Raw genomic sequence first — 72089 nt, 5'->3', positions numbered from 1 at the left:
AAAAATAAAAAATGGTCACACATCAGATGCTCCGTCGCCAGTTCCGTTGTTTTGACTGTAAGAACATCACGGCAATAGAACCCGACAGACCCCACTGTGTCAATGCTATGGATCGTACATCATGTCATCCATAGCATTGCGGCTCGGCGCAGATGTAAAAATTTTATTTTTTTTTACTTTTTTGTTTTGTTTTTTTTCCCCCTGAGCAGTGAATAGCTTGGTTAAAATTGCTGGGGACACTGGGCGTTGATCTAAATCTGTCAGTAACAGTAAGTCATTTTTGTTTCAGGAGAGTTTCCGTATGCCAAGTGTTTTATATGTGGAGAGATGGGGCACTTGTCAAGGTCATGTCCAGACAATCCCAAAGGTCTTTATGCACAAGGTAGGTTTTGTGACGTTTTTAGAATACCATAAAAAAACCATGGTGTGTAATGATATGGTGCACTTAAAATATTCTTTGAAACCAGGACCCTGTGCAATAACAACCATGCCTGTTGGGCTTAAGGGTCAGTTCACACAGAGGCTTTTGGTGCTGATTTTGACGCGGTTTCTGCATTGGAATCTATGCCAAATCACCCAGGGCTTTTGGGGGTAAAAAAAGTGGCATGTTCTTTTCTTCCAGAGGTTTCCTCTCTGACCTGCCATTAAAATCAATGGAAGGCAGAATAAAACCTGCGCAGCCGTTTTGAGCGTTTTGTGTGTCGGCCTTTGCTTTCGGTTTTTACATTAGATAAAATGGCTGTGAAAAAAGCGTCAAAACAACGATGGCAGTTTAAAATCTGCCTCAAAATTCCTCCAGGATTTGAGGAAGTTTCTTGTTTGTTTTTTTCTGCCTGCAAAAACTCTGAACAATATCTTAACCCCTTTTGGACTAAACCATTTTTGATTATTTTTTTTATTTTTTTCACGATCTGCCTTCCAAGTAGGGTTGTCATGACATCGGAATTTGGACTTCGATACCGATACTTCGTATAGTATTGCGATACTCTATACCAAAACCTCATTTTGCCAACAACAATAATAATAATAAAAAAATCCTTCCGTTTTCTGAAGTGCGGCACGTTGTGTGATACATTTTGAATCTCCATGTGCCTCACATTAATAGTATTTAACCCCATCATGGTCATCAGTCATAATGGACTACATTGGGTTAATGAGTGAGGTACATGATGGGGTTAATTACTATGTATGACAAGTGGTTTGATTCTTTTTTTTTTTTTTTTACTGTACACTTTTATGTTATTTAGAGTTTTTTTTAAAGTAAACTTTAATTCTCCTTAATTTTTTATGTCTCACTAGGGGACTTCACAATGCAATGTTTTGATCGCTGATATAATGCTTTGGTATACTCTGCATACCAAAGCATTACACCCTGTCTGTGTAAAACTGATAGGCACTCTATCAGGACTTGCCTATGGCACGGCCTAATAGGCATACAGACACAGCAGGCTAGTCCCTGGCTGCCATGGCGATCACGTTCGCTGGCAGCCCATGGGTGGTGAGGGCCCTCTGTCTAACCACTTGACTGCTGCGGTCGTTATTGACCATGGCATTTAACAGGTTAAACGGCTGGGATCCAAGATTTTGTGAGCCCGGGCTTGGCAGTGGGAGCCTGTTTTAAAAAGGGGTCTTCTGGAATTTAACATGGTAACCTAGGATAGCCCATCAATGTGTGAACTGTGGGGGTCCATCCCCTGTAACTCCCACCAATCACTGCGGCAGCTGATGGCTCTGCTTATCCATGTGGTTGGGGCTGAGCTGCAACACAAACTTGTGTTCTCATCACTTGGGGCACTGGGGTTTGGTCTCCGGAAACCTCTAAAATCAATACTCTTTTATATAAAGCAATCTGTGGCTGTTGTGTAATTTATACATCTTGCAATAGAAAAAATGACAACTGTGACATGACATTACTTGTGTCTTGGTTTTAGGTGGAGGCTGTAGGGTTTGTGGTTCTGTTGAGCATTTTCAGAGAGACTGTCCAGAACATAAAACATCAGGTAAGACCAGATGACTGTGGGTTACATCAAATAAGTAAAAAAATAAAAATAAATTATATATATATATATATAATATATATAAAATTTCCATCGAATATTTTTATATGTAGGGCCTTATTGAAAGATACAAGCATTACATCACTTTGTGCAACCCCCTGATCTATTTTGTTCCTAATCGGGACATATATAACGTAGAAGGTGCCAGTATTGTACTACAAAGGGCAACAAAATAAGGAATGCTTGGTGTTGGCCAAATCTGTTTTGTGCTGTCCAACTACTGCCTGTTTTGTTTTCAGATAAAGTATGTAGCTGGCAGGACTTGTAAGGGCCTGTTCACGTCAGCGTTTAGTTTCCCTTCATAAACTCGGTTCAACCACTCTGTCAGAGGAATCGATGATCGGAAACTATAGCTTCGATTTGCATTATTATTGACTTTCATGGTAATGCTTCCATTGCAGTTGGTTTCCGTTCCGTAGAGTTTACTTTTTTTTTCACAAACAATAGCATAGTCTACTATGCTATTGTTTCCGTGAAAAAACAGAAACTTTATGGAACTGAAACAAATGGTAACCAACTGCAACGGAAGCATTACCATTTAAATCCATTCAATGCAAACCGAAGCTATAGTTTCCTCCATTCTTCGGTTCATCTGACCGAAAGGTTGAACGGAAACCAAACGCTGATGTGAACAGGCGCTGAAATGACAAGTGCAGAATATTGGCGTACATGTATAGCAAGATGCAGCAAATATATAATGCCATGTATTGCGTTTTCATGAATTTTGCACACTTTGTCACTTTTTCAACTCAAATTCATGCGCTCCACGCAAATCACCACTTTTGTCTCTAAAATTACTTGAGGCTTTTTTTTTTACACAAAGCTACAGTGGCTCCCTAGTGTCTGTGATGTTTACAGAAAAGTTATGTAAAAGGTCACATCTCTATCATATTAGATACTTTATGACAAATCCGTAACTAAAATTTGTGTTACTTGTCACTTAATTTTTATTTATTTTTTCTTTCTTCTCAGCCCAAATGACAGTCAGCAGATGGTCAAGTGGTATGAGTGCGGATCATGAAGATGTTCCAATAAAGACAAAAGTTAAAAAAGTGCCAACTAAAGTACCCAAAATTGTCACATTCTGAGAAATCCGTATTACAACAGAACTGGAGATTGAAACTTTAAGGCTGTATTAACATCAGTCTGTGTTCAGTTGAGGGGTTCTGTCAGAGGTTTCCCTCAGGTTAACCCCTCAGTGGAAAGCAAACAAACCTGCGCTTCAGTTTCCCTCACTATTGAACTCAATGGTGACGGAGACCTAGCTAATGGTTTCTGTCTGTCACTGTTGTTACTGGGTTCTGTTGTTTTGACTGAATCAATAACGCAGTCGACTGCGCTATTGGTTCCGTCAAAGACAGAACCCTCTCAACGGTGACTGACGGAAACCATTATGGTGAGGCAAACGGAAGCTGAAGTTTGTTTACTTTCCGCTGAGGGGTTAACCCGACAGAACCCCTCAACGTAAGGGCAATGGTGATGTGAACAGGCCCTAAGAAACATGTTTTTAAGATTGTAAACTGAGGATACAAAATGTATTTCTATGTGTGGATGTATAAAAATGATTAGTACGGCGCTTCAGGTTAGCACTGTTGTCCCTAGGCGTGTGATGAAAATCAGTGTGTGTGAGAGCTTAAGTTAGGGAAATCTGCTTGTGCTCCCCAGTGTGGACAAGGCAGGGACTAATGTGAGCTTTAACAATCGGTGAACACTGTTGCAAAATGAATAAACACGTTCTTACAATAGACTAATGAAGCTTTTTATTTATTTTTTTAAATTGTTCTTAAAAAAAATGTAAAATAAAAACTAATTTATCCCCCATTGCCGTTTTGTGGCATCTAACGTGACTGCTTTATCCTTGACTCTGTGCATGCAGCAAAGATTACATACAAGTATTTTGAATCTAGATTTTAGGGATTTCTGTTTCACACATTTTTCCAATTGTTCCTGTGGCTGATCACACTGCTTGGCAAAAAGCACAGAATATCCTGAACACTCCCAATTAAAACTATAATGAATAACGTGTCAGTGCTTCTACATGTTACCGATGTTCTGTATAACTGGCAGTCATGACCATTCCCTAGTAGTACTGCATATGGAATTGTTAGTGATTTACCTCAGGGGCACATTGTGGTTAAAGGCTATGTGCACCTTCTGACGACTTTTATTTAAAAAAAAATAAAGTAATTGTTAATCAGTTTGACTAAAAAAAAAAAAAATTACTTTCAGATCCAGCTGCTTTATAATTTGTATTCTGTATACAGAGCATCTATAGCTTGCACTGAATCCTGTATTCGTCATGTCCGCGTTCATAACTTAGATGCGATCGATTACAGGTGGATCCTGCATGACAGACACGCAGGATCCGCTTTCATTGAACCAGTCAGTCCTGTGGACCGGACTGATTCAGGTCTTGGTGGACGATACAGTTGCTCTGTATACAGAATACAAAGCAACTGTATCTCAAAGTAAAGAATTTTTAATAAAATGTATTTAGTAAGTTTCTTCAATCACACTGCACAACTTTATAGAAGAAATAAAAACAAACTATGTCAAAGTTGTATATAGCCTTTAACAGAAAATGGTTATTAATTTCTTGTCTTGCAATATAATATACCTATTTCCAGTACATCCTTCATGGCAGCACCACAGGAGGTTGCCCTATTGACCTCTATAGGGACAGGAAGAAAGAGGTTAAAAGGCCCCTGCCACCTCCCACTTGCCAGTGTTCTTCCTGACCCTACAGGGTCAGGAGCAGAGAGATGTCGCTCCTGGAGAAAACTGGCAGGGGGCAAGATTGGGGAGTCCGTGCACTCCCCTTTCTTTTCCTCCTAGGAGGAATAGAAGGGGGGAGTGCACAGACTACCCAATCTTGGCTAATACCCCTCTTGGATATTGCATTGTCTATTACTTGTTGCGGTGATAGAACTTCCTTGTTCTGACGGAATTCCGGATCCGTTCCAGGCTCATGTGAGTCTCACCCTTTGGGTAAGGGTTATGACTCCGTATGTAAGTACACTATACTTTACCTGCCTTCTGTTTTCTTTAGGATAAAGATTCCTCTTGGACAAACTGATAAGGTTAAAAAAAATGTACGACTTGTGCGAAAAAATTGCCAGTCACATAGGAAACAATTGTCAGGATTGTACTGCAAAATTACTAAGAGGAATAACCGACATTTATGTCTGAATTTAGGGCTCTGATTCGTGAAGAAGTGAGTCAGTCAATAGCCTCCCTTGCCCCTCAAGGAACTACCGAGCAAAAAGGCCATGGACTGAAGTGGAGCAAAAATGTTGCCCACCATCTCAGGGGTCTGACTCGGAGCAGAAGTGTTATTACTTATTGGAGGGTGAGTTAGAAGATGGAGAGGAACTCTGGCCTTCAACTTTTTCTACTCAAGAGAAAAAAAAATGTCTTCTCTTCTGAGATGTCTGATACCTTAATTCAGGCAATACGGGAGACCATGGATATTCCCGAAGAAGACCAACCCCATACAATCCAGGATGAGATGTTTGGGGGCCTAACGGAGAAGAAAGCAAAGATTTTTCCTGTAAATGAGAATCTCAAGAGAATGGTAACGACTGAATGTGAGGATTTGGGAAAAAACTCATCTCAAGAGAATTTAAAAACAGACTTCTCTTTGATCCAGAAGATACTAAAGCTTGGGATGAGATCCCAAAAGTAGATGTCCCAGTAGCCAGGGTTGCTAAACAAGAAAACCCGCAATCCCCTTCGAAGATTCCTCTCAGTTGAAGGAGCCCATGGACCGGAAGGCAGATGAGCTTCTGCAAAGAGCTTGGGAATCTTCATCCACTTTGATCTCAACGAATTTCGCGGTCACATCTGTAGCAAGAGCAATGTTTATATGGTTAAACCAGCTGGAGACCCATTTGATGATGAAAACATCACGACAAGATCTATTAGAATCTCTGCCCTTACTAAAGATGGCAACTGGATTCTTGGTAGACGCATGAGCGGAATCCATTAGATTTGTTACCAGGAATGGAGATCTCAAATGCTGCTAGAAGAGCATTATGGCTCAAAATGTGGTCAGGAGATACGAAGTCCAAAAAAAAGTTATGTTCTATCCCATTTACAGGTTCTCTGATGTTTGGTCCTCTCCTGGATAACATGCTGGAGAGCGTAGCGGATAGAAAGAAGGGGTTTCCAGAAGAGAAACCTAAACTCCCCCACCGTTTTGGAGGTTTTGCCAACAGAGGGATCCAACCTTACAGAACTACAGAGGGAAAGGGAAGTCCGGTCGCTGGAGTTACCCCAAGGGAGGAAGGGGTCGAGGATATTGCCTTAAAGGAACAGTGTCACTAATTTTTTTTACATCAGTTTGGTTTTAGTGTTTTATTAAAAACTTTTATATTTATTTGTGTGTTTTATTTTTTTTTTATTTTTACTTTTTCTTCCCTATGGGGGCTGCCATTTTTTTTTCCATTTCTGTATGTGTCGATTAGCGACACATACAGACATGGAATACGGCAGCTACAGTCCCATAGTGAATGCGAACGGGGCCCGTTCCATTCACTATGCTGTACGCCGTCTGGGAACGGCGCATGCACCGCTCCCACACAGTCAAAGTTGAACTGCGCGCCGTCCGGCGCCATTTTCCTGTAGACCGGAAGTCGCGGCCGGACAGTAAGATTACTACTTCCGGTCGCGGCTTCCGGACTTGTGCACTTGGAGTGGCGGTAGCAGACGGAGCGGACGGACCGGAGGGAGTGGCGGCGACTGGAGCAGGTAAGTTTTTTTCTGTGTATGTAAGTATTTTACTGTGTGTTTACTAGTGTATGTAAACCTACTACACTGTGTGTTAGCTCAAAAAATGGGCGACACACAGTGTAGGAGGTTTGACCGTTCAATCCCCTCGTTTCTCCCGGCACTAGCCAGGATAAAGGAGGGGGGGATTCTGAGAGCTCACTAGAGCGAGTGAGTTTTCCCAAATTTTGCAGCATAAAGCAATGTGGTTGCTTTACCACATGCAATGCTGCAATTTTGGGAATTGCTCCATCTAGTGACCAGCACTGGGAAATATTATAAATTAGAATCTAATTTATAATATTTCCTGACTAGTGAAAAAAAGTAAAAAATTAGAACACTGTTTAATCATTATTACACTAACTGTTCAATTAAAAAAAAAAAAAACTCGCAACACATTCCCTTTAACCCCTTAGGGTATGTGCACACGTAGTGACCAAAAAAGTCTGAAAATCCAGAGCTGTTTTCAAGGGAAAACAGACCATGCTTTTCAGATGTTTTTTGACCAACTCACATTTTTCGCGGCGTTTTTCGCGCCGTTTTCGCGGCGTTTTTTACGTCCGTTTTTGGAGCTGTTTTCATTGGAGTCTATGAGAAAACAGCTCCAAAAACGTCCAAAGAAGTGTCCTGCACTTCTTTTGACGAGGCTGTATTTTTACGCGTCGTCGTTTGACAGGTCGTCTGCACAGTACGTCGGCAAACACATTCAAATGAATGGGCAGATGTTTGCCGACGTATTGTAGCCCTATTTTCAGACGTAAAACGAGGCATAATACGCCTCGTTTACGTCTGAAAATAGGTCGTGTGAACCCAGCCTTAAGGACGCAGCCTAGTTTTGGCCTTAAGGCTCAGAGCCCATTTTTCAAATCTGACATATTTCACTTTATGTGGTAATAACGTCGGAATGCTTAAACCTACCCAAGCGATTCTGAGATTGTTTTCTCGTGACGCATTGGGCTTCATGTTCGTGGTAAAATTTGGTCGATATATTCAGTGTTTATTGGTGAAAAATTGCAAAATGTAGAGAAAATTTTGAAAAAATTGCATTTTTCAGAATTTAAATGCATCTGCTTGTAAAACAGACGGTTATACCACCCAAAATAGTTACTAGTTCACATTTCCCATATGTCTACTTTAGATTGGCATCGTTTTTTGAACATTCTTTTATTTTTCTTGGACGTTACAAGGCTTAGAACATAAACAGCAATTTCTCATATTTTTAAGAAAATTTCAAAAGCCTTTTTTTTAAGGTACCTCTTGAGTTCTGAAGTGGCTTTGTGGGGCCTATGTATCAGAAACCCTGATAAAACACCCCATTTTAAAAACTAGACCCCTCAAAGTATTCAAAACAGCATTTAGAAAGTTTTTTAACCCTTCAGGTATTTCACAGGAATTAAAGCAAAGTGGAGGTGAAATTTGCAAATTTCATTTTTCTTGCTGAATTTCAATTTTATTCATTTTTTTTTCTGTAACACAGAAGGTTTTACCAGAGAAATACTACGAAATATGTATTGTCCAGATTCTGCAGTTTTTAGAAATGTCCCACATGTGGCCCTACTGCGCTCGTGGACTAAAACACAAGCCCTAGAAGCAAAGAAGCACCTAGTGCATTTTGAGTCCTCTTTTTTATTAGAATATATTTTAGGCAGCATGCCAGGTTTGAAGAGGTGTTGAGGTGTCAAAACAGTAGGAATCCCCCAATAGTGACCCCATTTTGGAAACTACACCCCTCAAGGAATTCATTTAGGGTTGTTGTTACCATTTTGACCGCACAGTTTTTTCACAGCACGTATTTGAATTGGGCTCTGAAATGAAAAAAATGTCATTTTTTCCAATAAAATGTCATTTGTGATCAAAATTTCTTATTTTCACAGGGAACAAAATACCCCATTTTGTTGCCCAATTTGTCCTTAGTGTGGCAATACCCCATTTGTGGTGATAAACTGCCGTTTGGGCCCATGGGAGGGCTCAGAAGGAAAGGAGCGCTATATGTTTGTTGGAGTCAAGATTTTGTTGTATTGGTTTTCGGGTGCCATGTCGCATTTGCAGAGCCTCAGAGGTATCAAAGCAATGGAAACCCACCAAAAGTGACCCCATTTTGGAAACTACACCTATCATGGAATTCATTTATGGTTGTTGTTAGCATTTTGACCACACAGTTTTTTCACAGCACCTATTTCAATTGGGCTGTGACATTAAAAAAATGACATTTTTTCCAATAAGATGTCATTTTTTACCAAAATTTCTTATTTTCACAGGGAACAAAATACTCAATTTTGTTGCCCAATTTCTCCTGAGTGCATCAATACCCCATTTGTGGCAATAAACTGCCGTTTGGGCCCATGGGAGGCCTCAGAAGGGAAGGAGCGCTGTGAGTTCTTTGGAGTACAGATTTTGCTGGTTTGGTTTTCGGGTGCCATGTCGCATTTGCAGAGCCCCAGAGGTATCAAAGCAATGGAAACCCACCAGAAGTGACCCCATTTTGGAAACTACACCCCTCAAGGAATTCATTTATGGGTAATGTGACCATTTAGACTCCATAGTTTCTTCACAGAACTTATTTGAATTTGGCTGGGAATTAAAAAAAAATATATTTTTTCCAATAATATGTAATTTTAGCTCAAAAATTCTTATTTTCACAAGAAATAAAATACTCCATTTTGTTGCCCAATTTGTCCTGAGTGCGGCAATACCCCATTTGTGGTGATAAACTGCCGTTTGGGCCCATGGGAGGGCTCAGAAGGAAAGGAGCGCTGTGTGTTCTTTGGAGTACAGATTTTGCTGGTTTGGTTTTCGGGTGCCATGTCGCATTTGCAGAGCCCCAGAGGTATCAAAGCAATAGAAACCCACCACAAATTACCCCATTTTGGAAACTACACCCCTCAAGGAATTCATTTATGGGTGTTGTGACCATTTTGACCCCATAGTTTTTTCACAGAACTTATTTGAATTGGGCTGGGAATGAAAACAAAATTATTTTTTTCAAATAATATGTAGTTTTGGCTGAAAATTTCTTATTTTCACAAGAAACAAAATACCCCATTCTGTTGCGCAATTTGTTCTGAGTGCCGCAATACCCCATTTGTTGTGATAAACTGCCGTTTGGGCCCATGGGAGGGCTCAGAAGGAAAGGACCACCATTTGGCCTACTGGGGATTTTCTAGTGCGAAGTCATGTATGCAGAAGCCCCTGAGGTACCAGTACAGTTGAAACCCGCAAGAAGTGACCCCGTTTTAAAAACGACACCCTTAAGGCATTCATCTAGAGGTGTAGTGAGCATTTTGACCGGAGACCTACACCCCATAAACTGTAATGTGGGTTCTCCCGGGTATGGCAATACCCTACATATGGCTGTTATCAGCTGCCTGGACACACAGCAGGGCCCAGAGGGGAAAGACGAGGGGGGATAAGCTGTGTGGAGTGCATCAGGGTAAGTAAAATTGGGGTAAATTATAAACCAAGGGATGTATGATAAATTTTAAAACACTTTCATACAGAGCTCTGGTTATTCGGGACACGTGTCACATTGATATATTGTGTCATCCCTTATCGCCCTCTTATAGCAGACTTTGCACCTCTTTTGACTTTTTCCCTTCTTGCCAGTTTGGGGAACTTCTCCTGGAAAGTGTTGCCCTGGTGCGATGCGTGTGGGCTCGCTTCCAGAAGTACTGGGTGCCCCCCCTTCTTGGTCCCTAAAGATTAGGTTCTTGATAATCACCTCTTGAAATTCCAGGAAAGTTCCCGTCTGGCCTGCACATCGACATAGCATGTACGCATTGTACAATTCCATCTGTATGATGTGCCCGGCCAGCTTCTTATACCACACCGCATGGCGCTGTAGGGCTTCAGGGCTTGATCTTACAAGTCCATCCCTCCCATGTACCTATTGTAGTCCAGGATGCAGTCTGGTTTGGAGGTGGCCTTTCCTTCATATATCCTAAACCTGTAGGTATACCCTGATGCACTCTCACAGCTTATACATCTTCACGCCATACCTTGCCCTCTTACCCGGCAGGTACTCGCGGAATTGAACCCTCCCTTTAAAATGTACCAGGGACTCATCAATAGAAATACACTTCTCGGGGGTGTATGCTTGGGAAATCCGGGCACTGGAACGGTCTAATAGGGGTCTCCGTTTATACAAACGGTCAAAACTGGGGTCATCTCGGGGTGGGCACGGCTCATTATCAGTATAATGTAAGAAGCGAAGTATTGCCTAATTTATTTATTTTTTTAGGTTCCAGTTCAGTTCTGAAGTTGCTTTGAGGGGCCCATATATTAGAAACCCCTATCAAATACCCCATTTTAGAAACTAGACCCCTCAAAGTATTCACAACAGCATTTAGAAAGTTTATGAACCCTTTAGGTGTTTCACAAAAATTTAGAGCAAAGTAGAGGTGAAATTGAAATTTTTTTTTTGTCAGAAAATCCTCTTTCTACAATTTTTTTTATAACACAAAAGGATTTATCAGAGAAACGCAACTCAATACTTATTGCCCAGATTCTGCAGTTTAGAGAAATATCCCACATGTGGCCCTAGTGCAGTAATGGACTGAAGCACCGGCCTCCGAAGCAAAGGAGCACTTAGTGGATTTTGAGCCCTCCTTTTTATTAGGCACCATGTCCGGTTTGAAGAGGTCTTGTGGTGCCAAAACATTGGGAACCCCCCAAAAGTGACCCCAATTTGGAAACTAGACCCCTTGAGGAATCCATTGTAGTTTTCTTGGGGTGCATGCGGCTTTTTGATCAGTTTTTATTCTATTTTTCGGTGGCGTGGTGACTAAAAAACAGCAATTGTACGAGTTTTTTTTTTCGTTTTTTTTTACAGCGTTCACCGTGCGCTATAAATGACATATTCACTTTATTCTGCGGGGCGATACGATTACGGCGATACCAGATGTTTATCGTTTTTTTTTTATGTCTTATGGCGTTTGCACAATAAAATACGTTTTGTAAACAATCATTCACTTTTTGTGTTACCTTATTCTAAGAGCCATAACGTTTTTATTTTTCAATCAATAAAGCCGTGCGAGGACTTATTTTTTGCATAACGAACTGTAGTTTCGATCAGTACCATTTTTAGGTACATGCGACTTTTTGATCTCTTTTTATTCCATTTTTTGGGAGGTGAAGTGACCAAAGAATTGTGATTGTGGTTCGGTTTATTATTATTTTATTTTACGGCGTTCACCGTGCGGGATAAATAATGAGATAATTTTGTAGTTCAGGCCGTTACGGACGCGGCGATACCAATTATGTATAGTTTATTTGTTTGTTTATATATTTTTATTAATAATAAAGGACTGATGAGGGAAAAAGGGGGATTTTTACTTTTAATACTTTTAAATCTTTTATTTTCTTATTTTTACACATCTTTTTTAAACTTTTTTTTTACTTTATTACTTTGTCCCACTAGGGGACTTGAGGGCAGGAGGCCCTGATCGCTATTCTAATACACTGCACTACATGCGTAGTGCAGTGTATTAGAACTGTCAGCTACTCACTGACAGCAAGCATAGTGGGTCCTGACGTTGTCAGGACCCACTAGGCTTCCGTCTATGGCATAGCCGGACGCCATTGTTTGGTGTCCGGTTGCCATAGTCACCATCGCCGGCCGCTATCGCGTAGCAGGCCGGCGATGGCAGCTTAACCCCTAAAAAGCCGCGATCTCTATAGAACGCGGCTTTTAAGGGGTTAATCAGCGGGGACACAGCGATCGGTCCCCGCTGTAGGAGCTGTGACAGCTGCTGAACAAGACAGCAGCGTCACAGCTCCTGTATGTGTCGGGAGGACGGCCGAAACGGCCGTTACTCCCGAGACGTACTATTACGGCATGGAGCGCGAACGATACAGCTGCCATGACGTAATAGTACGTCAAGGAGCGGGAAGGGGTTAAAGAGGCTCTGTCACCAGATTATAAGTGCCCTATCTCCTACATAATCTGATTGGCGCTGTAATGTAGATGACAGCAGTGGTTTTTATTTTGAAAAACGATAATTTTTGAGCAAGTTATGAGCTAGTTTAGATTTATGCTAATTAGTTTCTCAATGGACAACTGGGCGTGTTTTTACTTTTTACCAACTGGGTGTTGTACAGAGGAGTGTATGAGGCTGACTAATCAGTGACATACACTTCTCATTGTTCCAGCCCAGCATGATCCACAGCACAGTTTGTGCAGTGAAAGAAGCTGGGCTGGAACAATGAGAAGTGCAGGACGCTGATTGATCACTGATTGGTCAGCCTCATACACTCTGTACAACACCCAGTTGGTAAAAAGTAAAAACACGCCCAGTTGTCCTTTGAGAAACTCATTAGCATAAATTTAAACTAGCTCATAACTTGCTCAAAAATGATCGTTTTCAAAATAAAAAACACTGCTGTTATCTACATTACAGCGCCAATCACATTATGTAGGAGATAGGGCACTTATAATCTGGTGACAGAGCCTCTTTAAGTAATTTTTTCAATACTCCTTTGGCTGAACATCGGTGGATCAGAAGATTCACTCAAGCAGTTTCTAAATTGAAACCTTCCCTAAAGAAATCAGTAGTGCTAGCGGCTCTTTGCCATCCCCCCTTTGAGCCGCTCGACACGATTAGTATGCATTTTTTAACTCTAAAAGCGGCATTCTTAGTTGCTATTACGTCAGCAAGAAAGATTGGAGAAATTCAATCTCTGTCGGTCATAGAACCCTTAGGCTGGGTTCACACAACCTATTTTCAGGCGTAAACGAGGCGTATTATGCCTCGTTTTACGCCTGAAAATAGGGCAACAATACGTCGGTAAACATCTGCCCATTCATTTGAATGGGTTTGCCGACGACCTGTAATTTACGCGTCGTCGTTTGACAGCTGTCAAACGACGACGCGTAAATTGACTGCCTCGGCAAAGAAGTGCAGGACACTTCTTTGCAACGTAATTTGAGCCGTTCTTCATTGAACTCAATGAAGAGCAGCTCAAGATTTACGAGAGTCACAGACGCCTCGTATATTACGAGGAGGAGCATTTACGTGTGAAACGAGGCAGCTGTTTTCTCTTGAAAACAGTCTGTCTTTTCACACGTAAATGCCTGCTATCGTGTGCACATACCCTTATATGTAACAAAAAAGAAAAAAATTTCAGAAACACAACAAGGCACTCTTGGGTTATTAGAAAATTAAGAAAAATACTTTATTGAACTCCAAATAATTTTTGGAATATTAATATATGAAAAGGGAAAAATGGACACAAATATTAAAAAAATCTCCTGGCCAGGAATCAACCATAGGTTAAATGAGAGCTACCTCCTATACACTGGTTCAATCACTTGCAAGATAGATAACATTTATATATATATATATATATATATATATAATGTATATGTATACCCCTAACAATAAGGTCAGTTGCATAAACAAGAGAAACCGCTGGGTTGTGTTCACACTTGCGGTTTCCACATATATATATGTATGTGTATATGTATATATATATATATATATATATATATATATATATATATATATATATATATATATTCTTATCCTCAAGCAGGCAAAAGTTCCTATTCAAAGGGGTTGATAATAAAATTGTGTGAGAGATTTTCCTTTACATAATAGTTCTTGTCGTAAGAACATAGCCATAGTCTATAGAAAAAATAAATAAGAACATAGTCTATAGAAAAAATAAATTTGCGGCGTGTTTATTTTGCTCTTCCCTTTCAGATATTGGATCCTGTTTCTATAGGGATCAGGGGTAGATGATAGTCTTTCATAGACCAATAAGGTCAATATAAGTCCCTCCCGATCCCTAACGTTAATTCAAGAGGCCGTTTCCCAGTTGTTTTTATACGGCAATTCCAACTTCTATTGCATATATAGATTTTTTTTTTACCTCATGTCATCTGGAGAACACCGGGAGGCCACGTGGAGGAACAGCAGGTTCAGCAAGAGGCTCAGAGGATTCTAACAAGGTAAGTTCCGGCTCATATGGCAATATATTCTTTTATGCCTTTAGGTTTGCTATCATTTCAAGTAACTCTTACTTCTCAGATGCACAAAGTCGCTCCACGGCACACACAAATTCAATATGTTCCTCTGATTTCCTATTGGGAGGGAGCACATGGATTTCCACAGGGATGGCCGTTTACCAGCGTCTCAAGTGGTCTCCATCTGCCCACTCCTACCCAATTAAACAATTCAAATTGGATTATATGATTCAAATTGCCCTACCTTACCCATCTCATTTAATCCCCTATACTTTACCTCTAGCTTAGAAAATATGGATTCTATCTGAATATACCATTTCCTAATTAAAAATAAGATGAAAAATAATAAAATTAAATTGACTTTGCCCCTGAATTACGAATATGTAATCCGTTATGGATACAGGTGGTTTTATGTCCTCTCATGTCTTGTTATTGAAAGTCTTTTTTCAGGGGGAATTTATTTACATGACGCTTCCCATGGCTGGTGGGGACCCGGCCCCACTGCCTTTTCAGGCGTAGCACCAACTCCCTGCCTCCCCTGGAACGCCTCATGAATTCCCCGCATATACATTTTGTCTTAAAAATTCAAATTATACAATAAATTAATTCATAAATATTAACGAAAGGAATTATTTTAATTTCTCTGGTTTGAATTATTTTTTGTCTTATGGAGACACACCACTGATTACCTATTTATACAGGGATTAAATATAATACTAGTATTAGTAATACTGTTTTTATGTCTATAATCTACTATTTAGACATTTGATTATTTTCTGGTCACTGCCATGCACATCAGAGCTAATGAACACAATTGTCGCAGGACACCCTAGATCTACTCTGTTAAACAAACCCACACCGTTCTTCCTTTTTTAGATCCCCTTGAATTTTACATATGTAATTTTGTGTTGTATGTCCTAATAAAATTTGTATTTTCTCATTACACTTGTGGCTTTTTGGCTTCTTGGTCTTTAAAAGTTTTTTCAGTATATATGAAGTTTGCCTTTAATATATAGTGGAGGTGCTCAGACACTTGACAGTGGCACCTAACCCGTTACTTAACCTGCTGAGTCTTTGTATTTAAATATGTATTGTCCAGATTCTGTAGTTTTTAGAAATGTCCCACATGTGGCTCTACTGCGCTCGTGGAATAAAACACAAGCCCTAGAAGCAAGGAAGCATCTAGTGCATTTTGAGGCCTCTTTTTTATTAGAATATATTTTAGGCAGCATGCCAGGTTTGTTGAGGTGCCAAAACAGTAGGAATCCCCCAATAGTGACCCCATTTTGGAAACTACACTCCTCAAGGAATTCATTTATGGTTGTTGTTGTTACCATTTTGACCGCACAGTTTTTTCACAGCACCTATTTGAATTGGGCTGTGAAATTAAAAAATGTAATTTTTTCCAATAAGATGTTATTTGTGATCTAAATTCCTTATTTTCACAGGGAACAAAATACCCCATTTTGTTGCCCAATTTGTCCTTAGTGTGGCAATACCCCATTTGTGGCGATAAACTGCTATTTGGGCCCATGGGAGGGCTCAGAAGGAAAGGAGCGCTATTTGTTCTTTGGATTCCAGATTTTGCTGGATTGGTTTTCGGGTGCCATGTCGCATTTGCAGAGTCCCAGAGGTATCAAAGCAATGGAAACCAACCAGAAATTACCCCATTTTGGAAACTACACCCTTCAAGGAATTCATTTATGGGTGTTGTGACCATTTTGACCCCATAGTTTTTTCACACAACTTATTTGAATTGGGCTGGGAATTAAAACAAAATAAATTTTTTCCAATAATATGTAGTTTTGGCTGAAAATGTCTTATTTTCACAAGAAACAAAATACCCCATTCTGTTGCGCAATTTGTTCTGAGTGCCGCAATACCCCATTTGTGGTGATAATCTGCGGTTTGGGCCCATGGGAGGGCTGAGAAGGAAAGGACCACCATTTGGCCTACTGGGGATTTTCTGGTGCGAAGTCATGTATGCAGAAGCCCCTGAGGTACCAGTACAGTTGAAACCCGCAAGAAGTGACCCCGTTTTAAAAACTACACCCTTAAGGCATTCATCTAGAGGTGTAGTGAGCATTTTGACCGGAGACATACACCCCATAAACTGTAATGTGGGTTCTCCTGGGTACGGCAATACCCTACATGAGGCTGTTGTCAGCTGCCTGGGCACACAGCAGGGCCCAGAGGGGAAAGACGAGGGGGGATAAGCTGTGCGGAGTACATCAGGGTAAATAAAATTGGGGTAAATTATAAACCAACGGATGTATGATAAATTTTAAAACACTCTTTCATACAGAGCTCTGGTTTTTCGGGACACGTGTCACATTGATATATTGTGTCCTCCCTTATCCCCCTCTTATAGCAGACTTTGCACCTCTTTTGACTTTTTCCCCTCTTGCCAGTTTGGGGAACTTCTCCTGGAAAGTGTTGCCCTGGTACGATGCGTGTGGCCCCGCTTCCAGAAGTACTGGGTGCCCCCCCCTTCTTGGTCCCTAAAGATTAGGTTCTTGATAATCACCTCTTGAAATTCCAGGAAAGTTCCCCTCTGGCCTGTACATCGATGTAGCACATACGCATTGTACAATGCCATCTGTATAATGTGCACGGCCAGCTTCTTATACCACACCGCATGGGCATGGCGCTGTAGGGCTTCAGGACTTGATCTGACAAGTCCACCCCTCCCATGTACCTATTGTAGTCCAGGATGCAGTCTGGTTTGGGGGTCTCTGTATGGTACCTCGTACAGGTACATGGGTACTGGTGTGGCATCTCTCTTGTCTTGTACTTGACACAATATGTTGCTGCTAGATTGTGCCTTGCTCTCACCCCTTCTTGTTTGCCCAAGCAGAGTCTTAGGGAGGCCTCTCAGATTTTTTCTAGCAGTGCCCCATGCCGCAGGACTTCTGGAAGCGAGGCACTTGCAGAGTGGGACGCTGGTATAAAAATTATCCAGGTAGAGGTGGTAACTCTGGTCCAGCAGTAGGTGCACCAAATCCCACACAATTTTTGCATTAACTCCCAGTAAGGGGGGGGCATTCTGGGGGCTAAATACGGCTGTCCTTCCCTTCATATATCCTAAACCTGTAGGTATAGCCTGATGCACTCTCGCACAGCTTATACATCTTCACGCCATACCTTGCCCTCTTACCCGGCAGGTACTCGCGGAATTGAACCCTCCCTTTAAAATGTACCAAGGACTCATCAATAGAAATACACTTCTATGTATGCTTGGGAAAACCGGGCACTGAAACGGTCTAATAGGGTTCTCCGTTTATACAAACGGTCAAAACTGGGGTCATCTCGGGGTGGGCACGGCTCATTATCAGTATAATATAAGAAGCGAAGTATTGCCTAATTTATTTATTTTTTTAGGTTACAGTTCAGTTCTGAAGTTGCTTTGAGGGGCCCATATATTAGAAACCCCTATGAAACACCCCATTTTAGAAACTAGACCCCTCAAAGTATTCACAATAGCATTTAGAAAGTTTATGAACTCTTTAGGTGTTTCACAGGAATTTAGAGCAAAGTAGAGGTGACATTTACATATTTATTTTTGTCAGAAAATCCTTTTTATACCATTTTTTTTTCTATAACACAAAAGGTTTTACCAGAGAAATGCAACTCAATATTTATTGCCCATATTCTGCAGTTTTGAGAAATATCCCAAATGTGGCCCTAGTGCGCTAATGGACTGAAGCACCGGCCTCCGAAGCAAAGGAGCACCTAGTGGATTTTGAGGCCTTTTTTTTTATTAGGCACCATGTCCGGTTTGAAGAGGTCTTGTGGTGCCAAAACAGTGGAGACCCCATTTTGGAAACTAGACCCCTTGAGGAATTCATTGTAATTTTCTTGGGGTGCATGCAGCTTTTTGATCAGTTTTTATTCTATTTTTAGGTGGCGTGGTGACTAAAAAACAGCAATTCTACTATTGGTTTTTTATTCTATTTTTTTTACATCGTTCACCGTGCGCTATAAATGACATATTCAAAACCGATAAAAACAAGGGGACATATACAAAAACACCGAAAAAGGCCATACTTACAAATGGACACAGCCAGGTCAGAAACGCTGATGAAGGAGTGTGAGCAGGTGCTTTAAATAATAATAGCCACTCCCACTAGTCTTGAGGGTAGTGGTGTGTGTGGTCCATGGGATGTGTAGTAAGAAATAATAAATGAATAGTGTGTGTGCAAGTGTAATACTATAAGTGAAATATAGGGGGCAGTAATGAGTGAAGTGCCTCAATAGAAATAAATGAATAATGGGGTGCAAGTGTGTGAAACATGGAGGGATAGTGTGTACGTCATAAGGCACAACGTGTATAGCCAGTTAGAAGCCTATTTGTGACGCCTTGATAGTTCATAGAGCGGGCTACCCTGCTTGCTATGCCAAACAACAACACACCATGCTCTCCCAGCATCAAAGACCCGGCGGTGTCCAAGAGAAGCGAATATACGTAATAATGAAAAATACCTGGGGTATTAGTGATCATTTTGGCCAAAAGGACGCAAGCTCGCAATCCACGACAAGGATCCCCAGACTTGCGAGTCCCTAACTCCTTAACTGGAACAGAATGTTCCTGATGCACAGACAAAACCGATAAAAACAAGGGGACATATACAAAAACACAGAAAAAGGCCATACTTACAAATGGACACAGCCAGGTCAGAAACGCTGATGGAGTGTGAGCAGGTGCTTTAAATAATTATAGCCATTGGAATGAATACCCAGCAAAGGCTTGGAACACAAAAGGAGGGGTATTAGGCATACAATTGGATGTAAGCAACATAGTATAAGATACAAATAATATTAAATACTATAAATTATCCCCTTATATTTATGCAATGTCGCTTATCATGTGATTTTTACATTAATTGCAAGTTTGTGTCTCTAATCATGTATTCCATATTAACTTTTTAGTTTCCATTATTCTAGTATCTAATTTATAGTATTTAATATTATTTGTATCTTATACTGTGTTGTTTACATCCAATTGTATGCCTAATACCCCTCCTTTTGTGTTCCAAGCCTTTGCTGGGTATTCATTCCAATCTTGATTTTTTGCATTCAAATGGATGCTATATGTCATCCTGTCAAATGGATGTTACAGATATTATTTTCCTTTTCCTTTTTTTTTATATGACCATTTAAACGGATGGTTACTACTATTATAGACATTAGAATGGATGCTTTTTGTCCCCTAGCTGAGCGTCTTTTTTCGGATATTTGGCAGCTTAGCATCTGATTGGATGTTATATTTATTATTTGCATTTCCCCCTCTTGTGTTTACCATCCAAATGGATGTTTAGTACTGTAAACATCGTAATGGTTGTAAACATCGTAATGGTTGTTTAGGAATATGCTTGCATATCCAAATGGATGTTCGGGTTATACTCATGTTTTACCTGTCGGTCAGCATACAATTGAATGCTTTAAATGTTACGATTGGATATTTTATTTATTATTATTTCTTCTCTTACTTCCCTTCTTCCTTTTTCAAGGAATGTTGCTAGTTACTGTGTACATATGTGTGTTTCTGTGTATTCTCATGTATAATTTCCTGCAGTGATTACGTCATTGGTGTAACTTTGACCTTGATCACATTGGCGGTTTTTTCTCCGCGTGGTCCATTTAAAGCACTGCTGTTTAGACTGCAATTTATATGGCCTGAGGAAGATACCGGTGCGGCATTGAAACGCGTAGCCTTGATTAATAAAACTTCATCATTTACAGCAATTGTACCATTATTGAGTAGCAGCGCCGTACTTATTCCCGTTTTTCTACGAATTGCATATTACCTTATTACGGTGGCCAACAGGCCTTACCGGCTGGGATTTCGGCAGCAGCACTCACCTCTATCTACCTGTTCAACGCGATTGATCTACCTTCCTGTGGTAAGCATTCACTAGTCATACACTGACTGCTACTTCTGGGCCTACTCACACTATGTGGCGCCGTGTTTTTTCCTTGTATTTCTTTACCTAGATCAGGTTGCACCAGCTCCTTTGGGAGCTAGCTACCCGAATTTGGAGGCTTCCGATCCACTAACCGTATCTAACTGGATCCCAGCTCTACTGTTTTTTTTGGAATAAGATCCTCCTGCACTGGCTGCCGCAATCTTTTGTCCTACTTCCCTATCATTTTAAAGTCTGTTTTCTTGCTGATTATATTTTCATGATGTTGGACTTTGCTGATAACAGAGAACACTTGCGTGAACATCTCATTTTACAATCCATTGGGGCAGAGTTCCCCCCGGGGACACCTTCAACAGTGAGTACCAATTTTACTCCGGAACAAACCAAGTCTATGACTGATCTCTTTCTGCTTTTGGAGGATACTTTGAAAAAGGAGGCTCTGCAAAGCATTGATTGCCGTTTTTTGAAAATTTATATTGATGAGAATATCTCCCCCAGGGGTTTAAGAATTTTGTTTAATAATCCCTATCCTACTGATACTGTGTTCAATATCGATTGGTATCACTATATTGGACAGTGTAACAAAGGTTTTTTAGAGAAACTTAGAACTAAGAGATGGTCAATTGGTGAGTCACTCATTTTAGAGATCAATTCCCTGAAAGAGAAACTCCTGTTTTTTTCTGAACATCAGGATTTCTACAAGTTAGAGATCTCTACCAACAACAGACTAGTCCTGTATGAGAATGAACTTGTATTGAAAAAGGCTAATAAACTAAAAAGAGATCGTAGTGACTTCTTCTAATCAACTTGGTGATTGGAGAGTGGGGTTTGATCAACACACTCCTCCACCGAGTACTGCATTAAAACACCCAAAAACTAACAAAACATTTCCAAAAAAAGCTACATTCTCTACGGATATTCACCAATATTCGTCTCCTACCTTTGTGAGATCTTTCAGAAATAATCCCAAATATAAAGGCAAAGAAACCTTGTATACAAGGGATAAAAATCCTTCATGCAATCCAGATGTGATTGTTCCTGTTATTAGTCTCAGTAGTAATAACAATAATACCACTAATAAAATAATTTTTCCCTCTGCTTGTTCACTTTTGACTAGTTCCGATGTAGTAACGACTTCTTTTAGTCATCAACTTTCCAGTATACCTATCAACGCCTTTAAATCTACGGATCTTGATATGAAATTATTATGTTTGAATTTACAGTCAGGTGATTCGTTACCTGAGTGTCCATTATCTCCCCAGTTTAATGACTCTATCGATTCCCAAAAGCAAGGCAGCATATCATCATTAATGCAACTATCTATACACAGCACTCCTAATTCTAATGAACAGCTTGGTTTCTCAGTGCACGATGTAGAGTCATCAATGAATTTTGATGATTCCATTTGTGTTAATCAACAGAATACACGAATTCCAACACTAACAGAACCTCCCTCTGATCAGCCTTCTATATCTATGGATAACACCATTTCTACAATTTCGTTTTTAAGCCTTCCGTCCAAATTAACCATGCCCCCGTTAACTCCAACACTAAAAAGCAAAGACTGTTTGATACCATACATTACGAGTCCCAAAATCCAAACGATAACCAGTTTTTTTCCAACAATTCAAAAAATTTAGACAAAAAGAAAATTAGAAACCGACAGAGATATAGAGGAAAGAGAGGTGGTAGGAACCGTAAACATGTCACTATTCCACTTGCAGTCGAAAAAACAAAGGAATATACAGTAAAACTTTTTAATTTGTCCTCTTATAAATTAAATGGTTGTGAAATGAGTTTATTGGGTAAGGGGCTCTCTTTTTGTCCAGTGGCCCCTCCCGATACATTTGAACTATTTATGGACCTAAATAGGTTTATTAGAAAATTAACCTTATCTAGAAATTTTTCCATGTCCGATTGCTCCTCAGCATCCCTTGTAAAAAACGATTCTCTTGTGAGTGAGTCTACTCAAATGGCTGTAAGTGTGGAAGTACACCCCAAATCCAATTTCTATCCTTTACATCACCAAGGTTCCTTTTTGGAAACCTTCTCCACATTGGTTGGAAATGAATTCCGGGCATTGGACAAACCCTATTTTATGCCTGATAATTTGTCTATTAATGAGAGAAAAGCAATTAAATCTTTACGTAACAATGAGGAGATTGTTATCCGCTCTGCGGACAAATGAGGGGGTATTGTTATACAGAATAAATGTGATTATTTAAATGAAACCTCCAAGATTTTATCAGATGGTTCATTCTATTTAAAATTATTGGAAAACCCGCTTCCCACCTTTACATGTGAGTATAGAAACCTTATTGATATGGCTTTCTCTGATGGGTTATTGACCAAAAAAGAAAGACATTTCCTTAATATACCATGCCCCAGTTTGCCCTTTATATATCATCTACCTAAGATACATAAATGTGTGACTAATCCACCTGGCCGTCCCATCATCTCGGGCATTGGGTCCCTCACTAGTAATCTGTCCCATTATATTGATTTACATCTCCAACCATTTGTGCTCCAATTACCATCCTATTTGAGGGACTCCACCCAGCTCATTAAAAATTTGCAAGATTTAGTGGTCGCCCCCCTCTTGCCTACAGTGTGTTTTTTGACAGCAGATGTTACAGCACTATACAGTAACATTCCTCACGACAGAGGTCTTGAGATGGTAGAATCTGTTTTAGCCTCGAATTCCAACAGCACAAATCCAATTTTTAACTAACTGTGTGGAATACATCCTCAAGCATAATGTGTTCAGCTTTGGGAAAAAAATTTACAACCAGATAAAGGGCTGTGCGATGGGCTCTAGGTTTGCCCCGGCATATGCCAATTTATATATGTGAGAATTTGAGGATAAACATATTCTCAATGATCATAATTTTAAAGATAAAATTTTGTTATATAGACGCTTTATTGAAGACTTATTTATAGTATGGAATGGAAATGAAGAAGAAGCGGCTAATTTTATGGAAGCGCTTAATAGAAATGATTTTGGAATAACTTTTACTTATACTTTTTCCACTGCTATGATGAAGCCACCAATAAATTTAACACTAGTACACATTTTAAAACCGTTGATGTCAATAGTTATATTGATTTTAGAAGTGCCCATTACCCTCCGTGGATCAGAAATGTCCCCTTTGGGCAGTTCAGGAGAGTGAGGAAGAATTGCTCCTCGGATCAGAATTTCCTAAAGGAATGTAACATTCTTGAAGATAGGTTCAAAGAGAAGAATTTTCCAATGCAATTGATTAAGGGGGCACGCTCCAGAGCGCCTGAACTAACCCAAAAGTCGTGTGTCAGTTTAGTAAAAACGGTGGAGATTAATACTAATTGCACAAATAAAAATGGAAAAATAAATATAAATAAAAACAAACACACAAACAATTTCATCACATCATACAATAGTGGACATAAATTTGTGAGATCTATTCTTTCCAAACACTGGCATATTTTGAAAAATGATCCATTCCTTAAAGATTCTTTGCCAGATAAACCAGGTATTACCTTCAGACGGTCAGCAAATTTGAAAAATATACTCGCCCCTAGCCGCAGAAAAATATACTCGCCCCTAGCCGCATTCATAATTCTAAGTCTTTTATTCCAAAAATTCTCCCAGTTCTAAATGGTTCCTTCAAATGCGGCCAAGGGCGCTGCTTATGTTGCAACAATATTTCACATAAAAAACATGCTTTTTGTTCTAATACAACCAATGAAACATTCCCAATTAGGGCTTTCCTCAATTGTGGTAGCATGTTTGTCATTTACCTTCTGGAGTGCTCGTGTCGGCTGCAGTATATCGGGAGGACTATCCAATGTCTGCGGAGCAGAATTAATAAACACAGGCACAACGTTCTCAAAGGGATTTTAAAGCATAGTGTTTCGAGACACTGCGCTTCTTCTCATAATTGCCAATTTAATAAAATTATTATTACCCCCATTGAACAAATATCCTGTGACATCCCTAACCGGTTTAAAAAACTCAAACAAAGAGAAAACTTTTGGATTTTTAAACTAATGATGTTGCATCCAAACGGCTTAAATGACATCTTCGAAACATCTCTTGACTAATGCTTTATATCTAGATCTTACATATACATATATATATATTTTTTAGATGGATTCAGGATATATATACAACTGTGATCATTCTTATTATCTTTATGTTTTAAAGAGGCTCTGTCACCAGATTTTGCAACCCCTATCTGCTATTGCAGCAGATAGGCGCTGCAATGTAGATTACAGTAACGTTTTTATTTTTTAAAAACGAGCATTTTTGGCCAAGTTATGACCATTTTCGTATTTATGCAAATGAGGCTTGCAAAAGTACAACTGGGCGTGTTGAAAAGTAAAAGTACAACTGGGCGTGTATTATGTGCGTACATCGGGGCGTGTTTACTACTTTTACTAGCTGGGCGTTGTGTATAGAAGTGTCATCCACTTCTCTTCACAACGCCCAGCTTCTGGCAGTGCAGCACTGTGACGTCACTCACAGGTCCTGCATCGTGTCGGCACCAGAGGCTACAGATGATTCTGCAGCAGCATCGGCGTTTGCAGGTAAGTCGATGTAGCTACTTACCTGCAAATGCTGATGCTGCTGCAGAATCAAGTGTAGCCTCTGGTGCCGACACGATGCAGGACCTGTGAGTGACGTCACAGTGCTGCACTGCCAGAAGCTGGGCGTTGTGAAGAGAAGTGGATGACACTTCTATACACAACGCCCAGCTAGTAAAAGAAGTAAACACGCCCCGATGTACGCACATAATACACGCCCAGTTGTACTTTTACTTTTCAACACGCCCAGTTGTACTTTTGCAAGCCTCATTTGCATAAATACGAAAATGGTCATAACTTGGCCAAAAATGCTCGTTTTTTAAAAATAAAAACGTTACTATAATCTACATTGTAGCGCCTATCTGCTGCAATAGCAGATAGGGGCTGCAAAATCTGGTGACAGAGCCTCTTTAATATACCCCAAAAAAAATGTATATACAATATCTTTTAAAATGCGCTAAATTATTATCGTGTGTTTTATATACATATTTGTTTTATATAAACACTTATTTTGGCTTGATTGCTCTTTTTTCTCTTTTTGCTCTCTGAGTTTCCCCCGTGGTGTCCAGGTCCTCTGTGGCTGCTATGGTTCCGGGAGTCCTTTGCTGGCTTCTGCGGTTCCTTTTGTATTCTGTATTATTAATACGAATGTTAGTTTTACATTTCATATTTTTTTACATTTCATATTTTATATTTCATATTTTATTTTCCCCTTATATTTATGCAATGTCGCTTATCATGTGACTTTTTACATTAATTGCAAGTTTGTGTCTCTAATCATGTATTCCATATTAACTTTTTAGTTTCCATTATTCTAGTATCTAATTTATAGTATTTAATATTATTTGTATCTTATACTGTGTTGTTTACATCCAATTGTATGCCTAATACCCCTCCTTTTGTGTTCCAAGCCTTTGCTGGGTATTCATTCCAATCTTGATTTTTTGCATTCAAATGGATGCTATATGTCATCCTGTCAAATGGATGTTACAGATATTATTTTCCTTTTCCTTTTTTTTTATATGACCATTTAAACGGATGGTTACTACTATTATAGACATTAGAATGGATGCTTTTTGTCCCCTAGCTGAGCGTCTTTTTTCGGATATTTGGCAGCTTAGCATCTGATTGGATGTTATATTTATTATTTGCATTTCCACCTCTTGTGTTTACCATCCAAATGGATGTTTAGTACTGTAAACATCGTAATGGTTGTAAACATCGTAATGGTTGTTTAGGAATATGCTTGCACATCCAAATGGATGTTCGGGTTATACTCATGTTTTACCTGTCGGTCAGCATACAATTGAATGCTTTAAATGTTACGATTGGATATTTTATTTATTATTATTTCTTCTCTTACTTCCCTTCTTCCTTTTTCAAGGAATGTTGCTAGTTACTGTGTACATATGTGTGTTTCTGTGTATTCTCATGTATAATTTCCTCCAGTAATTAAGTCATTTGTGCACTTTGACCTTGATCACATTGGCGGTTTTTTCTCCGCGTGGTCCATTTAAAGCACTGCTGTTTAGACTGCAATTTATATGGCCTGAGGAAGATGCCGGTGCGGCATTGAAACGCGTAGCCTTGATTAATAAAACTTCATCATTTACAGCAATTGTACCATTATTGAGTAGCAGCGCCGTACTTATTCCCGTTTTTCTACGAATTGCATATCACAGTCAGACTGGCTGCCGCGTGCAGTGTGCACTGGGAGTGACTGTGAGACTCACCAGTCACAGCTCTGCTTGTAGCTTTCCCATGCTAATTAAGCACAGGAAAGCTACAAAGCAAGGGGGGGGGGCGTTTTACTGACAGCAGAGGGCTCTATAGGGGGGAATTATCCCCCCACCATAGAGCCCTGACTAGTTACTTTACTGAAAGTTTAGGGGGGTTTGAGCATCTGACTGACTGCTCTAAAGGGGGAGGGCAGAATCCCCCCCTATAGAGCTCTATGCAGTAAGTCAGACGCTCAGACCCTCCCTCACCCACACTAATCCTTCCATTATAGTGATGTGAGGGCTCTATGGGGTGGATTATTCCAGCCCCATAGAGCCCTCTGCTGTCGGTAAAATGCCCAGACCCCCCCTTGCAGTATACTCACGTCACGGGTCCCGGTCCCAGCAAGGCAGGAACTTACCTCATGCTTCTCGTCGCTCGTCCCTCCTGCAGACTTGCTCCTCTCTGGCAGCATGTGCTGTGTACAGCGTCAGAGAGGAGGAGGAGGAGTGTTACAGACGTTCGGCATGTCTGCTATGTGCGTCTGCATGGCCCCTCCCCCCGGTCCAGTCCGTCCCGGGCTGAAAATGCCGCCCCCCCCCCGTTTGGGTAGGTGGTGCCGCCTGAGGCTGTCGGCTCACCTGGCCTCATGGCAGGTGCGGCACTGCTCTGGGGACACAGACGCACAATATGGCCGCAATACAAACAAAGTCCAGAAGTGCGTCTGCGTTGTTTCTCCTGGGTAGACAATCTGACATAATTACTCTGCATCGGATCCTCTGGTGGGATGACTGAGGGGGATTGCAGGAAAGCAGATTCCAGCCTAGGAAGTTCTCTCTCCCGGAGAACCTCTTGGGAACGTTCCCGGATCCTCATGTCAACCCGGGAGGTGAGTAGGATAAGATCGTCCAGGGTAAATGGCAGATCGCGAGCAGCCAGCTCATGCTTGATCCCTGAAGACAGTCCCTGCCAGAATGTAGCCACCAAAGCCTCGTTGTTCCAGGTCAATTCAGCAGCCAGGATACGGAACTGGATGGCATACTCGCCCACAGAGAGGTCTCCCTGGTGTAGGGTTAGCAAGGATGCAGCAGCCGAAGAAACTCTCCCAGGTTCCTCAAAGATCGAGCGGAAGGTCTGTAAGAAGCACTGCAAGTCCCAGGTCTCTGGTCCCTGATGTTCCCACAGAGGATTAGCCCATGTCAGGGCTTTGCCAGAAAGGAGAGAGATGTTGAAGGCGATCCTGACGTCATCCGAACAGAAGGACCTGGCCTGTAGTCTGAAAGGGATCAGGCACTGATTAAAAAATCCACTGCAGGACCTCGGATCTCCGTCATAGCGTGGAGGTAGCGGCAAGAAACACAGGGGATTTTTACCGGTACAGACAGGAAGTGTAGCAGGAGGAACCGCAGGAACGGGTGCGGTGACGACTGTGGTTGGAGCAAGCAACCGATGGGCTATGGTGTTCACCGACAGGAGGAGCTGGTCTTGTCGTGACTGGAGATCCTCCATCTCGGCCAGCATGGCTTGTGTCGTCAAAGTCTCAGGTTGAGACGGGGTCCATGGCCTGAGCGTACTGTCACGATGCGGGTTAGTGAACCCACTAGGCCGTACCGCCGTAGTGGGGAGGCAGCTTTCCAAACAACAGGACACCCCAGAAATACAATGTCCCGCACAAGGGTACCTGGATAGTCCAGACGGTGGCCGCAGCTCTGGCACAGATGGAGATGGGTGCAGCAGATAGCGCCAAACTGCAGCCGCCAACACTCCATATTCCCATAATAGAGTCTTGACACATTGCACTATGCTGATCTCTGTCAGCAACGGACCTGAACATTTAAATTTCTATGTAGTCTGTCTTTTGTTATAAATACCTAATAAAAATGTGTTATTTTATTTAGTGATAGTTGGAAAACAGGGCTTTCTTTTGCTGGCAGGCATTCCTTTGCATTGAATTCTAACGTGCCCACCAACTATTGGGGTCCATCTCTTTAGTATTTGCTTTTAAACGTGGCGGATGACACAGGAGCCGCAAGTTGCGCCAAACATGGTGGATTCCTCTGGACGTGGCAGGTAACACGGAGCGTGGCGGATTCCTCCGGACGTGGCGGATTCCTCCGGACGTGGCAGATGACAGGACGTGGCGGATTTCTCTGGACGTGGCAGATGACACAGGACGTGGCGGATTCCTTCGGACGTGGCAGATGACACAGGATGTGGCAGATGACACAGAACGTGGCGGATTCCTCCGGACGTGGCACAACTTGATACTAAAGCACAGCACGGGAAACAAGGAACGGGTCACAACAGGAACGAGAAAGGGACCATTTGCAAGACAGACTGGGAAAACTAACAACGCTCAGGCAAGGATTAGAAGGCCAGGGGCCTTCTTATAGACCAGGAAATCGTGGCAGTTGATGATGATGACTTCCTCCTACTTGCGCGCGCTGGCCCTTTAAGGCCGGGCACGAGCGTGCGCGCGCACCCTACGGGACACAGCCAAATGGCGCGGAAGTGAGCGCTGGCGTCTCCTAGGAAGGAGATGCGGACCAGCGCTCACGGATCCATGGCTGCGGGCGTCGGGAGGTGAGTAAACCCGACGACCCGCGGCCATGGACGCTACACTTATGCACACGGCCATGTTCGGTCCATAAGCTACAGACCGTATGTTGGCCACATGTCCCTGACCGAACATGGTTCAGAGAGCTGTACTCCTAGCCTCATAGTCTTCCATGACGCTGTGAATCACTGCCTCCCAGCGGGACTACCGTATTGAAAACATAATTGCAGTATAGGACAGTATTCCCGTTGGGAGGCAAGGACATCTAGCATTATACATAACTATGATGCTAGGAGTATAGCTCTCTGAACTGTATTCGGTCCGGGAAATGCAGCCCACATATGCGCATCTCAGGGACCAAACACCACTGTGTGAATAAGGCCTAAACCTGTACAACCCCTTTAAGGAGAATCTTGCATATTTCCAAAGCACACAAAATACTCACATGCACAATCCTATTTCCTGTTAGAAAAATCTAGCCAAAAGGCAATTTTTTTTTTACTTTGCAACTCTCCCATACATCTGCAACTGGTGAGGCATCTGAGCAGTAGTTGTTACATACACAGCAACCGCCATCTCAACAACAGATGTTTATAACTAGAGTTGTAGTAGATTTATTGCTGGGTATTTGAATATATGTGCGGTAAACTTTTCCTTTGTCCAATGGCAGACTTATGTAACTGTATAGGCATATATTTGGCTGAACTCCTTGTGCATCTAGGCTTTGATGTTTTTTTGTGGGATATTTAATTGTCAAGTACTGCTGAATATGTTGGTGACATATAAACAATTATTACTATTTATTAGAGAAGCAAAAACATAACTTTTGCTCTTGTAATATTAATGTAGAGCACATATTAATTCGTTTTCGTTAGCAAAGATGCCCTTATCGCCCGATCGGAGGAGTGACACCTGATTCTGGCAGTTTAGTAGGATTTTAGAAAGCTGTGATGTGTCTACATTGGGATATGTGTCCTCTTCCCGTATGTGTTGTGCTCTTTTCCCTACCCTCCCACTACCTCTGTGGTAGACCACACTGCCCCATTCCCACACGTAACCGGTGACGCACCGACACATATGGGAGGGGGAGGTAGCATCCTGTGACGTGCGGCTGTGACAACATTTTACAGCTTTCTAAAAACCTAATAAACTTCCAGGATCACATAACCACTCCTCGGGCGATCAGTAAGTGCTTTACTTTTATATGAACCCCTTTCCGACGTATAACGTATTAAGTCATAGCCGGGTAGGGGAATTATGAAGAGGACTCATGGGCTGAGTTAAAGTAGTAAAATATAAAAAAATCTTTATAAATTTGGTAATACCACAATCGTATCGACCCGCAGACTAAAGTTAACATGTTGTTTTACTTGCACAGTGAACGCCGTAAAAACTAAGTTAAAAAAACAATGGAGGAATCACACACATTCCATTTGCATTTAAACATCTCGTTTTTTTATTTATTATTAAAGGGGTTGTCCAGTTTTTATTTATGTTTTTACTTATTTGTAGAATAGGAAATCATACAGTTTTCTAATATACATGTATTAGAAATTCTGATCACATACATTTATTATAATGCATGAGGCCCCTGTCACAGTAGAATGGTATAGTCCACAGATTAGTCCTCTGTAATGCATCCACGGGCTAACTGAATATGACTAAACATGGCGTCAGTCATGTGACCCCCCCCAAACACGTCATGTGATCCCTAGCATTCAGTTAGCAACAGGGTTACAAGACATACATGTGACACCTGGACAGTGTTACCTGAATGCCAGGGGTCACATGACTGACGCCGTATTTAGTCCATTTAGTTATCCTATGGATGCATTTCTATGGACTAATCTGTAGGCTATACCATTTTATTTTTTTTGGACAAAGGTACACTACACTGATATAAAAAAAGATATCTGAGCAGAATTTTAATAATATATATATATGTAAAGAATCTGTATGATTGCCTATTCTTTAAATAAAACTAATTAAAAGTGGACAACCCCTTTAAGTGTGTTTTAGAGCACAATATTTATCCAAATTAATTCTTCCATCGTGGTAAATTCAAAAGGTTTCAGTATTTCAGTTCTCCAGGATCTGACAAATGTTCCTTCAAATTTTAGATGACAATTTCTGAAATATGTTATAACCAACTCTGAAAGAAAACAAAGTAAAGGCAATTTAGTTAGTGAAAAAAAAAAGCTAATTTCGATCTTCTCAAATATAGGGTCTTATGTATTATAACTGCTGAAGACATAAAAGTGGAGCAGTTCCCTATACTAGTATACTGTGTATATAAGAGTTAGAGATTAGAGGAAAGATAGATTAGATAGATCGATAGATCTCAGGTCAACAGAAAGAAAAACTGATTTTTTTCAAATCTTCAGCATATAAAAAAATTGCTCAGACTTTGTGGCGAGCTGAAGGATTGGCCGGACCTTTTCAAGCCGCCAAGTATGAGCTATACACATATATATATATATATATATATATATATATATATATATGTAGAGTAGTTCAAGTCACATCACAGGGTCAATTCAAAATGACTTCCGGTTCAGGTTTCCACAGAGACATTTTGCAACAATATATTCTAATGATCCAATATAATGATACATATCAAACAATAGAACTGATACATGGTAATACTATGCATGCAGTTATTTATAATCACAGAGGCTTTTCAAACATATTGGAATAATAAGTGAAATAATGGATGGACACACACACCTCAAGTCACAAAGGCCAAACAATTAGAAAGACGAAATACTCCAGGTAAATGTATTCAGATAGTAAAAAAACATAAGGCTGTCTACACATTACCGTTGCTTTCCGCTGAGGGGTTCCGTTGGAGGTTTCCGTCGGGTTAACCCCTTTATCGGAAAGGCAAACGGAAACCTCAGCTTCCGTTCCCCTTACCATTGAACTCAATAGTGACGGAAACCTAGCTAATGGTTTCCGTCTGTCTCCGTTGTGACAGGGTTCCGTTGTTTTGACGGAATCAATAGCACAGTCGACTGCGCTATTGGTTCCGTCAAGAACAATGGAACCCTGTCACAATGGTGACATACTGAAACCATTATCTAGGTTTCCGTCACCATTGAGTTCAATGGTGAGCGAAATGGAAGCAGAGGTTTCCGCTTGCCTTCCCGATGAGGGGTTAACCCGACGGAAACCTCAGATGGAACCCCTCAACGGAAGGGCAACGGTGATGTGAACATGCCCTAATTCTTTATTTAGGCCACAGGGCCACATAGTCTCTAGTCTATGAATCTAACAAACTTCCTGTAGCTTGAGCCATTTTAAATGATCTTCATCTCACCTAGAAACGGACTTATCTTTGCATAATTTGTGGGAACAGGGAGTTTCATTAATTTACATACGTACACTTAACTTGTGCTGAGAGATTGTGGCCCTCATTTTTACAAAATAGGGTGTGACTTAAAAAGGGCCACCACAGCCCGATTGATTTATTAACTTTTACACTAGAACGTGGCATAAATTCTAAGGGAAATCCATGGCAGCTTGTAGCTGCTGTCGATTTCAAATACAAGAGAACGGACTACACAATAAGCAGCTAATTTCTTAAAAGACATGCGCCTTCTTAAAAAATTTGAGTGATTTATATTTACTAAATTACTGGAACTCCATGTTCCAAAACATTATATTGACCAAGGTCATTCTGCAAATCAGATCAGATTTCAAGTGCTTGTGCATTTTCCTGTTTCTAGGAGTGGTAGAGACTGTTTAACACACAATGTTGCTCCATGGCCTAAATAAGGATTTTGATGTTTTCCACTAAGGGGCCTTTTACACCTGCCGATATTCGGCGCTCGTTTGCTCCTGGCACATGGAGCTATGTATGGGGACGACCGGTCGTTACTCCGATCGCTCCTCCCCATACGTTATTATCATGTCGTATGCAAAAACAAGAGGACTGGGAGTACTTAACTATTGAAAGTAAGCAAGCGTATCCTTACTATGGCCCACAAGACCTCGATTAGCTCAAGATATCAAGAAGCAGGCTTCAAATTGCTGTCTCGTTGGTATAGGACCCGGGCCCGTTTACACCGTATCTTCCCTACAGCATCCCCTATGTGCTGGAGAAGTGGGCGGGAAAATGGTACCCTTCTCCACACCTTTTGGTCATGTACTCTTCTCACCTCATTCTGGGAAGGCGTTAAACGGGTGATAATTGAGGTCACAGACACCGACATAACCTTGGACGCGGCCTTCTTCCTTCTTCATCACTGTGATTTTCCGGTGAATGTCTACAAACTTTCCCTGCTTCACTTTTTAGTGATGGCAGCTCGTCACTGTATCCCATTACGATGGAAAGATTCCTCTCCTCCTACACTGTCCCTCTGGGTTTCAAAGGTCAACAACCTTATGCATATGGAGGACTTGACCTCCATCCTCTATGACTCGAACACCAAGTTTAGCCAAACTTGATCTCCATGGATGGCTTTTCAGGATTCAGACTCCTACAAAGACATTATACTAGAACAAAATATTTCTCGGCAGCCTGATTAGTGCTCTTTGATCCGAGGGATGTCTTGGTGGGCCACCCCACATACTTTCACCTGCTCCCCTTCCTCTTTTTTTGATTTTTTCTAACAGTTTTTTTCTCTTGCCCTTTGTCCTTCAATGCGGGCATTTGAACCAGACCTAGGTGTAGGAGACCTGGAGTCTTCCTGAATACTCCCTTATATGGTACTGCTTGCTTTCATAATAAAACTGTTTATGTATAAGTATATGTACGCCGCATTTATATTTACGGTTTGTTTTCTGTACTTTTATGTAATCTGTACCCCATTTGTTACAAAATGGCCCTCTTCGGTCATGAAAATAAAGAATAAAAAAAACAAAAAAAAAACTATTGAAAGTAGAAAAATCTATTTTATGGCAACAATCTAGAAAACAGGTTAAAATTACAGAAGATCCAGACAGGAATAACTCACTGTGGCTATACAATACTAGTGTTAAAACGACACCACAAGATCTTAAAACATATGTATAATCTCCAAAGGTACAGATACAAATGTTTATGCTATATAAGACACTGGGCAGACATGCAAGTGTTCACATGAGCAGTGCTATGAAACCAACCATGATATTGCACAAAAAAATTTAAAATAATAGGGATAGTTTCACAGAAGAAGGAGGTATAGGATCTAAGATAGCATCACCAAATGTTCTAATGCAATCAAGCCAAGGCCCACATTAGTAAGACAATAAGCTGCACGTTAATAACTAGATAATGATGTCTTACCCATTGCTGTGGGTGAAGGTATGCTAGACAAGCGCCCTGACGCGCGTTTCGCGTAAATAGCTTTCTCAAGGGGTGACTTTTGAAGTGCTCGTATGAGGTTTAAATACCGGACCCAAAGTCACGCGAGAAAACAGTCCCAGACCGCACAACACTACTACGCATGTGCCGCCCCCCTCCCCCCCGGGACGTCACCCAGTGTCTTATATAACAAACATTTGTATCTGTACCTTTGGAGATTATACATATGTTTTAAAAACTTGTAGTGTCGTCTTGACACTAGTATTGTATAGCCACAGACAGTTATTCCTGTCTGGATCTTCTGTAATTTTAACCTGTTTTCTAGCTTGTTGCTATAATAAAGATTTTTTTTTTTCTACTTTCAATAGTTAAGTACTCCCTGTCCTCTTGTTCTTGCATATGAATTCTTTGGAGTATTTATTTTTCGGTTACCAATATTTATTATAGAGGTGTAACGCCAGACTTCTGGGGAACCCATAGCCGTGGTATTTAGTCTTGTGAGACTTTTCTTTATGTTACTATCATGTCGGCAGCACGTCTCCCTATTTACACAGGGAGATGCGCTGCCGACAACGATAATGTTTCACTTTTTTTAAACGATACGACCAGCAGAAGATCGAGCATTTGCTCGTTCATCTGCTGATCGCTGCCGTGTTTACATTCTATGAACGTTTGTCTGCCCGATAATCGCCCAGTGTAAAAGTGCCTTATCTGTAATAGATACACTTACCTGGTGTATTTAATCTTTCAGATGGTTCTGGCCGGGTAACTCAAAGAAATGCGTAAGTCCATTTATTACTGCACTTATTATTATAACATAGGTTTCAAAAGTTTGTAAATAACTGCATGCATAGCATTACCATTTATCAGTTCTATTGTTTGATATGTATTATTGTAACTACACATTAGAATATATGTTTGCAAAATGTCTATGGAAACCTGAACCGGAAGTAATTTTGTATCGACTCTTATGTGTATTTAAACTACCCTACATGTGTATATCTTACAGAAATAAAATCGTGACATATTCCATCAGACTTTAAATGAACCGAGGTGCACACATATGGCACTTCATGGAGCCTATACAGCAGCACATGGAGGCCATGCAGCTCCGTACTAGGGAACCTTACAGCCTCCGTGCACTGCCGTAGTGGCTCCGTCCATACGTGTCTACCTTGCGCATGACCCCTTAACACCCTTCAAGGGAATGATAGGTGTATTATGTAGACAAGTATAGATACCATGATACTGATGCCATAGACCTTAAAGTTAAACATATGTGCATTTATATTAGTTCACCTCGTTTGCTTCCAGTCATCCTTAATAGTTCCACTGTCTGATCTTAATAGCCAAATGGTTTTCAGTACAGGGCGTCCTGTTTTATCGATGAAACACTGACCTGTGAACACTGTGATAGAACCTGCAGCAAAAACAGTCTATTATAACTTTAATAAAGAAAATCCATCATGTTCATTTTTACCTGTTTCCAAGTAACACAAAGAGAGGATAATTTACATGGCAGACAATGTATCTATTGTGAACAGTGGTTGCAAAGATTAACATGAGTATCGTATGAATTAATGACAAATCGAAGCTGAAATATTCCATGAAATAAGCTGACGCTGCAGATCAATCTTTAGCAGAATGCCCCGGGGAAAGGGCAGATAATACTTAATTTAAAGAATTTGGGTATTCAAGTTAAAACGTCATAGGGAGAACACTAATATAAACGGCACCAATGCCATATGAAGGGGGGTTGAATAGTAGGCAAAGGCATAGAGGGGCCACCACACTGAGCAAAACCGGGCAAATGCCGGGGCCCACTACCCTTGGGGGGCCCACTCGGCCGCCGGGTTCTGTCGCTGCCGTCGTCATGGCATCACTGGCCAGTGAAGGGGGGGTGAATACTAGGCAAAGGCATAGAGGGGCCACCATACTGAGCAACATAAGTAGTGCGCTATAAATAGGAAACAGGCCTACAAATAGTAAACTAAGCTGTAAGCAGAAAACAGTAAAGCATAGATAGAAATATATAGGTAACAAAGGCACCGGCCAGTCTATGATGTGAAGAACACTCAAGACAATTGGAAAATGGTGCTGGTGGTTGGTGCAGTCAAGGAGATGCATGGAGCCATCATCCATAGAAGGACATAAGAAGTCAGAGTGCAGCCAAAGCCAGACGTCAGCCCAGGGATGGTGAGAAGTCTATTAATCCAATGTCCACAGGCAGGGTATATTTAGAAATCATAATCGCAGCCACCTCGGATAGAGATCCATATACCAAGCAGGAAAGGCGGCTGCAGTAGCAGTGGAGACAATTAATCGTTTATTGGCAAATACGAATATCTGTTTGTGTATCTAAACTTTGAGAGAATGAAGCAGAGGGGGCAATAAAACCCTTTTGTTTCAGGAAAGTATATACGAGGGTGAGTCAAAAATTATCCCTAGCACCCCACCACTGCTGGCCATGCCGGTTCCCCCTTTTATTTTATTTTTTAATACTCAAGACCAACATTCTGTACTGATTATTTCTTGATAAATCTTTATGGGGATTAGAACGCTTTTCTTCAAATCCCTTGGTTCCCCCCACAAACAGGTGGCAATCAGGCATCTCTTGGGAGCAACTTACTGCAAATGTCCCCCATTAAATGTAAAAAAAAAAAAATCTGTATGAAGTGAACCCCTAAGCCACCCCCCCCCCCCCCAAGTGGTGGGTGCAGTAAGCCAGAATGTTATCTTGCTATACAGGAGATTTGGAGCACTGTACTATATAAGAAAATACAGTTCCAACCCCTGTAAAGATATATTATGACATGAAACAACACAGAAGTTACGGTCACTAATGAGCATTAACCTCTTTATTTTTTGGAGGGTATATAGATAGTTATTGAAGTTCTTTATTAAAAACAATTGGTTCATTTAGGTCAAGGGAACTTGGTTGTTTGTAACAGTTCCCAGATTCTATAAATGTATATAAGTACAAAATAGTAAAAATAACCAAAATAGTAGTATAGTAATAGTTTTAAAAAGAAAATGTATATTTTTTGTAAGATTTTTATTTGCTTTAGCCCAGATAACTAAAATATAAGTCTACCTTACAAGCAAAGACCTGTTAAATAATCACATACAAATTCTCATTTCTCATTTCAGTGCAACATTAGAAAAACTTAAATATGGAGAATTTGATAATAATTTTAGGCCAGAAAGGGCACAGGTAATTACAAATTTTGATGCATGCCATAGTTGCACTAAAATGGGCAACTTTTCTGTTCTGTCGCCACTTATGAAAAGTGGCAAGATAAGTGAACAGGTTTAACCAGTAGGGGACTGGGCCCCAATTGGTCTGACAGATTTCTTAATACTTACACCAGAAGGCAATCTAAGCTTCGACATAGATTGGTTTTCCTGACTCTTAAGACAGACCAAAATTCAGAATTTATTACGAGGCGTGCGCCTTTTATTAATTTTGGCGCACTTTACTCCAACAAACTTTTGTTTTATTCTGACTTATTGAATGCTAGTCTAAATAAATCTCCCCTATAATGTACAATATGTATTATTTATAAAAGAAATAACTTTTAATAGGTTTGACAGAATATTCTACTTTTGTTTTATTATGTACAATATGTTCATTTATTATGCTCTACGTTAATGGAAAGCTCTCCCTGTAGATGTAGATAGATTATCATACGGACTACAACTACATGGACTAAATACATTACTTGCACAACCTAATTTAATCAATCAATCAATTAATCTAATCAACAAAGAAAAAATACTTTACTTGTAAAATTCCACTTGACTGTAAAGCCAAACGACGGAGAATCAGTGAATTGCTGATATCCGATTAGAGGTGATTGCACAATAGTCTTATTGGTGTCTGATACAGCTGTTAGATAGGACCCTGAAAATGTTCCATTCCCTGAGATATCAGATATGGTCATGTTAGAGCCCAGACCATTCTTCCACTGACCTGTCAGACTGCACTGTGCATTCTAGATAATAGAGAAAGAAATGGTTAGATAACTGATGACATTTCAGCACCAAGACAATCTATGAAAACACCTCTTCACACACAACTACAACGCTACAATGTGTTTATTATAGGTACAGTACAAGCATTCAAGGGGTTCAACACCATGTCAATCAGTCTCCCCCTATCTCGATAACAAGGAGTTTCTGTTCCTCATCCTCATTGGCCAATCTCAATTGAACTGACCCACAGTTAATTTCAATACAGAGTGTGCACATGTGCAGCAACTTCTCCACTGAGAAGGGTAATGGCGACTGTTTGTTCTCAGGCACAGTGGGGGGTTTTTAGCTGTCAGGGACAGGGCCGGCGTCAGCACCCGGCGAAACCGGGCAAATGCCGGGGCCCACTACCCTTGGGGGGGCCCACTCGGCCGCAGGGTGCTTTCGCTGCCATCGTCATGGCATCACTGTCCATATATGGACAGGGATGTCAGGAGGAGAGAAGGAGTCCCAGGCACAGCACTAACGGCTCTGCTTCGGGACTCCGTCTCTGATGAAGACCATCACTGTCCATATATGGACAATGATGTCAGAGGGAGAGGAGTCCCGGACAGAGCGCTAGCGGCTCTGCTCCGGGACTATGTCTTTGGGGAAGACCCTGACGTTATGGTCCATAAAAGGACAGTGATTTCAGAGGGGGAGGCGTCCCGGGCAGAGCGCTAGCGGCTCTGTTCTGGGACTTCGTCACTGGGGATGCCCCTGACATCACTGTCCATATATGGACAGTGATGTCAGGAGCAGTGCAATCTCCCAGGCAGAGTGCTAGTGGCACTCTGCTCAGGACTTTTGCTCCGGGGTTACCCCTGACATCACTAGCCGTATATGGACAGTGACGTCTGGGGTTTATCCTGAAGCGGAATCCCCAGATGCTCTGGCTGAAGATTCCACTCCTAGAGGGAGCCCCAAATCGCTACCTACAGGGGGGGGGGGGGGGCTGTGTGGTACTACCAGGGAGGGTGGCTGTGTGGCACTACCTGGGAGGAGGGAGCTGTGTGGCACTACCTGGGAGGTGGTGGCTGTGTGGCACTACCTGGAGGGCTGTGTGGCACTAACAGTGAGGGGGGCTGTTTGGCACTATCTACAGAGGGCACTAAATTTATTGGAGTACAAACGGGGGGCCTAATTTCTATATGGGGGCACAAAGTGACGTTAAAATGACATTTTACTGCCGCCATGAGTTCCCCCGCGAAGGGGCCTACTAAGTCTGTGTCGCCCAAGGGCCCACATAAACCTAGAGCCGGCCCTGGTCAGGGCCTTCGCTTATTGACGTCATAAAAAAGTTTCATTGAATAACCCTTTTAAGACAATCATTTCATGTGGTTTCCGTGTGTCACTTATTTTTCTCGTTCGTTTTTATCCTCTGCAAACACTTTTTGGTTTCACTTTTCTTTTTTTCCTCTTCATTTCTTAGCAGCTAAATCAGTGAAAGAGCACAGCACAGGGATATCACAAAATGGCCTAAAAACACATGTACAATAATAATTTAAAAAAGCGGACGTTTTTACATGCGTTAAAAAAACACAGCAAAAAAAAAATCTATGAGCCCTTAGACTGCTCGCTCAGCCGATCAAACTTCTGACATGTCACTGACATTTTAAAAGTTTTTTAAAAGTTTAGTTAACCTTTAAGCAGAGCTCTAGAAAACAGTGTGCAAAATGTATGTTTGAAAATGGTATAACTTTTCTTTATACAAAGAATACTTTTTTTTTGCTGACACTGTATACCCTCTACTGGAACCCCACCATTCTCCTAATTGAGTACTCCATGCAGTAATGTGCAGCTCTTATACAGGCACTGCTTAAGAGACTACCGGTACCTGCATATATTTAGAGAACATTAACAAACATACATTTTAGGGTCACCCCCTGCAAATTTAACTATTTAAAAAGAAGATCTCTTTATTTAACTATAGATTCGTATTGCACCTAACCAGATTAAATAATAAAAATTAAATTTAAAGGCACCAAGGGTTAAATCCTGGCATCATCATTCTTACCTGTGCAGCGGCACAAATCATCCAGCAGGACAGTACCACAACTAGCACTGAAATCGGTTTCATCCCTCTAGTTCTGCTCCAGCTTCCAGAAAGATGTTTACCTACGGTGATGTCTTAAGCTGTCCTGCTGCTGTATTTATAGAAGACAGTGACTCAACTCCAACTTCCTCAACTACTGGTAGACGGTAACTTGATAACACTTTTCTGAGAATCAGTGAAGAAAGTATTTTGTATTGACTCATCATTCTGAAGCTGAAAGCTCTAGGTGCCAATTGAAAATTAGCAAAAACAGGGATTAAATGAAGCGCTGCCAACATCCAAACAAGTTAGGTAGTTTTTACAGAAAAAAGAGAATTATTAACATAACACGAGTGGCTACGCATTTCAACACCAGTCTGGCGTCTTCCTCATGCCAAGTGTGTCAGAACCCCCCCCCCCCCAAACCAACAACTCTGACTGACAGTTGAGATAACCAATAGAAACAGCAGCTAAAACGGCTTGCTCTTGAAAATATAAATAAATAAATGAATATACAATGCATGGGTATAAAAGCAGTAGTGTACTTTAAAATGAAACATATAACTTGAAATGAACCATCGGCAGAACAGATACAGTATAGCAGGAACGATAACTAAAAGGATACTGCTAATGAAACACAAGATAGTCATTGAAATAATATAAAAGTGAAAGTCAGGGTATGCTCACACGCAGTAGTTTCAGGCGTATTTCGGGGGGTTTATGCCTCGAAAAACGGCTGAAAAAACGGAAGCTGAACGCCTAGAAACATCTGCCCATTGAAATCAATGGGAAAAACTACATTTAGTTCAGACGGGGCGTCTTTTTATGCCGCTGTTTTAAAAAACGGAGCGTAGAACGACGCTCCATAAAAAGAAGTAGCATGTCACTTCTTGAGGCATTTTTTGGAGCGGATTTTCTATTGAACACTATGAAAAACGCCTCAAAAGAAGCTTCAAATTCATTTTCAGCTTCAAAAATGCCTGAAAATCAGGAGCGGTTTTCCCTTGAAAACAGCTCCGTATTTTCAGACGTTTTTTGAGTTTGCGTGTGAACATACCCTAAGTACGATCGGCAGAACAGTTTGGGTATTTTCAGACTTTTTTTTAACAACTCGCATTTTTCACGGCGTATTTTACGGCCATTATTGGAGCTGTTTTTCAATGGAGTCAATGAAAAAATGCTCCAAAAACGTCCCAAGAAGTGTCCTGCACTTATTTTTCGCGGGCGTCTTTTTACGTACCGTATTTTGACAGCGACGCGAAAAATTACATCTCGTGGGAACAGAACACTGTAAAACCCATTGCAAGCAATGGGCAGATGTTTGTAGGCGTAATGGAGCAGTTTTTTCAGGCATAATGCGAGACGTAAAACGCCCGAATTACGTCTGAAACCACTGCGTGTGAACATACCTTAAGCGTGTGAACATACCCTTACAATGTAAAGTGGGAAATGGCAGATACATGCAGACATATAATGCTATAATGAAAGCGCGAACAGCCATTGCATATATAACGTCTCATAATACAAGTTATTTTATGTTAATAAATCCCTTTTTTCTGTACAAACTACTTGACTTGTTTGGATGTTGGCAGCGCTACATTTAATCCCTGTTTTTGCATCACTTTTCATTCTGATCCTTTTGCGGTGGTGAATCACACCGACAGGTTTGGGGATAGCTGCAGCCGACTGGACACACTACACGTCCTTCTGGTCTACACCAGGGTTGTACCTGGATTGGTACAACCTGACCAGGTGAGAAACTCCACTATGGTCTTTTACTACCCATTTTATCTGATTGATTTGCTCGATATGGTGCCAATGGTCATCTTTTCTCTTTTAGATTTACCCAATTGGAAATATGACTTGAAGAATAACCACAATCCTGCACAATTATTTCTGATGGTTTTATAAAGAAAATATTGAATTATAAATTAGGTCATGGAAAAAAGAAAGTAATAGTGTAAAGGATCTGCCAGGCACTACGTCTGGGTATACTCCCAGGATTAATCAGTCGACACCTGAGGCCAGACCTATCAGGGTGGCAGGCTCAGGAGTGGGAGAGCCTATCGCGGCCTGGTCAGTCAGAGTTAGCTCCGCCCCCTGTCCATTTATACCTGCCGTTTTCTCTTCCTCCTTGCTTGTTATTCTTCTTGGATTCCTGGCCCCACTGCTGCCTTGCTCCAGCCTGCTTCTGCCGTGCTTCTGCCTTGCTTCAGTTCCGTTTATCCTGCGTTGCTCTGCCCCTGGCTTGCTTCTGCTCCGTGCTCCCGTTTGTATACTCCACTACTTCCTGATCCTGACTGGCTCATTCACCGCTCCGCTTCCTCGCGGCGTTCCGTGGGCTACTGTATTCCCTTGCGTGTTCCCTGTTTGTACTCCCTTGCACTTAGACAGCGTAGGGACCGCCGCCAAGTTGTACCCCGTCGCCTAGGGCGGGTCGTTGCAAGTAGGCAGGGACAGGGCGGTGGGTAGATTAGGGCTCACTTGTTCCCTTCACCTCCTTCCTGCCATTACAAATAGTTATTTAAAAAAAAAAGTAAAGCAGCATTCAGAAATCCGACGGGTAAAATAATTGTTATACCCTATAGTTCAGTAAGATGTAAAATTACATCTAGCAACATTAGTGGAAGTAAACATTTTTTTTTTAATGTAAGTTTATCAGCCTTTCACAAGCTTAAACCAAGGGGTTTAGTTCAGATGCAATTTGGCATGTTTGCCACATTCTTTTTGTAAATAAGGGGCTTTTTCCTAGCCACCCTTCTGTCAAAGCCATACTTGTTCAGTCTTTTTCTAGATGTGATGTCATGACCATAAATGTTTAATATGCTTACAGAGGCCTGGGGTTCACGTGATGTAGCTCTTTGTTTTTTCCTTTTATTTCTGAGCATCAAATGATCTGACCTTGGACTGAGTTTGCTGGGACGTCCACTCCTGGGAAGATTTACAACGGTCTTGGAGGTTCTCCAATTGTAGACAATCCTTCTTACTGTAGAATGGTGATCATCATATTGCTTGGAGATTGCCATATAACCCTTCCCAGATTGATGAGCAGAAACAATTGCTTCTCAAGTCATGGCTGATCTCCTTTCTTCTTGGCATGATGTAGACAGACACCTTAGTGCTCCAGAACACCAACCTGCCAAAAGTTTTGTTTTTAGTGTAAGGCTGGGTTCACACGACCATGTTACGTCTGTAATGTACGGAACGTATTTCGGCCGGAAGACCTGGACCGAACACACTGCAGGGGGCCGGGCTCCTAGCATCATAGTGATGTACGACGCTAGGAGTCCCTGCCTCTGCGTGGAACTACTGTCCCGTACTGTAATCATGATTACAGTACGGGACAGTTGTCCTGCAGCGAGGCAGGGACTCCTAGCATCGTACATCACTATGATGCTAGGAGCCCGGCCCCCTGCAGTGTGTTCGGTCCGGGTCTTCCGGCCGAAATAGGTTCCGTACTTACGGACGTAACATGGTCATGTGAACCCAGCCTTAAGTTCACAACGGCGTATTAGCTGGGGAATTTTTCTGTTTCTGTAACTTGGAAGAAACAGCATAGCTCACTGTGCTATGGTGTTTCCATATCTCCTATTCATGTTTATGGGAGTTACGGAAACAGAGTAAGGAGCTTCCACAGCGCCCGAGTCTTCGGACAGAGTGCTAGTAGATACTCTGCCTGGGGACTCCGGCCCTAGTGTAGCTCTGTCATCACTATCCATATAAGGACAGTGTCTTCAGGAATCTTCCCAGGGCCTGTCCTCGGGTGACGTATCACACTGTATGCCATATAGTGTGATACATTTTGGCCTTTCGTCGGAGGTATACGTTGGGAGTCCTCCCGACGCATAACTCAGATGGAAGGCCAAAACGCAATGTGAAGTGAGCCTAAATGAAAAAACTAAAATTGACTCTCTCCAAGGAGTTAAATGTTTACGTTCATCACAGCACAATTTAAAAAAAGATTGAACAAGTATGGCTTTCATGTAAGGGTGGCTAAGAAAAAGACCCTTATTTACAAAAGAATATTGCTAAAATTAATATGAGCTAACCACAATAGTTCTGAATCAAAATCCTTTAAACTAATGAGAGCAAGGTGGAAATGTTTGGTCACCATGCGCAGCACCTTGTTTGAAGGGGGTGATGATTTGGGTTTGATTTGCAGATACAGGACTTGAGGAACCTGCAGTCATTGAGACAACAATGAACTTTACCTGAATACTCTTGAGACAAATGTGAGGCCATCTGTCCAGCAATTTAGGCTAGGCCAAATTGGGTCATGTAACAGGACAATAGTCCAAAGCAAACCAGCAAATTGACATCTGAATGCCTAAAAAAAAAAAAACCAAGGTGTTGGAGTAACAAAGTCAAATTTTAGACTTCAACATCCATTGTAAGAGAGCTATGCATAAACTAATGCAATGATGTAAAGAAGAGTGGGAAAAAAATTCGCAAAAGATGCAAGACTAATACACTTCTACAGAAAATATTTACTTCAAGTTAATGTTGCTAATCGTGTTTTTACTGGCTACTGAAATATAGGGTGTTTTTATGTTTTTTGGTCAAAGGATTGACAATTTTCTACTGTTTTTAAAATTTTGCTCAAATACAGATGTAAAAAAATAGAACAAATACGCTCCTCAACATTGAAATTGCAACACCAAGAAGGACAAGCCGTAAGGTTATGCAAATAGAGGAAGCAGAAGGTGTTGCTAAGATCTGAAAAATGAAGACATTTCAATCACCTAGCTCCAATCTGTGGCATGTAGCATAAAAGCCAAAATAAAAGCAAAGTCTTGTAGCCACATGAAACCTCAAAAGATCAAGTGTTGTGGGATGATTGAACAGGAGGCATCGCACATCAACCTGCCAGTTATCGCCACTTGTCGCAAACTGAGAGGGACAGAATACTTGAACTGAGAGACCTTGGTTTATCACTCCGTGAGATCACGACACGCCTAGCCCCGAGATGTCAGCACTGTTCAATGTTGCATGTCCCGGAGTTTGGGAGAACATCAAATGTGAATGACAGCAAGAGGTGCGCAGAGGTGAACCTCTGCACAGACGGATCGTCTGATTGGAAGAATGGCACGTAGTGATCCATTCTGTACTGCAAGTGAAATTGGACATCACATCCCAAGCATATGGCAGCAACCAATGTCGACACAAACCATCAGAAGGGGTTTGCACGACATTGGGCTACGAACCAGACGTCCAGCTACAGGTGTTCCATTGACCACATGCCACCGCTCTTAAAGGCTATCATGGTGCACAGCTAGATGGCAATCGAGGCTGGAATGCAGGTCTATCCTCCTCAGCGATGAGTCCGGCTTTTGCCTTAGACGCAAGGATAGCCGGAGATTGGTCTGGAGACCAGGAGGGCAATACCATGAAAAGGCCTTCACAAGGGAACATTACACCAGTCCTACTCCCAGGATTATAGTGTGGCATGGCATAATGTACGGTAGCCGGACCCCTCTAGTCTTCATTTCAGGTACACTAACAGCTCGAGGTATTTTTCTGTTGGATTCTGTATGAAAATTGTTCCGTGTTCATTTACATGCCGTATTACAGAGCTATTCTCCCTCAAAATAAATATCTGTAGTAGGGGGTGGAGTCTGACCATTATGAGAGATGGACACTTGAACCTGTAGCTCCGTCGAAGCAGTGCAATTAGCAACCCTTTCAGCTGATTTTTTGCAAAAAAGATGGTGAAAACCGTTAACGATAGAGGCAGTTAATTGCCTGAAACATCCAAACCGGTGAAAAACCAAGCAGAATTACCAAAGTACTGGAATAAACAGAACGCTCTTTCTCAAGGCAGAGCATTTAAGATGGCAGCTGACGGCATGGCGGCTACAGATACAGCAGAGTACTCAGATGCAGACAGCCTGGCTTAGCACTACGAAGTCTCCTCAGCGCCGATAACCAAGTCTTTCCTCCGGAAGACTTTATTGCAGGCAATGCACCCCGTGCTGTCAGAACTCGCGGACATTAGAACTGAGGTGAAGCAGTAGGTCATAGGGTCGAGACCTTAGAGTCCTCGTGTTCGGAAGGGATTCACTTCTTAGGCGCTTTAGCTGCCCAGGTTAATCAACATTCCGAGGACATGAAAAAAGCCCTGATCCTCATAGAAGATCAGGAGAACAGAAGCCATAGGCGTAATATCCGCATTAAAGGATTACCAGAGTCGTGGGCGTCCGAGGCATTACAGAAAGTTGCCGGTGAGATATTCACAGACCTACTGGGTCCGGATAAAGCATCTGACATTGTGATTGAACGGATCCACAGGTCCTTGCGCGCCAAGCCCAGACCTCACGAACCCATACCTAACGAACCACCCCGAGATGTCATATGCGGGCTCCTATCATTTGTTGATGCCTTTCTGTTTCTCTTAGACAGCAATGGAACTCGAGCTGGTCATCTGCTGTTATAGCTGATCCGTGCTAAGGAATGTCAAGTTGTGCATTTGGACACGTTAGTTGGAGCATTCAGTTGCAATATGCTTAACTGCCTGTGCATCAGAAATATTCTTGACATCCACCCCTGATCCCTTTTGTTGATGAGTTGTTGATGTCCACAGAAACCCCTTTCACTGGATTTTTTTCCTCAATCACACCATTCTCGGCTTACTCTCGACACTGTTGCACGAGAACACTCCATAAGGTTGGTCATTTTGGAAATACTGGCCCTGGCTAGTCTAGCACTGATGACCATGCCTCGTTCTAAGTCTCTTCGATCGCTTGATTTTTCCATTGTAATGTATTGTCACACTGAAACTGATCCACAGAAAACTTGCTCAGTTGATTTTATGCTGCACTACGGGGTCACGTGTATAATTCCCATACAGGGAAACATATCACCATGTTACCAGCTTTATCAGGGGTAAATTCTTGAATGAAAAGATGCTTGTTAAGTAAATTAGATACGTGGAGTAAAAACAAAAATACGGCAAAATAGACCAGACAAGGTACAAAACGAGGTATATCAGTAAACGGCAGTCCCACTCTCAGATCCCTCCAGGATTACCATAAAGCCTAAAGGAGAAGATTATAAATTCAAAACTATCCCCTACCTATAATCACGGTATGCTCACTCACTTGGCGTGGTATCAGGGTCGGCAGCGCATGTCCACATAATATGTGGCGCATGTGTAGTAGTATATACTGATGCACCTTGATAGCTGTAGTCTAGATCAACTGCGCATCTTCACATGATGTTTGGCGCATGTACAGTAGTTTGCGCTGACGCACCACAAAAGCCACGGTCTAGTCGGCCGGGTATGTGGGCCACATATAGAAAAAACGTGAAGTTGACGGCCACATTACTTTCAAATTTGATAAAATACAAAATTATTGTTAATCAATTAGTTATTTGAATTACTATAACAATACTACATTACTATAATACTATATTACTATAACAATGCTACATTACTATAATACTACTACATTACTATAATACTACTACATTTACTATAATACCACATTACTATAATAATACGGCTAGACACAAGAATGTTAAGATTGGGCAGCCCCTTTTTAGATAGTGCCACAGTGCCCTCTGTATATAGTGCCACCCCGTAGATAATGCCACAGTGCCCTCTGTAGAGAGTGCCACAACCCTCGCTAGATAATTCCCCAATGCCCTCTGTAGATAATGCCGCAGTGCCCTCTGTAGGTAATGCCACACACTCCTGTAGATAGTGCCACACAGCCTCCCTCTAGGAGTGGAATCCCCAGCCAAAGCGTTGCCGGCACTTTGACCGGTGATTCCGCTACTGGAGGAGCCCCTGACGTCACAGTCACTGTGTCGCTGTTGTCGCTTTCCCCTAAAGAGTGGAGATGGCGGTTCAATGAGTCGCTTTTAGATAAAGACAGTGATTGTGTTCACATCAAACAACACCTTCTGACCTTCTTTGAGATCATTTCCCAAGACAAAAGCAACCACCCTATGATATGGGAAATGCACAAGTCCTACATTAGGGGTATTTTAATTGCATTGGGATCCAAAACCAGGAAGGACAAACAGAGGGAAGTTGATTCCTTGTTGGCACAAATAGCATCCCTGAAACGTATACATAAAAGATCAGTATCCCTCTTTGTTCAAACTGATTTGTCCAAATTGAGACACTCTCTTAAAGGGTTTTTGAACGCTAAGGCAGCAAAGAACTCTCTCTATTTCCAGCACCGGATATATGCACAAGGTAAGCTAGGGAAAGATCTCATATAGAATCTGTTCATCTTTCACCAGGTACTATCTTCTCTTCCACCAGACTTTCCAAAATTTTACACTAGATTTTATAACTTAAGATTCTGAGCCCACAGACCCTACTTTTTGTAAGAAGGAAGCTACTGTAACCTTTCTTGCATCCCTTGAACTCCTCTCTATAGATTCAGATTCAGCCGCTAAACTTGTGGTGCCTGTGACTATACCAGAATTACAAAGTGTAATAGCTAGTTCCCCCTGGGAAAAAGCCCAGGACCGGATGGCTTCCCATTACTTTACTATAGGAAATTCCAAGATGTCCTCCTTCCTCACATCACGCAGTTATGCAACAATTTACTGCGAGGTGGCAAGCTGCCTAAACAGACACAACAAGCACATGTGGCACTTACACCTAAGGAAGGGAAAGACCCTCAATTATGCAGCAATTATAGACCAATCTCACTCTTAAATTTAGATTTGAAAATCTGGGCCAAGCTCCTTGCCCTCAGACTAAGAGCACTAATTCCCCTTCTTGTGAATAGTGAACAATCGGGCTTTGTTATTGGAAGGGAGGGAAAAGATAACTGGCAAACTTTTTCGGGCCATTTATTCAGCTCATAAAATGAACACACCTCTTGTTCTTCTCAGTATAGATGCCGAAGAAGCTTTCAGAGTCGATTGGGCTTTCATGAAGGCCAACTTGGAAAAATTTAAACTGCCTACAGTTTTTATAGAAGCTATCCTTTCCTTATATACACAACCACATGCAAGATTGAAAGTCAACGGGTCCCTATTCCAGCCCTTGAGATCTCAACTGGGACGCGACAGGGCTGCCCCCTTTCCCCTTCTTTGTTTGTCCTGGTGTCGAGATGCTTCTTCATTGTGTAAGGCAGGAACCAGATGTGAGGGGCATGGAGTTTGGCTCAGCACAACTGCAGGTCACAACTTTTGCAGATGACCTTCTTTTCTTGGTCACTAATTCCCAGCTAGGACGCCCCAAGCTCACAACTATATTAAACCAATATGGGAACATCTTCAATTTTAAAGTAAATTTCAAGAAGTCTGAAGTGTTAAATATAACTCTTCCACAGAATGACATGTTAACTATGCAATCAACATCCCCATTTCTCTGGTCAAAAAATACCATTAAATACTTGGGAATTCGTCTATCAAATAAATGTTCTGATTTATTCCATCTAAATTACTCCCCTCTTCTCTCAGAAGTGACCAAGTTAACTAAAGAGTATAATATTCCCCTTCTATCTTGGTTAGGTACAAAGAACTTATTAAAAACGTACATAGTACCCAAGATTTTGTATTTGTCGCAGACGGTCCCTATAGGTCTACCACAACCTTTTTTTTATATCATTGAGAGGGATATTCTCTAAATTCCTCTGGAACCAAAAGAGACCAAGACTCTCACACTCAAAATAGCTGGAGGTGTGGGACTGCCAGATATGCATTTATACTACAAAGCCATCCAGTTTAATAGATGGCTGGAACTGGTCAAGCCTTGCAAAGACCCAACCATAGCCCTTGTGACGAAGTCTGTATGGGATAAACCTAAATTGTTTAGGAAACTCTTTCGATCCCCTGACCAAAGGAATGTGTGAGGTCTGGCACACCCTACACCCCTCCCTAATAACCTCTCCATGTTTGCCAATGGGACTCCTACCTGATCTCTTAAAAACAGACAACAGCGTACCCAGATATGTGGGAAGCTCTTAATATGTACACTGTCCAAGATGTCCTGGGCAACCATAGAGTATCCGACGAACACCACTTCCACAAACTCCTACTAGGGTTGAGTTTCACATTCTTGCACTACATTCAATATACAAAAATATGTTCTCAATTTTTGAACCTCCATTCACCAATCAGGGAAGTGAATGATATGGAAAAGATATGGTTAGCGAAGACTCCCAATACCAGGAAAATGTCATATTTATATAATAACTTCATGATTGGATCCTCGTCTGCTAAACCGAACTATATCTTATCTTGGGAAAAAGAGACAGGAACCCCCTTTTTGGATTATGAAACCAAACTCATTCTCACAAATTCACATGTTTTTTGAATGGTGTACGCCTTCAGGAAAACCATTATAAACTCCTATCTAGATGGTACAGAACTCCTGAGTTCTTACCTACCCATAACGTGGCGGATTCTGCAGACCGTTGGAGATGCAAGGCCGGCATTGGCACATATACCCTCATCTGGTGGTTTTGCCCCATTATAACTCCCTTCTGGGATCAAGTTGGATATGTGATCAGACAGATTACTATTACGGACTTAGTTTTGTCTTTTGACATGATTGCTTTTTCTAAACTCTCTGGGACATATATGCCATCAAAACATAACCTGTCCACACACATAATCGCTGAGGCGAAAACTCTGAACCCGCTTTATTGGCTGCAGACTCAACCACCCTCCCTACAAACTTGGTTAACCAAGGTAGCTCAAATTTGTAGATTTGAAGAATTGTCTAGTTGGGCCAATAGAACATGATACCTTTCTTAAAATATGGTTACCTTGGATTAATTTCCAGGCACCGACACCACAACCATCTACCACATAGATACTAACCTCCTTGCTTATTATCTCTAAATGTTCTACTGTTAAACAGTTTTGATATTATACTGATTGGCAACTCATACTTCATATACTGTTGTATTATGATTATATTTTATGAAAAAGTTTTGAATATAAATCAATGTTAAAAAAAAGAGCATATAGTGAAGAATGTAAAGGGTGTTTTACACTGGACGATTATCGAGCAGACGAGCGTTCTAGGAACGCTCGTTGCCGATAATTGCCCAGTGTAAACAGGGGAACGATCAGCAGATGAACGAGCAAACGCTCGTTTATCAGCTGATTGTATCGTTTTAAAAAAGTTAAAGATTATCGTTGACTGCAGCACATCTCCCTATGTAAACAGGGAGAGACGCGCTGCCGACATGATAATGACATGATAATAATGGATGGGGACGAGCGATCGGAGTAACAACCGCTCGTTCCCATCCATAGCTCCGTGCGGCAGGAGCAAATGAGTGCCGATCAATGATATCTCATTGATTGGCGCTCGCTGCACCAGCCAAGTGTCGGCCGCTGTAAAAGGGCGTTTAGGTCTTACAATAACATCAAGAACAGAGATTACTAATGCCTGTGGCTCCATGTGGATATTAAGGCCCCACACATATCGCCATGTTACCGGCTTTCAGGAGTAAGGTCCTGATTGAAAAGATGCCTGTTAAGTAATAACATATGTCAAGTAAAAACCAAAATACAGCAAAATAGACCAGACAGACGCACTCTCAGATCCATTTGGAATTACCACAAAGCCTAAAGGATCAAAGGTGAAGATAATAAATGCAATCCGCTACCTATAATGAAGGTAAGCTCGCTCACTCGGCGTGGTATCGGCCTGACAGTGCATGTCCGAATGATATGTGGTGCATGCACAGTAATATATACTAGTGCACCTTAAAAGCCATAGTCCAGATCAACAGCGCATATTCAAATGAAATGTGGCGCTTGCGCAGTAGTTTGTTCTTGCGCACCACAAATGCTATAATCTAGATAAATCGTTTAGAAAAAGGTCTGTGACTGAACGGGCATACATAATTGAAAAACACATTTCTAGTTTTATAACAAAATAAACACACATAGTTAAATATATCAGTACCTGGCATGAATAGCTAAAAAAAAAAAAAGTGTTAAGATATGTCAAACCATCTGTAGAACTACAGTTATGCCTAATGTATGTTTGTATATTAAACTATTTTGAATGAACAAACACAGGAATTATGACTCAAAATACCAGCCTTATATGTTTATCATTGTACATTTAGGTCCTAAAAAAACCATAAAAGGCACAAAAATATATATATGCAAAAAAGAAAATGAAAAATAGGTTGGTGATAAAGAAATGATAAAAAATAAATATAAAAATAAAATAAAGTGAACAGTAAAACATCAACGAGCGATAAAGTCAGAGTGCACATTATTTCTGTTGAGGTACCCCAATCCTATATATAGGAAAGGGTACAATACTAAAGTGCACTTGTGCAATAGAAAATATATATAAATTATAATGCAAACAGCGGCCTATGGTCGCCAACTCTCAGTCACAAAATATCAAACTAAATTCATAATAAAAATATATATAGACAAATATACAAAATGGTACTATATAATCATAATTGATGGGTGCTAAAAGGGAATGATAATGATAAGAACCATATGGCGTTTTAATACAGACAAATATCCTATATAATGTGCAAAGAAAAATGTAATAAGAATTTATGGACTAAAAAGGCATTTCAAATGGGGAATTACCATGTTAAACCTTGCATGGGAGTATTGTATATCTGCCACTCCTTAAAGTGTCCATAAATATCACAAAACTATTACCATGCATAAAATGGAATGAAAAAAAACCTGAAAAAAATAATAAAATGAATGAAAAAGAAAAAAATTATGAGTAAGAAAAATATATATTTATCTATCTACAGAGGTTAAGAAACCAAGACAATAAGGATTATAAGAATACCCAATAGTTATAGACCAAATATAACTAGATCAAAACAAATACAGAGGCAAAATATCCCAGATAAGTGGATACTGAGAGAGGACCTCCGTAGAAGACTGGATACCTGGATATCAACAAGAGATACAGGGAAAATCTATGTTCATATGTTCAATGCGATAATATCATCACGCACATTGTCAACATTATTAGATCTTTCCGACACAAGATATCATGTGTCGTACCTTCTGAAAATCAGTCCCAATTCATGGGTGCATGGTATGTTCATTTATTAGAAAAATGTAAAAAGAAATTCCCAGTTCCTAGAAAAATAGTTTAGAACGTAAGTGCTCAATGTTTGGAGAGGTGTGTTTATAATAGCCTACTATGGAAGGGCAAAAAATGTGAACATTAAATAAAAATAAATGAAATAAATATTTATATTTATGTAAAAATTGTGGAAATGATGACCCCAAAAATGTGCAAAGCTACAGATATATATTAACGCTGTTAGCTATTCATGCCAGGTATCTATATACAGTATTTAACCACGTGTATTTATTTAGAAAACTACAGATGTGTTCTCCAATTATGTATGCCCGTTCAGTCACAGACCTCTTTCCGAAGTGCAGACGCAAGCACACTAATGATCTAGACCAGGGGCCTCAAATTCCTCGGCACCTGAAGCTGTCGTCTGCGGACTGTTTACAGCGGGAGAGCAGAGAGAAAGCCGAAGGAGGAGCGCCACACACACCTCCCTGTAGATAGTACCAATATACACACCCCACCCTGCGGACAATGCAACACACCTCTCTCTATAGATAGCTTCATTGGGGCTCCCTCTAGGAGTGAAATCCCCAGCCAGAGCGCTCTGGTCGGGGATTCCGCTGATACACGAGGCCCCGAACATAACTGTCCATATATGGACAGCGACATCAGTGGCTCCTCCTGGACCAGAATGCCTGGCCAGCGCGTTGCCGATGCACTGGTCGTGGATTCCGCTGATAGACGTGGCCTCTCACGTAACTATCCATATATGGACAGTGACGTCAAGGGCTCCTCCAGTAGAGGAATCCACGGCCAAAGTGCTGGCAATGCTTTGGCTGGAGATTCCACTCCTAGAGGGAGGCTGTGTGGCACTATCTACAAAGGGGTGTGTGGCACTATCTACAGAGGGCACTGCGGCATTATCTATGGAGGGTGGCAGTATCTACAGAGGGCACTGTGGCACTATGTAAAAGGGGCTGCTCAATCTTAACATTCTTGTGTCTGACAAACGCTGCCAACTGAGCCGCTGGACTGCATTTAGCGACACTTAAACTAGAAAACTGGATTGTTAAAATAAGCTTGTGGAGTAAACTTGCAAATTTCCGGTAAGTTTAAAGCAGTATTACTATAGTAATGTATTGTTATAGTACTGTAGTAGTGTTATAGTAATGTGGTATTATAGTAAATGTAGTAGTATTATAGTAGTGTAGTATTATAGTAATGTAGTAGTATTATAGTAATGTAGTAGTATTATAGTAATTTAGTATTGTTATAGTAGTTCAAATAACTAATTGATTAACAATTTTGTATTTTATCAAATTTGAAAGTAATGCGGCCCGTCAACTTAGGTAGGGGATAGTTTTGAATTGATAATCTTCTCCTTTAGGCCTTATGGTTATCCTGGAGGGATCTGAGAGTGGGACTGCCGTTTAAGGATATACCTCGTTTTGTACCTAGTCTGGTCTATTTTGCTGTATTTTTGTTTTTACTCCATGTATCTAATTTACTTAACAGGTATCTTTTCATTCAAGAATTTACCCCTGATAAAGCTGGTAACATGGTGATATGTTTCCCTGTATGGGAATTAGACACGTGACCCCGTAGTGCAGCATAAAATCAACTGAGCAAGTTTTCTGTGGATCAGTTTCAGTGTGACAATACATTACAATGAAAAAATCAAGCGATCGAAGAGACTTCGAATGAGGCATGGTCATCAGTGCTAGACTAGCCAGGGCCAGTATTTCCAAAATGACCAACCTTATGGAGTGTTCTCGTGAAACGGTGTCGAGAGTAAGCCGAGAATGGTGTGATTGAGGAAAAACATCCAGTGAAAGGGGTTTCTGTGGACATCAACAACTCATCAACAAAAGGGATCAGGGGTGGATGTCAAGAATATTTCTGATGCACAGGCAGTTAAGCATATTGCAACTGAATGCTCCAACTATCGTGTCCAAACGCACAACTTGACGTTCCTTAGCACGGATCAGCTATAACAGCAGATGACCAGCTCGAGTTCCATTGCTGTCTAAGAGAAACAGAAAGGCAAGGCCCGGTAGGCAAACAAAAGAACACTAACATTGGATTACTGATCAGTGGAACACCATTGTCTGGTCAGATGAATCCAGATCTCTGTTGCACCATGCAGATGGGAGGTTCAGAATTTGGTATAAGCAGCATGAATCAATGAACCCTTTATGTCAGGTGTCAACAGTTCAGGCTGGTGGAGTAATGGTATGGGGAATGTTTTCTTGGCACACCCCGGGTCTTCTGTACCTGTGGATGGACAATTAAACAGTAGGAAACAACCTAAGCATTGTGGCCAACCAAGTTCATCTCTTCATGGTAGCGGTTTACCCTATGTCAGAAGGACACGTCAGCGGAAATTGCAGAAAGTTATCCTGTCCGCATGGGCCAATATTCCTTCAGAACGTTTTAAACACCTAGTGGAATATATGCCACAACTAATTGCTGCGGCTCTACTAAATATAGGTCTTTAATAAAGTGGCCATTCAATGTATTTAATCATTATATCCCATCCCTTTTCCCATCCCTTGGTTGAACTTGATGGACGTGTCTTTTTTCAACCTTAGTATGTAACCCTTGACCACGATTCTTTCTATAAAACGTTTCCACATACACTCCCCATTGTGAAACAGCTACATGTGAAAAACATTGAGTGTATTTTTTATATAAGGCAATTGAATAGAAACATCAAATTACATCTACTTAGGGAAGCAATATAGTAATTTCCCTTGGCTGAAGCAGTGGTTACTTTATGTGTCAGTAATTAAATTACACAATCGAAAATTACAACAGTGAGTTACGAAAGCTTGAACTAGCATAAACTGGACCTTTCAGCTCGAGTGACATTTCTGTTTTTGTAAATATGTAATGACGGGGAAGGGAGACAGACAGGAGAGCCCTAATCTACCCGCCACTCAGTCCCTGCCTACTTGCAACGGCCCGTCCTAGGCGACGGTGTACAACTGGGCGACGGTCCCTACGCTCAATAAGTGCACGACAGACAAACAGACAAGGGTACACAGAAGCTAAGGGAAATGGGACAGTTGCCCACGGCAACACCGTGAGCAACAAGAGTAGTGAACGAGCCGAGTCAAACCAGGAGTGTACGAAGTACCAAACGCAGAGCAGGAGAGTAGTCAGTAAGCCAGGGTCAAAATGAAGCAGGGACAAATAGTTCAAGCAGCAGCAGCAGAGCCAGGAAACAGGAGAATCACAGGAAAATGAGGAGCAGGAAGTGAAGGTATAAATAGACAGAAGGCGGGAGCTAGCTCCGTCTGGCCAGGCTGTGATAGGCTCTCCCACTCCTCAGCCTCCCAGCCTGATTGGTAGAAGGAGGGGTCACTCGATCAGACTTAGGAGCAGGTGCAGACTGAGTAACCACGGCCGTCGACACAGAAGCTGTGTCTGGCAGATCCTTTACAAAATACTTGTATTTCCTATAAAACAACAATTCTGAAGATTTTTTTCTTAGAACTCTGCGGTTTCTCTTTTTTTCATCCTTGAAATGTATGACTAAATTGACAACTGTACTCAAAAGAAGAGTGAAAGGGAACAAATAAAAAATCTTGTAAGTGCCTCAGAACAATCAGCAGTTCAGTCCCATTAGCCATTCAGAATGCGAATCATCGTCCCACTCATGGATAATAATACAATAAACAAGGAAAATATATACTAAGACAGCACCAAGTGGATGACTATGATGTAAGTGTAATGACCAGCAGGATATAGAGCCACTGTGCTACTAAAATGTTTTGACTTTGAGCCACATAAGGGCATTGTCCAAGTAGCCTCCCGGTATTCACCCTTTATCCCTCGTTTGGGGATCTGGACTTTGCTGCGTAAAGATTACAGGTCGCTATCTTTTGAGGTGGTCCCGGTGTGAGTAGCAGCTGTCCCAGTAGACAACTGTAAAGTACACTGTGGGTTCAGGCACCTACAGATGATAATGTGGTAGGCAGGTATGGATCAGAGGTCACAGTTCTTAGCAGGTAGCAGATCTTCAGGCTCGCAGCAGGACACAGGTTGCCCACAAGTAGTAGGCCACAGGCTCGTATCAGGTAGCAGGATACAGACTGGTAACCAGTAGCAGGCTGCAGACTGGTAACGGGTAGCAGGATACATACTGGTAGCAGATTGCGGAATACAGCCTAGTAGCGGGTAGCAGGATATGAACTGGTAGCAGGTAGCGGGATACCGACGTAGCAGGTTACTGACTGATAGCATGCGTGCAGACTGACAGCTAGTAGGAGCACGGCCACGGAAGACAGAGCAGAAGCTCTGGCGGCCACCAGCTGGCAAGGGAGGTGAGCAACCAGAACCGGTGTTACCGCATCCCCCCTTACACCCCTCTTCTTGGGTCCAGTATAAGACTATATAATTTCCTGAGGAGTACCGGGGCATTGATGTTCTTTGTATGCTCCCACATTCTTTCTTTGGGACTAAAGCTCTTCCAATCCATCAAATATAACATCCTCTTCCCTGTGCTCTTGCAGTCAAGAATGTCCCCAACTTCAAACTCGTGTTCAGGAGCAGGAACAGAAGCAAGAAAAGACGTCCTAATATGTCTATTTAGAATCACAGACTTAAGTAGAGACACATGGAAGGAGTTAGGGACCCAGAGGGAGGCAGACGAAGTTTGTAGTTATCCGGATTTACTGCATCTGCTTCAAAATTTCAAATGGGCCCAAGAAACGGGCACAAACTTGTACAAGGGGACCTTCATATGGATGTTCTTCCAGGAAAGAGACTTTATCCCCAGGAGAATACTGTGGAGATCTCCTCTTCTTCTCTGCATACCTCTTCATATGGGGGACAGCTTGAACTATCGCAGATTTAGTTTGCTGCCAGACCAGCAAAAAATTTCCATAGGTGGAGTTGGAAGAGGAAAATTCAGAGGAAGCAGGAACAGGTCAGAGGATGCTGACTGTAGACAATAAAGAATGGAGAGGAACCTCTAGATTCTATTGAGTGATTGTTATAAGAGAATTCGGCCTGAGGAAGAAGACTCGCCCAGTTGTCATATTGAGCATAAAACAAAATGACAAAGAAAATTCTCCATAACCTGGTTGACTCGCTGTACTTGACAATTTGACTGGGGATGGTTTGCAGAAGAGAATTCCAACTTGACATTCAGAAAACCACAAAGAGCTCTCCAGAACTGTGAGGTGTACTGTACACCGTGGTCCAAGACAATATACAGTGGCAGGCCATGCAAACGGAATATATGTTGCACAAAGAGACTGGCAAGATGAGAAGCAGAAGGAAGACCAGGTAAGGGGACAAAGTATGCCATCTTGAAGAAGCGATCCACAACTACCCAAATAGTATTGCAGCCAGATAAGAGAGGTGTAATGTCCATGGCTTCGGGCTTACAGCTCCAACCTCCCCCTGACAGCCGCAGCCATGAGTCAGCAAGCGCCGGCCCCAGCCTCCTCCTCAGGAGACCCCAGCGCTCGCGTCCACTCACCTCAACCGGATCCCGTAGGGTCGCTATTAAAGGGGCAGCGCGTGCACCGGACCTCGTTGATGAACTTTGACCCATGAGTACCCTGGACTATAAGAGGGGTCCAGCCCCCTAGTTCTATGCCTGAGCATTATTGTGTTCCCTAGTTTGTCTATGTGATGGCCTCCTAGTGTGTTTCCTGTTCCAGTCCTTGTTCCAGTCCCTGTCCCTATACCTGTTTCAAGTTCCTGTTCCTAGCAAACCATACATCCCAAAGTCGTGCTGTGCTGCATCCACGTTTGACCTGCTTCACCTCGCCTGACGCCCGCCTGCTACCTAGTCCCAGCTGAGCCTGCCCTGCTGCTGTCGGAGCTGCCACAGGTACCTATAGACATTCACCTTCTCCCTGTTGGACAGCTGCCTTACCGCCAAGGCGGTACGGCCCAGTGGGTCCACAGACCCTTCGTGACAAGAGGCAGATCAGTCACGAAATTCATAGCAATGTGTTGCCATGGAGAATTGGGGAATGGAAGAGGCAGAAGACGACCAGCTGGTTTATATTTGGAGACCCTGTTTCAAAACAAGTATGGAACATGGTACCAAAAAAGAAAAACATTTGCAAAAACACGTCATAAAAAGACATGTTTATTGTAGTAAAAAATTCATATAAGAAAACACAGGATTAGAAAATAAGACACACGACTACAGCACAAAAAACATCCAGAGGTATACAGAAGTAAACAAATGGTAATGGGTAACAGACACAATGGATATACATAGTCTGAAGAAATACATAAAAGGGAAAGCAACATACAAATGGTAAAATACAATTCAGTGTATGATCCAGGAGGTGCTACAAAGAGGATCAAAATGATAGAGCAAATAAATAGATACAAAAGTGAACAGTTACAAACCCATGATAGTCTGCACCTCGAATGACGTCCACCCTAACGCACGTTTCAGCGCAGGCCTTCTTTTGGGGGTGAACAGGTACAAAAGTTTTACCAGTAGGGATATCTTTTAGTAGGACCAGTGCCACCGGAATAATACGAGAAGGATTTTTATGATCTGTAAAAAGTCTTACAGGATGTGCAGCCTCTGCAAGCAGATATGGCATCTACTCCCTTCTTTGCTAGGGTCAGTTATTGGAGCCAGCAATGAGAAGTGAAGAATTAATTGCCGGTAGTCCGTAAATTCATGAAAGACCTTTGCTCGAAGACCCTGAGGACTAGGCCAATTCAATACGGCAGACAACTTATCGGGATCTGTGACGATCGCCAATCTCAGGTCACGTTACAGGGGTGAACTACACTACTGAGTTTATTAATTTACCACATAAATCCATGCCCACTTACTCTAGATGACAGGATTATGCCAAATTACTCACATAGGTTTCCATCACCCCAATAATTTATACCAAAGTATGCTACCACCACCTATACTTATCTAGGCAATAGGGGCCTACGTCTCTATGTTCCCTTACACCAGTTACAATAACAGATTATCAAAATGGAACATAAAATACAGGTAACGTTCTTCACCTTCGGAAGAGTAAGTTCTGTAAGACTACCAGGAAGAGACTTATTAATATTTCAAATTTAATACACAATAGTGCAGTGCAATACAAAAAATAGTTGTCAGATTAAAAGATGAAAAATATACATACAGTTACAATGCATTCAGTTTATAAAAATAAAAGGGATAAAAGAAACAGAACAAAACCTTACTGAAGTACAGCAGTGATATCCTGGCTGTGAGGACAGCTGAAAATTTGGGCAGTCACTCCAACCGAGATATGGATCCCAAACGACTGACACTGACCCTCCCTTCTCCTGGCATTTTAAACCCAATTTTTCCCCCCCAGTTCACTGGCTGGGGAAGTCACTGAGAGGAGACTGTTCATATGATAATGACGCATACTCCTCCCATTACATAGTTATATTTCTATATATCTGTTTTTGCAGGAATCCCCTAGAAATCTAGAAATGAGGTGAGAAATGTCTCACCTGTGCAGACATTTACCAACCAGGGCATATCAAACACCACTGTAATAGGCCCATGTTTTTAGCTAACAGCCAATTCCAGGTAGTTCCTCTGGGTGTAGGGATGTGAATTTGACATCTAAATGAGGGCTCTTTTTCCCTGATCATAGCTAGCTATGTGGGTCACTACAAATATCAATTATGATGGGGTTTGTCTTGATGTATCATACTTTCTTTGAACATAGGCCATTGTCACATGTTTCTCCTGGTCCACAGGGCAGACACACCACAGGCACCCATTTGCATAGCTTTAGATGTTTGGTCAGGATGTGTGGGCAATTACTTCTAACCCTGGGTGAGAATGCTATCTAATGCTAGATACAGGCCCTGGTGACAAATTCTTAATCACCTAGGGCCAATTAAACATTTGTCAGACAGTGGAAATCCTTTGATGGCCAAAGATATGAATTTCTTAGGTAAATCAGATGTATCTTCTGTCAGAAGGGGTTATGAACGGACCTCTTAATAACCTACTTTTGATGATATTACCTATAACTCCACAGGATCCATATTTTTTTTTTAATCAGATAATTTTTATTGAAATTGTCAAACACAAAACATACCGTATATAAAGTACATACAAATCCCTTAACCCCACCCTCCTTCCTTGTTCCAGACATAGTAATACATTTCACACACAGCAATTACAAGACGTTACATGCGGCTACCTCGCAGGGTAGGCAACTGAAGGTTTTTGAAAACAGAGTTATGGATATATCAATGACCTATATGGATTTCAACATATTTGTTCAGATAGGCCTTCATTTCCTTATCTAATTCTCCAGTTTAGGGGGGCTCAATACTACAGGTAAATTACATATTCTCTCCCTCAATAGAGAGGCATTCACTAACCCAGGTGTGTCCAGCCACCGCTCCCACAGCCCTTCAAACTTTTGAGGTACATTACGTTTACAAAATACAGCCCTTTCATTCATTAACCCCTTAATGACCAGCCTATTTTAAACCCTAATGACCAAGCTATTTTTTAAGTTTTTCCATCATCGCATTCCAAGAGCTATTACTTTTTTAATTTTGCGTCGACATAGCTGTATAAGGTCTTGTTTTTTGCGGGACAAGTATTTTTTAATAGCACCATTTTGGGGTACATATAATTTATTGATTAACTTTTATTAACTTTTTTTTGGGGGGGAATAGAAAAAACCCCAGAAATTGACACTTTTTTGCATCCTAAATCTACGCCATTTACCATGTGGTATAAATAACACAATAACTTTATTCAGAGGGTTGTTATGATTGCAACGATACCAAATTTGTGTATATTTTGTATGTTTTACTACTTTTACACCGTAAAAACACTTTTTTTTCAAAATTATTTGTTTTTGTGTGTCCATATTTGAAGAGCCATAACTTTTATATTTTTCCGCTAATGCAGGTGTATGAGGGCTTATTTTTTGTGGGGCGACTTGTAGTTTTTATTGGTACCATTTTGAATTAGATGCGACTTTTTGATCACTTTTTAATCACATTTTTTTTAAGACAGGATTCACAGAAAACAGCAATTTTTCCATTGTTTTTTATATTATTTTTTACAGCGTTCACCATGCGGGTTAAATAATGTAATAGCATTATAGTCGGGGTCGTTACGGACACGGCCATACCAAATATGTGTAACTTTTTTTTTTTTTTTTAATAGTAAAGCATTTTGTAAGGGGAAAAAGTGTGTTTTTTAAATTTTTCTTATTAACTTTATTAAACTTTTTTTTAAACTTTTTTACTAGTCACACTAGGGGACTTTAATATGCGATCCTCCGATCGCTTTTATAATACACTGCAATACTTTTGTATTGCAGTGTTTTACTACCTGTCCGTTTAAAACGGACAGGCATCTGCTAGGCCATGCCTCTGGCACGAAATAGCAGGCATTCACTACAGGCAAACCTGTACTACATATGCCCCCGGCTACCATTGAAGACACAGACACTCGGCGATCTTATTGCTGGGTGTCGGTGGGAGAGGGAGCTCCCTCCCTCTCTCCAAAACAACTCAGATGTGGCTTCGCTATACGGATATCGATCTCACCCATTCGAGCAGGGATGCCCCCAGCCCTCAGCTACCTATGGCATCTTAGAGCAGGGAGATTTAACTGCTCCCTGCTCTGTTTATTTACTTTGATGCAGCGCCGTGAAAAGGCGTATGCATCAAAATAAAGCCCATTAGTGGCCGCCGTGAAAAGGCGTATTGGCGGTCACTAACGGGTTAACATAACATTGACTTTCCCAATAAACTGTGCTTTAGAAGGCAATACAGGTTGTATCCAATGGAAGACTATGATTTTCCTCACTACATAAAGGAGACGTCCCACCTCCGTTCTACCTAGTGTGTCCAATGAAAGTTCAACATAAGCTAAAATACAAGTCTTAGGGTCACTAGGTACAGTTATGGAGTACACTTCAACTATGATTCCCAAAACATATGACCAGTATGCATGTAACTGCACGCAACCCCTTAGCATATGCATCACATCAGCGGTTTCCTGTCCGCACCTTGGACACCTCGCATCTGCCCGTACACCAATATGATATAGCAACTGTGGTGTTTTGTACACTCTATGTAGTATGTATAGCTGTGACAGCCATGCCCCCTCCCCTAAAGAAGTATGAGGGACGGCTTCTAGAATATCATTCCATTGATCCGCTGTGAGATCTGTAATATCCCAATCCCACTTGTGCATCCTCATTAAAGGGAATGTTTCCAAGTATTTATCTAATATTATTCTGTAAAGAACCGAAAGGAGACCCTTCTTATATCCCATTGGAGCAATATATTGTAACAGAGTATCCGTTTGTATCCTCAAAGGCTTCCTTTTTGTCACGTTCCGTGGGTATGTGGACCAACTACGCCGCACCGCCGTAGCGAAGTAGCAGCTGGCCAAACAACAGTCCTACTTCAATAGTATCTTTAATAGTCCACAGATGAACTTGTAGAAACCAGGCGTGGTGTATAGCAGCAGGCTTGACCGGTGGCACAACACGACTCCAACAGGTTAAGGCACAGGAACAAATAGAGCACGGGATACAGGTAGCAGGGCACGGGAACAACAGGAACAGGATAACACTAAGGAACTATTTGCCAAGACTAACATGGGTAAAAACAACAACTCTCAGGCAATGAATGAAAGGGCAGAACCCTTTTTATAGTCCAGGGTAATCATGGGAGAATTACAGATTTTCCTCACCTGTGTGCACTGCCCCTTTAAGGGCTGGGGGCGTGCGCACCCTATGGGCACCAGTGCAGCGATGCGGAAGTGAGTGCCGGTGTCCCTCAGGAGGGAGATGCCGCCCGGCACTCACTTGTCCATGGCCACGGCCGTCGTGGGGGCAGGTAAGCACGACAGTTCGTGGCTGTGGATGTTACAGTATCCCCCCTCTTATGTCCCCTCTTCTTGGGACTAGAGCAAGAGAGGAACTTCTTAATGAGGGTAGGCGCATTGAGGTTCTCTTCTGGCTTCCAGGACCTCTCCTCTGGGCCAAACCGCTTCCAATCCACCAAATAAAAAGTTCTTCCTCCTACTTTTTTGAAGTCCAGGATCTCCTTAACCTCGAACATGTCAGATGAACCGCTGGAGGCCACTGCGGGACCACGAGTCTTACTATAGGGGTTCAGGACCACAGGCTTCAGGAGGGACACATGAAAGGAGTTGGGGATTCTGAGGGTAGGATGCAGCCAAAGCTTATAGGAGACAGGGTTCATTTGTTGCAGTATCTCAAAGGGTCTGAGGAACCTGGGAGGAAACTTGTAGGAAGGCACCTTAAAATAGATATTCCTAGAGGACAGCCAGACTTTGGTACCTGGCAGATACAGAGGCGGCTCTCTTCTCCTAGTATCCGCCTTTCACTTCATGAGATCGACTGGCTGCAGAATAGAGGACCGGGTTTGTTGCCAGACTTGTGGAAAGTCTCCAAATGCAGAGTCAGCTGCGTGTACCTGGGATGTAGCTGTACCCTGTCATCATGTCACGTGGAGATGAAATGGCGAAGATAATTCTCCATGATTCGGTTAATCCTCTCGACTTGGCCATTTGACTGGGGATGGTAGGCTTAAGAAAAGTCCAACTTCACGTCCAGGAGTTTACAGAGGGCTCTCCAGAACCGAAAGATTTGTTGGGTAAAGAGGTTAGCCAGTCAAGAGGCAGAAGGTAGGCTGGTCAGCGGAACAAAATGAGCCATCTTCGAGAACCGGTCCACCACCACACAGACCATATTGCATCCTGCAGAGGAAGGAATGTCTGTGACAAAGTCCATCGCTATATACTGCTAGGGAGCATCGGGCACAAGCAGAGGTTGGAGCAGACCAGCAGGTTTGGAGTGAGCAACTTTATTGGAAGCGCACACTTTGCAGGACGAAACAAAGTCCACAATATCTCTGGGCAGCGTGGGCCACCAGAAATTACATGCAATCAGATCTCGGGTTTTACGAGCACTGGCGCGTGCCCAGCCAGTTTGGAGCTGTGCCCCCAGTGAAGGATTCTCCTCCTGTCTGCCAACCGCACAAAAGTCCTCCCCGGAGGGATGTGTCTAACTTGCAGTGAATTAACAGAAATAAAACAGGACAGATCAACGATACTTTGCGGTGACTCCACAATGTCATCTGTTTCGAACAACCTGGACAGGGCATCAGCCCTCACATTTTTGTCAGGATGGTAGTGGAGCACAAGCTGGAACCGGGTGAAGAACAGCGACCACCTGGCTTGATGGGCATTCAGCCGTTGGGCCGACTGGAGCTAGATGAGGTTCTTGTGGTTGGTATCAGGTTGATATCAGGATGGGGTGAGCTGTGCCCTCTAGTAGATGTCTCCGCTCCTCCAGAGCCAATTTGATGGCCAGTAACTCCCGGTCCCCAATAGAGTAATTGTACTCTGCGGGAGAAAAAAAGGTCTAAAATAATAGCCACATACCACTGTCTTCCCTTTGGGACCTCTCTGGAACAGAAGTGCACCTGCACCAACAGAGGAGGTGTCCACCTCCAATGAAAACTGTCGAGATACGTCAGGATGATGGAGGGTTCAGTGTGACGTGAAGGCACTCTTAAGGCTATTAAATGCAGACTCAGCTTCTGGAGTCCACACCTTGGCATTCATACCTTTCTTGGTGAGGGTAGAGAGATGGGAGCCGTCAGTGAAGAGGCATTTGGAATAAGCTGCCGGTAGAAGTTGGGCGAATCTCAAATAACGCTGTTTGGACCTCAGGCCTTGAGGATGTGGCCATTCTAGGACGGACTTTACCTTCTCAGGATCCATCTTGAGGCCTTGATCCGAGATGATGTAGCCCAGGAAGGGTAGAGGATTCCTCTCAAAAGCACATTTCTACAGCTTGGCGTACAGACTATTTTCCCTTAATCGCAACAGAACTTAACGGACATGTCTCCGATGAGTCGTCATATCTGGAGAAAAAATAAAAAAGGTCATAGAGATAGACCACAACACAGACAGAGAAGATCTCAGAAAATATCATTGACAAACTCTTGGAAGAGCCAAGAGCCAGAGCGTTACACAGATCGAAGAGCATTACCAGGTATTCATAGTGCCCGTCTCGAGTGTTGAATGCAGCCTTCCATTCGTCAGCCCGGCGGATCCGGATCAAATTGTAAGCCCCATGCAGGTCTAGTTTAGAAAAAATCTTGGCTCCTCGTATGCAGTCAAATAGTTCGGAAATTACTGCCAACGGATATTTGTTCTTGATCGGGATTTGATTGAGACCACGGTAGTCAATGCAAGGCCGAAGAGATCCATATTTTTTCTTGACAGAGAAGAATCCGGCCCCGGCCGGAGAGGAGGATTTCTGTATGACACCCCTCTGCAGATTCTCCTTGATATAGGCCGACATGGACTGAGTCTCTTTCAAGTAGAGAGGGTATACCCGTCCACGGGGAAGGGATGCATTTTGAACCAGTTCAATGGGGCAGTCATAAGCCCGGTGTGGGGGCAGCGTCTCAGCCTCCCTCTTGCTGAAGACATGCGCAAACTGAGCTAAATGAGGGGGTAATCCTGCAAATGACTGAGGCAGAGGAGGCTGGACAGGATGGATTTGCAACAGACAGCGATTGAGACATTTGAAGCCCCATTGGAGAACCTCTCTGGAATTCCAGTCCTGGTCTGGGGCATGTAGTCGAAGCCAAGGCAGACCCAGCAGAACAGGATTGACGGCTATGGGCAAACCAACTCCAACTTGGAGCTTCAGTGGCATGGTTTCAGATACAATCGGATCGGGCAAAGGCAGTCCATTCACCGAGGCAACAGCCAAAGACGTCTCCAGAGGAACTGTGGGCAACTGGAGATGATACACTAGGTATTTTTGGATGAAGTTTGCCGCGGACCCGGAGTCCAAATAGGCAGAGACCCGGTGCGTCTTCTCGCCGGACACTATGGTCACGGGGATGGACAGTTTTGAAGAGAATATTTTGTTCAGCCCAATTTCGCCTAGGATTGTCTCTCCAACCAATCTTAGAAGCCAAAAAACTCCAGTGCCTGAGGACACAAACGCACAACATGGCCTCCGAGGCTACAATACAGACAACGTCCCGAAGTGCATCTGCGTTGTTTCTCCTGGGCTGACAATTTGAGCCAATCCACTTGAATAGGCTACTCTGGTGGAACAACTGATGAGGATGACAGGGATTGCTGGAAAGTAGACGCCAGCCTGGGAAATCTTCTCTCCGGCGAACCTCTTGGGATCGCTCCTGGATCCTCATGTCAATGTGGGTAGCAAGAAGAATGAGGTCATCCAGGGTAGGTGGCAGATCACGAGCGGCAAGTTAGTCTTTGATCGTGGATGACAGTCCCTGCCAGAATGTAGCCACCAAGGCCTTGTTGTTCCAGGACAGCTCTGCCGCTAGGATGCAGAACTGAATGGCGTACTCGCCCATAGAGAGGTCTCCCTGGCGAAGGGTCAGCAGAGATGCAGCTGCTGACGAGACTCCACCAGGTTCCTCAAATACCGTGAAAAAAGTCTGTAGGAAATACTGGTAGTCACGGGTCTCTGGTCCCTGGCATTCCCAGATAGGATTCGCCCAAGCTAGGGCCTTGCTAGTAAGGAGGGAGATGATGAAAGTGATCCTTGCGCCATCGGTGGAGAATGCTCTGGCATGTAGACTAAAGAGGATCTGGCACTGGTTCAGAAATCCCCTGCAGGTAATCGCATCTCCATCGTAGCGAGGAGGTAGTGGCAGCGAGACTCGAGAGTCGTTACCGATACGGACAGGAGGTGTAGTAGAGGAACAGGAATAGGTGCCGTGATGGCTGCAGCTTGCGCTGTGCAATGGAGTTCACTGCCAGGAGGAGTTGGTCTTGCCGTGACCGAAGGTCTCGCAGGTCTGCCTGCATGGCTTGTGACATCGTCATGGGTTAACCTGCGGGGTCCATGGCCTCTGCGTACTGTCACGATCCGTGATTATGTGGACCCACTAGGCCGTAGCGGAGTAGCAGCTGGCCAAACAGTCCTAGTACAATAGTACCTTTAATAGTCCAGACAGTAATGGAGCACAGATCGGCACAGATGAACTTGTAGACACCAGACGTGGTGCATATCAGCAGGCGTGACTGGTGGCACAACACGGCTCCAAAAGGTTAAGGCACAGGAGCAGATATAGCACACAGGTAGCAGGGCACAGGAACAACGGGAACAGGATAACACTAAGGGACCATTTGCTAAGACTAACATGGGTAAACACAACAACGCTCAGGCAATGAATGAAAGGGCAGAGCTCTTTTTATAGTCCAGGGTGATCATGGGCTTATTACAGATTTTCCTCATGTGTGTGCACTGGCCCTTTAAGGCCGGGTGCGAGCACCCTACGGGAACTAGTGCAGCGATGCGGAACGGAGTGCCAGAGTGTCGCAATTGCAAATACCTATAAAAACGGTGTCTAGGGACATGAAACTCATCCTGTATCTGTTGAAGGGATTTAAATGAATCATCATCTAGTAACTGTTCCACCCTCTCTAATCCCCGAGACTGCCAATATGTAATTCCATCCATTTTTTCAAATTCCACCAATGATTGGTTATGCCACATGGGTGTGTACAGTGATATTTCTTAATTGCTTAAGTTTGTCCCAGATCTTTTGAACCAGCACACTGTCAGGAGATTCGACTGTCTTGAGCCAAAAAACTCCTTTTTTAAAAGGTAGACAGCAACTTACCCCCACCAGACAATGACGTCAGAATAGCCGCTTACACCCCTTCAACATTCTCATCCCCCATCCCTTCAGGTGTTGGCCCTGTGTTGCGAAGTAATGTAACCAAGTATTTGGTAGAGCAAGTCCTCCTTCTGCCTTAGGCCTTTGTAGGATTTCCAGATGTAATCTCGGGTGTCCCCTCTTCCAAACAAGATCCCGAAAATACAAATTGATCCTATTGAATCTATTAAGGGGAAGCCATACTGGGGAATTATGTAACACATATAGAAGTTGAGGCATCAGTAACATTTTGATCAAATTGACTCACCCAATCACCGAAAGATACAGTTTACACCAGGCCACCACCTTGACTTTAAATTTCTGAAGCAAGGGTTGGAGATTCAGATCCTCAAAATCTCCCAAAGTGGCTATTACTTCAATACCTAAATATCTAAATTGTCAGACACATGGAATTGGTACCCCTCTATATTCAATCGTGTGTTCTATGGGATCAATCGGTAAAAGGGCAGATTTGTGCCATTTGATAGTCAGTCCTGATATAGAGCCATATACATCAATTAATGACATAGCCAAGGAAGAAATCAGTATCTCCCAGAAATAGCAAGGCATCACCAGCATATAAGGCAATCTTATTGTCCACTTTCCCATATTTAAAGGGAACCTGCCACCAGCATTTCACCGATTGAACTTTACTTATCCCTCACCGGCCGCTGCTATTAAAAGTTAGTTGCCTTTATCCCCTCTCCTAAACTCATCCTCCGAATGTAAATAACAGTCCGCAAACATTTTACGCATTTTATCGTAATAATCCGGTGTCCCTTTGTGCGCACATCCCAGAAGAGGACATCAATGCACAAGCGTGGGATTTTGTGTGCTGGGGGAAGGCGAGGCGCTGTCAATCAAAAGTAAGGAGGCGAGGTAAACTCGGAAAGACTTGAGGAATGAAGATATGACACTTTTCAAACGAAGATTTGACTCTTTTCAAATGAAGATATGACTCTTTTATGCTCAATAGCATACGTGTGGGAACACAAAAAAAAAACTGAATACTAAAGCTACAGAGCCGACTAAGAAGACAATTATAGGTTATATAGAAATTATTTTTCACCCACTACCACCATGTATTGCTGGTTTAATAGGTGAAATGCTGGTGACAGGTTCCCTTTAAATCCCTGAATCTCCATAGACATTCTAATAGTCACCACCAAGGGTTCAATGGCTATGGCGAGCAACAATGTGGATAATGGACATCCCTGTCGCGTACCACAAAATAACGAAAAGCGAAAAGGACACCCTTCCAGTCGCTCTAATATGGGCTTTGGGTTCCGTATACAACACTCTAATCCAAGAAATATATACAGGTCCAAAACCTATATAGCTCAACACCAGCCACAGCTAGTTCCATTCTATGCTATCAAATGCTTTATGCACATCAAGAGAGAGAATCGCCCTATGTCCCACTTGATATAACACAGTGGACCAACACCAGCAGATGACATGGCTCCCCAAACCATCACCGACTGTGGAAACTTCAAAGTAAATTTAGCATTTCATTTGGAAATCAAGGTCCCAGAGTCTGGAGGAAGTGTGGAGACACAATCAATCCAAGTTGCTTGCGGTCCAGTGTGAAGTTTCCGCAGTCAGTGATGGTTTGGTGAGCCATGTCATCTGCTGGTGTTGGTCCACTGTGTTATATCAAGTCCAGAGTCAACGCAGCAGTCTAGCAGGACATTTTAGAGCACTTCATAAAGCTTGTCAGCAGAGGGAAGAATTGAGATGCTGATTTCATTTACCACTTGGCACCTGCCCACACTGCCAAAAGTACCAATACCTGGTCTAATAATCACAGTATTCGTGTGCTTGATTGGCCAGCAAACTCGCCTGACCTAAACCCCATAGATTCTCTATGGGGTATTGTCAAGAGGAAGATGAGACACCAGACCCAACAATGCAGACGAGCTGAAGGCCGCTATCAAAGCAACCTGGGTTTCCATAACACTTCAGCAGTGCCACAGGCTGGTCGCCTCCTTGCCACGCCGCATTGATGCAGTAATTTATGCAAAAGGAGCCTCGACCAAGTATTGAGTGCATATACTGGACATACTTTTCAGTAGGCCAACATTTCAGTTTTAAAAGTCATTTTTGAAATTGGGCTTATATAATATTCTAATTTTCTGAGACACTAAATTTTGGGTTTTTCATGAACGGTTACTATAATCATCAACATTAAAAGAAAAAAAATGCTGGAAATAGATACTATGTGTGTAATGAATCTATATAATATAGGAGTTTCACTTTTGAATTGAATTACTGAAATAAATTAACTTTTTGATGGATATTCTAACTCATTGAGAAGGACTAGTAAATACATACATACTATATTTTCACACACACACAGGGTGTTGCTAGGGCGTTAAAAGTATATGCATTTTTTTGTGTTTGATTTTTCTTACAGGTTTGGTTATTGGACTACTTCAGATCTGAGGACTACTTCGATGAGTGTTTTTTTTATTTTTAATAAAATGGTTAACGAGGGTTGTGGG

The 72089-nt window shown here is 42.0% G+C and overlaps 2 protein-coding genes across 2 annotated transcripts in view; one reads left to right on the top strand and one right to left on the bottom strand.

The window, feature by feature from the left end:
• Positions 1 to 3802, top strand: part of ZCCHC9 (zinc finger CCHC-type containing 9) — an 8137-nt gene extending 4335 nt beyond the window's left edge. Inside the window, exons 3-5 of the mRNA XM_075854864.1 lie at positions 290 to 382; positions 1932 to 2000; positions 3030 to 3802. Of these exons, the coding sequence (XP_075710979.1) occupies positions 290 to 382; positions 1932 to 2000; positions 3030 to 3145 (278 nt within the window). The 3' untranslated portion in view covers positions 3146 to 3802. The remainder of the gene's footprint in view (positions 1 to 289; positions 383 to 1931; positions 2001 to 3029) is intronic.
• A 26875-nt stretch (positions 3803 to 30677) lies between these two features.
• Positions 30678 to 40961, bottom strand: LOC142745491 (avidin-like). Its single transcript, XM_075854863.1, has 4 exons — positions 40866 to 40961; positions 38622 to 38832; positions 36137 to 36257; positions 30678 to 31702 (listed from the first exon to the last, which is right to left on the bottom strand). The coding sequence occupies exons 1-4, from the start codon at positions 40926 to 40928 to the stop codon at positions 31660 to 31662; spliced, it is 438 nt and encodes a 145-aa protein (XP_075710978.1). The 5' UTR covers positions 40929 to 40961; the 3' UTR covers positions 30678 to 31659.
• Positions 40962 to 72089: the final 31128 nt, after the last annotated feature.

Source organism: Rhinoderma darwinii, chromosome 1 (assembly GCF_050947455.1).
Source record: "Rhinoderma darwinii isolate aRhiDar2 chromosome 1, aRhiDar2.hap1, whole genome shotgun sequence".
In the NCBI taxonomy this organism is placed as follows: domain Eukaryota; kingdom Metazoa; phylum Chordata; class Amphibia; order Anura; family Rhinodermatidae; genus Rhinoderma; species Rhinoderma darwinii.
Note: the sequence above shows the minus strand (reverse complement) of the source record. Positions and strands in the feature narration are given on the sequence as shown.

Bases quoted from the DNA above. Each gene is read 5' to 3' on its own strand.
- LOC142745491 (XM_075854863.1), bottom strand. From the start codon at position 40,928: ATGAAACCGATTTCAGTGCTAGTTGTGGTACTGTCCTGCTGGATGATT. The intron at 38,833-40,865 runs GTAAGAATGATG...TCTATTATCTAG, and splicing joins TGATTTGTGCCGCTGCACAG to AATGCACAGTGCAGTCTGAC. The intron at 36,258-38,621 runs GTAAAGTATTTT...TTTTTGCTGCAG, and splicing joins AGTCAAGTGGAATTTTACAA to GTTCTATCACAGTGTTCACA.